Source organism: Centruroides vittatus, unplaced genomic scaffold (genome assembly GCF_030686945.1).
Source record: "Centruroides vittatus isolate TY-2023 unplaced genomic scaffold, ASM3068694v2 contig_3168, whole genome shotgun sequence".
Lineage (NCBI taxonomy): Eukaryota > Metazoa > Arthropoda > Arachnida > Scorpiones > Buthidae > Centruroides > Centruroides vittatus.
In genome coordinates, this window is record NW_027122037.1 from 12,153 (window position 1) to 79,808 (window position 67,656).

The 67,656-nt window shown below is 30.2% G+C and overlaps 1 protein-coding gene across 1 annotated transcript; it reads right to left on the reverse strand.

Annotated features, from left to right (window-relative positions):
* Positions 1 to 28,062: 28,062 nt before the first annotated feature.
* On the reverse strand, positions 28,063 to 59,565 carry LOC136973394 (repetitive organellar protein-like). The gene is made up of 11 exons (XM_067268116.1): positions 59,356 to 59,565; positions 59,188 to 59,192; positions 43,686 to 43,758; positions 43,449 to 43,526; positions 42,669 to 42,722; positions 42,414 to 42,497; positions 35,848 to 36,826; positions 32,946 to 33,826; positions 32,785 to 32,842; positions 31,971 to 32,702; positions 28,063 to 28,139 (listed from the first exon to the last, which is right to left on the reverse strand). Exons 1-11 carry the CDS (start codon positions 59,563 to 59,565, stop codon positions 28,063 to 28,065), a joined length of 3,231 nt encoding a protein of 1,076 aa, XP_067124217.1.
* Between the last annotated feature and the right edge of the window lie 8,091 nt (positions 59,566 to 67,656).

Genomic DNA, 67,656 nt, shown 5'->3' on the forward strand with positions numbered 1-67,656 from the left:
TAGTGGCATGCAGATTCATATCAAAACAGAAGGGAGACTGGTACGGTTGAGGCATGGGGCCATTCTTAATAGTATTTGCAATAAGAGGGCCAAAATGAGCCCTCAGTAAGTCCAGAGTTAGAGGACGGTCGCTGTAGCCGTAACAAATTGGATTCCCAGGAAGGACTTGTTTTTGGATGAGATAGGATGAGGTGTAGTCAATTGGACTTGTCCAACGCAAGTTGGTAGTCTTGCCGATAAGAGGTGAAAGCATCAGCGGGTGCCTCCTCATAGAGAGCCTCACTCAACAAGGGCACTGTTGAAATATGTAGGTGTCCCTTGCGTGTATCATTGCGGGCCAGCCAAGTCCCCCTGTCCTCGATCGAACACCACTCTTGTTGGCAGCAAGATGACCGCTCTTGCTTGCTGCACTCATGGGTGATGTTCCCAGTGTCTCCTGTAGGATCTGGGGATGCTGCATGCTGGAACTCCTGGATTCAAACACTGCGTCAGCTAGAGAACTGGGGGCCGTGGATCTGGCAATTCGAACCCTTAGAAACTTGAGACACAATGTCATAAACTCCCCCAATCTCCTCGGTGGCACAAGGTCAATGGTCGAATGCTAAAAAGGTGGCAGAATGCAGTTGGTTTAGCCTTAGCCTGTGGCAGCACGAGTCATGTAAAACTCCTTCTACATGGTAAAAGAGGAGCAGCTTCCTAGGAGGAAGATTGGGCTTTGCACACCCAATGCTGGCCTAGGGGCCATGGCCTGCATGCCGAAGCCAGCAGGCGAGCTCGTACTCCTATTGGTGAAGCCATGCTGGTGGCCAGGGAGATAGCGCCTGCAGTGGCTCGCAGGATCCTGCTAGCTGTTGTCTACCGTGCCATGTGGTTGGCAGAACCTCTCTGTGGCACAGGTCAACTTCCTTATGTCTTGAGGGGGGAGAGGTGCTTATAGACACAGTCATGCGTTGGAAGGGTCGTAATTGCCCCGGAGAGTGGACTGTGGGAAGAAAGCATCCTAGTAGGGATAAGGAGGCGGCCCAAGCCAAGCAACCAGCCAGGCTGAGGTGACCTTGGGTAAGCAGCCATTTAAATGGGTAGCTGTCCCAGCAGTGGGCGAACCATGGTTCAGGCAACAAGAGGGCCAATATGGTCCCTCGGTAAGTCCAGTTCTCTGGGGAGGCTCTTAAACGCTTACTCTGATGCCTGAAAGGACGTGGGGCACCCATGGATCGCTGGGAGTGACCTCAACCCCTCTTATTTTATTTTACTTTATGATGGCAGAACAAAGAGAGTTAGTGCATGCAACTCTGTGCTCTCAGCAATGTGAAGTTAAGACTCCTGAGCAGACAGGAAGTACTAATGAGCCATCAAGGAATAAAGAGGGAGGTCGTGGTGTCTCTAGCACTGCAACCAAAAAGCAGCAGTCCCACAAGAAGTGGAATGCCAGCAAGAAAAAGGCTAGCAACAAGTTGGATCTACAGGCTGTTGTGGTCATAGAAAGGGCTGAGGAGATTGTCGATCTCTCCTCCCACTCGGACCCTGAATGGGCTGATGCTGTCACCCTTAAGGAGGGTGTGGCTGATAACAGGGTGGCCACTAGCAATGAGGAAGCAATGTGCAGGCAACTGCATGTTGAAGGCGAAGTGGCCTCAGATGCTGCTGCTGGAGGAGTGGCAAACTCTCAGAGTTCTCCTCTCATTTTCACAGCCAGGGACATAGAAGAGGGACAAACAACAGCAACCAGAGAGGTTGCCTTGATTAAAGTTGAAGTTGAGATGTCTCATACGGACGAATGATTGCTTCGGCTAGTGAAGTTGCAAACTCTCCCTCTGCCAAAAGGCAATGCAGAAAACATGCTCACAAGTGAGCAAAGAGATCGAGGGCATCTCTGAGGTGCTGGCGGCTCTACTTGGTAGGACTGACAACTGATACCAGAAGTTGGTTGGTTCTGCCATCCAGCACCTCTTTAGTAAGATGACCTCACCTGCACTAAGGCAGGAGTGCAAGCTTAGCACTCTACGGACTGAAGTGGGAGCCCTTCGGGCCCTTAATGAGAAGGTGGTGGCAACGTCCACTAAACTGATCTAAAGACCCAATAGAGTAGAGAAGCAAAGTCCCGCAACGGTGACTAAGGGGACATATGCACAAGCAGCACATGGACCCCCAATGCCGAAACGGGAGCCTACCACTCCTTTATCGGAAAATGTACTCCTCGTGTATCCAAAGGACAGTAAGGAGAATAGTGACATGGTTCGCAACCACGTAAAAAGTAACATTAACCCTGTCAAACTCAAGATAGGAATTGAGGATGTTTGCCGAGTTGGGGAATGGAGTCCTAATCGAGGTTGCATCCTGAAAGGATGTTGAAGTTCTCCAAAAGGAAATGATGGAAAGGATGGCGCTGAAAGAGGCAATTGTCTTTCGACTGCCTAGGAAGCGCTCTCCGAGAGTAATCATTTACAATGTCCACAAGGACATAAGTAAAGATAGGCTGGCAGAGGTCATCTCTGGCCGAAACAATCTGGGCGTGAAGGTCGGTGACCTGAAGCCCAAGTTTTTCCTTAAAGGAAAAGGGGGCTGCCTCAATTGGATCTGTGAGGTAACGGCCCCCTTTTCACGAGGCTCCTTGAAAGGGGCAAGGTCCATGTTGGGTGGACCAGAAATTGCATCAGGGAATGTCTTGCCTTGATGCCATGTTACAGGTCCTATGAGTTTGGCCATATTGCCCCCCCCCCAATGTCAGGCGGAGGCTCAGACTTGTAGTTGTTGTTTGATGGTGCACTCCCACAGAATGCAAAGCAAAGTCGTTGCAATGCAGCTACTGCTGCAAAGCCAACAAGAAGTTTGGCTTGCGGTTGGAGACTGGGCACTCCTGCCTGAGTCCCAGCTGCCCGTCTTACCTGAGGGAATTGGCTGTAGTTCAGTCTCGTACTGACTACAGCTAGTTACCAACTCTTGTTGGCATGAAAAGAACAGGAATTGATGGATCAATGCTATGTAGGTCTATGACCTAAGCCCAGCATCGTACTGGGCAAGCTACATAAAGCCCCTCTGCTCATTCTTAAGTAACGTGGGGCCTTTGGGCCTCATTATCTATTAAGGCCAATGTAGGTAAGGCCAGTTTAGGGCTAGGCAAGGGCTACAACCCACCTGGCCTAAACAGAAGAACAATGCTCAAGAAACTTAACGAATTGACGGAACCCTGTTAAGAGGTCTAAGACCTATAGCTCGGCTTGATGCTGGGCAGGCCCCTTTTGGGGAGGGGGCCCTGCTGTCCGACAATGTTAAGCATCACTCTGGAAGTCAATTTAACTCTGAGATCAGGGAGTGTCCCTCAACAGAATTCGTTACGGGTCCTCGGGATCCATTTCAACCACTCTCACGTGGACGGCGCATGCAGACTACCTGCATTCGAAATTGACATGCGCTGGTTCCTTTTCAAAATATTTCACCTCAAGCCAGACTGGCACACGCAGGGAGAGCATTTTACGTCTCACTAACGCAGTATTGGGCCCAATGGCAGAATTTGGGGCACCTCTACTGGTGGGAGTGCCACCTCCTACTCCAAAATGAATCAAGAAGCCGTTTCATGTGGCACTAAGGACAGCCTTGGTGTGCTTAAAACAACTCTCGTATCCCTATACAGAGACAAGTTACATTCCTCTGCACTCCAGACTCCGAATGCGGGCCCTCTCCCACACCATAGCATGTATCTCTAGAGGGAAATACAGCCCCCGCCACAGCCTTTTTCACTCAGCAGACAGTCTCTTTCTATCGATGGCACCAATTTCAGGCACCATACATTCATTGGATCTTAGGGGAGATCCACTGCGCAGGCAATCCTTCTCACCTTTATCAGCAAGGTAGTGTGCCACCAGACTTGTCCAGAGTCCGTAGCCGACTAAGCCTCGACTTCCACAACTCATTGGGACTCCCACCAGAGGCCATGAAAGCACAGTTCCAGTTGACCGTGATAACCAAATGGCCAGAATGGGAGCATATCGGGGTGGATGCCTCCAATATGGTCTGCACCACCATAGGGGTAGTGCTCCCGAGTAGTAACAAAATCGAAGCCTGGACAATCCACGAGATAAGTAGTGTTTTTGGGGCGTAGGCCCATGGGCTAATGAGGGTGACCTGACTCTCTGTGCATCTGACTGGCATATGGCCATATTCTCTGACAGTCTATTGGTTCTATAAGCAGTGGCAAATGTGTCTTTTTCATGTCCTTTGCTTATTATAGATCTGGCAGCAAGCATCAGTACTCAGAGGGTGCCCTGTCATGGGGTGGACCCCAGGCCATACAGAAATTCCCATTAACGAAGCAACACATTTCCATACACCTAATGGTTCCATTTGGAGGACACTTTTGCCATGATCTCGCCCACGCCGTTCAGATTGCTACTATCCGTCTATTGACGAACACCTGGACAGCTACTCTTTGGTGGAAGGCTGTGAGCAATCTCCCTCCCTTCATCACATGGTACTATCATTATGCCTCAAATTGACACATGGAAACTCTGCTGGCCTGGCTATGCACAGAGACAAAACCACTAAACAATTTCTTATATTCTCGCTGATTAAGAGATTCACCGACTTGCCCTCACTGCGCGGCTCAGGAGACGACACTTCATTTTTGGCTGCAGTGCCCTCAATACGCTAGCGCGTGCCAAGATCTGGGCACGACACTGAACATTAACCTATCATACGCCAGTACTTTGCTTTCTATTTATGAGCCTTTGACCAACATTACTCCCTGCCATCACATGATGGGGCTTGAAATGTACATCACTCGCACTGGTCGCTTCCACTGACCAATGAGTGTGGTCAATTCAGAGAAAGAGCCTACACTGCTAATATCTCATCCTCTTGAGGAAGAGAAAAGAAAGAAAATCTTTTAACACCTGGGAAGTTACTCAATTCGTTGTTTTTCATTTTTATATATTTATTCATTGAATATATTATATGGCATGGGTGTCCGCAAGAGAGAAATAATTACGTCGATAAATTTTTAATTATTTTGGATATTCTTCACAAGTAGATTATAGAAGACTATGTATTGTTCTCTCTGTATACAAAATTTCATTGGCAAAGCCGATACATCTAGGAGATAGGGTAATGATATGACTCTAATAAATAGAATGTCATTTCCATTCTTGAGTCCTGCTCTATTTTATTATTACAACTTTTCTGAGATTTTAAAATTTATGTCAGCATTAATTCTAAAATTTCTATTAGTTAAAACACTTAATCTTTGATCCTATAAAATTCTTTAATTTTTTGAATCTATTGTGGCCTGATTTACTTCATTCTAAATGTCATAACAAACCTAACGATTTGGAATGAATTGTTCCTGGCTTTGCAGAAACATTCATAGAAGTGTAAGTTACTTTCCAATTAGAGGATCACTAGTATATTTTAAAAAAAGTGCTAAAAACATTTTATTAAAAAATAAAATACAACAAAAAAAATTAAAAATTATTTGACCATTGAATTTCTTGTTTTAAGAAGGAAATCTGTATTTTAAGGCCATGATAAATGAGATGCAGATCAAATGGCCCTCTGTGCACTAAAGTCTAAATTAATCATTTAAACAATTCATTGCTCATATATGTTCAACTAAGAATGCTATAATTAAAAAATAATTTAATATGCTTTTTTGTAACACATTATATTAATATACTATTTCCCTTTATACTATTAATTTTACAGTAACAATGTTAATTAACAAATTCTTTGGAATAGAAGAAACCATAAAATTTATTGGTTTTATGATGTTTGCATGTATTTTCTTTATACTCAAAATTCTGTTTGCTATAGATCACACAACACATTTAATAAAATATCACATCTTTATTATGTAGAATTCTAATCATAATACAATTAAAAAAACAAAGTTATTTGCTTTGAGTATTCTAAAAATTATGAAACTGTAATCTCAACTTTCATTAAACAATTTTAAGAAATATCGTAAAAAACAGATTTCTAAGACATGATTTCTTGTTTGCTATGTTACAAAGTAAATGTTTTTTAAAGTATAACTTTTTAAGATTTTATAGCAAAGCTGATTTCATTAGCTATTTGTATATACAGTCAAACCTGTTTTTATGCGGTCTTTTTTGTGCGATTTTTTATTTGTGCGGTATAGTTGGCGACTAGTCTCGTGCGATTTGTCATGTCTCACGTTGACTTATTATAGCTAAATAAACTTATTATAGTAATATTATTGCATGAATATGCGAAAAATGAAATAATTTATTTTTTAAGTCAACAAAACACCACCTGGACAAAAATATGTAAAACAGACAATAGACGAGACGATGCAGTCAAGTGCTGACATCTGTTGTCAATAAATTCTATTTCGTACGGTTTTGAGTTATTTTCTATGAGAGACTTTTTTTATGCGGTCCCTATCCACCGCATAAAAACAGGTTTGACTGTAATTTAATTAAAATTGTTATTGCACTAATTTCATCCATTTTATAAAAATTCAAATTTGCTAAAACTAAAATATAGAAAAGCAAAATTTGGATGAGGAAAAAAATTCTAAATGTATTCAATAAATATAATACAAAAATTAAAAGTTTAATAAAGATTTACATCCTGTCATTTCCATTCAATTAACATTTAAAATAATGCTCTGTCACAGAAAAAATTAGAAATTTATTACAATCATGATTTATCACAAAGTTTCTTTGACATAACATTTAATTAACATTTTTAATCATAATTGTATGACTAGAAAATTTCTATCACAACACTTATCCTGAGTTAATTCATATCAAATATTTTAGTTAACTTCATAAATAATGTTTAAAATAATTTATAACACATTGCATTATTATTATTTTGATATCACAGCATAGATATACCATTCATAGACAGATATCCATGAATGGAAAATAAAACTTTTCCATAGATATTTTATTAAGAATTACCTTGAAGTGTAATCATAAAATAAATTAATTTAGAAGAATACATATTGAAAAGTTAGAACTAAAATCTTATGCTCGTTTTTGAGTAATTTACCGTTAAAATATGTCATCATTTGTTTAATTGAATACAAATTTCTAAAAAATTACACAAAATATTACTATTGCTCAATTCATCTAAATTGCATGACTTTACAAAATCAATAGTTTTCCTCCATATTTTGTTTGCATTACTGCAATTGTTAAAGCACTTCTGAATATCAATATATGTTGTTATATAGTAGGAACTTACATACTAATTTAATTTAAATAAGGAAATAATCATTTTGAATGTAACTGTAGTAGTATTGAAAGCATATGAAGACCACCTGTTGTTATTTATTGTTCCTTAATCTCCTTTATTTATGAAACTGACTGTCATAACTTCTGTAAAATTGTACTCTGGTTTCACACTTTATGATGATGATAGACATGGTCTTTTGGAGAGAAAATATAATATGACATTTACACTTAAAAAGTTTTGTGCGCTAAATGAGTATTCATGTCAGACTATTTGAGCTATCCAGATGACAGGAGACACTAAATGTTTAATATTATTTCAAAGATTAGATGTTTACATATATATAAACATCAATATCATGTAATATAAACAATCAATCATCATCATATATACATACATAACATGCACACACACACACACTTCTTTGTCTTTCTTTTTTTTTATAAAGAATAAAATACATCTTATATTTGATCACAATAGGATATACTTTTAAATGTAAAAATTTTATACCTGTTAAAAAAAAATTATAGGAATAATCTCGCACTGACAAACAAAAAAGGGGCAGTCATTTTTACTGGAAATATGATAACTTTTTGTAAATATTATAAACATGATATGACTACTTCCTATTAACACAATTTCATTATATGTTTATATTTTTGTAAGTAATAAATTTATTAAATAACACATTATTATGTAATTATAAAAAATAATCATGAAAACTAATTATATTAGTTTTCATGATTAAGTAATAATGAAAACTAATATAATTAGTTTTATTTAATCATGAAAACTAACTATTAGTTTTCATGATTTAATCCAGATGAAAGTTCTTTGAACTCTTCTAACAGCTCCTCAAAAGATTTATTTGACATTATCTTCTTGTCAATTGCATTTTGTGCATCTGAAATGAACAGAAATTACAAATTAATTAGTACTAAATTATAAATAATCGAGGAAGAAAGTCTACAATAATTTAGTACAGATGATACAAACGAAATGCTAGTTAAGATGCTAATGGAATATTTAAATAGGAATATATTCAACATGTATTTTTATACAAGATACCTGTTCAGAAATGTCATCATATCCATAAATAGATTTGAAATTTCAAAAAAATGTTATTTTATTATGAGGTAAGTTTTGACATATGACTACTGACAGGATAACAACAATGGTTTCAGGAAAGTTCATTTTTGCAACTTAAAGTGTGGTCTTACAGCTTTGTCTTAGAACCAGGTTGTAAGTCATTTCATTTCTTAGTCCACTTGATTCAGTATAATTCTATAACATACCTAGAAGATGGATGGCTGAGGAGTTAAGATATCATCCTGTCACTCAGAATCTGGGATTAAATCTTGACAGGTTGAAAAACATCAGATTTTCAGGAATGGACAATTCCAGAAATGTCAGACCCCATCCCTTACCAGTTTTCGCTTCATTTCTCCTATGAAGCGAAAACTGAAAGTGAGACTAAAAGAGCCTGTAGCAGATCTGAAATATCACAGACTGAACTCTGTCTTTCATGATCATTGCACATTAAACAATTGTAATATAGATCAAAATAACATAAAAATTTTACATAGTGAAACAGAAACATACAACAGGAAATTCAAAGAAAGTATATACAAATCCTTAAAAGTAAAAACAGTATAAATAAAAATCTGAGCATGAAAATAAATGAAAATTGGCTGAAGGTATTATAAGAAGGATTTTGAGAAAATAAAAATAGTAAGTACGTACAGTACATTTGCATACGTATCAAAAATTTTTGAAAATTCCATTTCAATAATTATTTTTTGTTAAAAATTATCTTCTGTAAAATTATTATTGTACAGAAGATAATTTGATTTTATAATAATAATTGCTATAATTAGATTAAAAATCTCAATGAAATAAACAAAAGTAAAAACTTAATTGTGAACTGGCCTTCTTACGAGGTAAGAATATGCTAATTGGTATGAAACTGCATAGTAAAAGTATAGAAACAAGACGACAATTTAAAGTAAAGCCAGTGAGGATATATCTATTTGCGTTTTGTTTGCCATTATGATTTTTATATAAAACAGGTAAGTCATATTCACTCTGTAAATGTTATTATAATGAGATAATTCATAGCAAACCTCCTTTTATAGTAAAATGTAGAATTCTAATTTAATTCAACGTGGTGTTGAATTAAATTCGTGGTGTTCATAATAGAGTTGCCTCTTAAGAATAAGAAAAAACATATATTAGATCTCAGGTATATTGTTTATTATCTGTATTGATAATATAAAGACATGCTGATAAAAACTAAACGATTTTTAATAAAAAATAGATGTACATAAAATCTCGTACTGGCGGTACATCCATCTGTTAATTTTGTTGCCCCAAAAAGTGGAACAACAAAGGTACATTTATAATGTACATGTGTCGTGCAGATCATTGTATCTAGAGAATAAATGTTATACTTATTATATTTGTTTAAATAGATATACAAAAAATGTAAGTCGTATAAATATGTAGTCATTATGATACCCAGTTTATAAATAATCCCAAGGTATGTCCTAAAATATCTTAACCATTTATATGTATCTTTTAACCTTTTATACATTGTATGTATTTTTTGTTATGTTTTTAGTTGGCTGAAGAGGAGCATGTTACACTCAAAACATGTATTTTAAAGGGGTATCAACTAAACTAAACAAAGATGATAGAACACCAAGTGTTTGAATTTACAGTAGAGCATCAATTATCTGAATCAATTGGGGAGTGGGGTTGTTCAGAAAATCGATTTTTTGGATAACTGATTATGTACAAAAAAATACATTATTAATATAGTATATTAATATACTATTATTGGGATATACTAATATATCTCATGTTAAAATTTTTCTCCGTTGTGTGTCACTTTACATTGAATTTTTGTCAATGTTAAGCATAACAAAAATTTTTATAATAATAATCATGGCTATTGTATCATTAAAAACTATTTCTTCATTTTGTACAAACAAAATAAATATATTGAAAAATATAAAAACAAAAAAAATTATACTTTAAAAGTTTAATCTAGTATCAAAAACGTTTGATTCAGCTTGACACATGTCCTGACACAGTCCGACTGGAATGCTTTTGGTTAACCGATGTTTCGGTTGATCAGTGTTCAGATAATCGATGTTCTACTCTATTACACTTCATAGTGTTTAAGAAACAAACAAAAAAACCCATGAATTTGATAAGAGGGGGAAAAGAAGCCATTCCTGGTTGGAATACTTCCATTTCTACAGAGCTAGAGATATAAAAGGTAGAGAAGGAAAATTCCTCCATTCTACTACAAACTGCATTTTGAAATGACATCATAAATGATATGGCCAAAATAGGAAATTGTAATTGATTATTGAAACTTTGCCATCCTTTGTTAGTATTAATATGGATGTCATTAATTAAAAAAGTAACATTTATTTAACTAAAATAGGTCTTTTAATCTTTAAAATTTCTATATCAAGATTAAGTAGTTTATAAGCACAAACTACAGTAAATATTTCACAACACATCATTTTTCAAATTCATGAAATTATAAATAATTGCTATTAATTATTATTATGTTGTGAATGACGTGCTATGCTGGACTAGTCAAAGCGTAGTTTCCCACTCAAACAAATGTTTCATTAAGCTTCTGCATTATTGATGTGTGTTAACATCTAGAAACTTCCTAACAATGTGACATGCATTCAATATTGCAGATTTCTCTAATGCCATGTATATGTTTTTATTAAGGTTCAATGTTTCTAGACTTTTGTGTAGTGTGGTATAACACTGGTAGAAGAGAGGACAACAAGCACAATAAATACCTTATCCACATGCCACAGCTGTCTTATTTCTTATGCAAGTGGAGAGTACTACTTAATTTTTTCAGTGTGAGCATTTTTTTATTTTATGAGTGTTTGGAAGATGTCTGTTATATAAGTCAGGAGTCACCACACTGGCCTGCAAGGTCAGTTCATCTGGCATGTTGCCACACTGTGCCACAGATAAGGTAAAATATAATTATTTATATGGAAATAGTAAGTTTACAAACTATAATATGTAGAAAAAATTAAAATAAGTAAGTAAAAATGCCAAAATTGGTCCAATCTAATTTTTGCATCTTATAATAATATAATTTTTGAGGAAAATCAATGAAATAAAAAATTTGGCAACATTTTGCAACTTTGGTTATCAGAGCACATTTTGTGTAAATACCTGCAATGAAGTTTTTAACAAAAGCGATTACCAGCTTGCTGCAGCCATAGTGTTTGTGCATTGGTAAATAAATGTCACTGTCTTTATTTTTTCATGTATTCAGTGTACTGTATTGAATAAAATGGTTATGTGGCCCATGCTCCTCATTTTCTCAGTTACCTGGCCTGCTGTGAAAAAGTTTGGTGACCCGATATAAGTGATCTTATTGCATTTGTCAATGAAAGTGATGTTGGGTTTATTGTGATGAATTGTTTTATCTGTGACTAATATCTGTGATATTAGTATATTTTGTGTGTCATTTTCTAATACTCCCTGTGGAGTATATTTGTAGTATGGTACTATGGTATCTGTGTTTGTGTGCAAGCTCTTATTATTATTATTATTACTAAATTTGCCTTACCTATATCTTTATACAGTTCTCTGTAGAATCCTTTTGTGCCACCAAAATTAACATTAAAGTTTGATAAAATAGGATCTTTTGGTGCATCTAAAAATTAAAAATGTTTTTTCATTAGTAATGAATTTTAAAAAAATGGTAAAACATTGTTTATTTGATTATTAAGGAATTTTACACTTATTTAAAATCTAATAAATATATTTTAAAAATTTCAAAAAATATTTTTGTAAAAACTCTCCTCTTGATTAGTTATGAAGTGAATTTTAAAACAGGCCCACCAGTGGCCAAGCTGTTCCATTCACTGAACACTGGGAGTTTGGTCATGGGTGGGCTGGCCATGTGGAGTTTTCCAAGTTTTCTCCACATCTGTAATGCCTGAATAGGGGGCAAGTTCCCCTTAAAAGACCACCCGGAAGGCATTATTTCCCTTGCGTCACACCTCTATCCAGAGCTGGTAATGGGGTGCCACTGTGGTACTAACTTCCCCAAGACTCACCTTGGCACACCACTAATCATTAACTAACCTGCGCTGGGTGTTTGCTGAAGTCAAGAATGACCAGATATTGCATGAAGAAAGAATTTTAAAACACAAGTCAGAATTATTAATATTAATTATAGATTAGATGACTAGTAATCAACCAATTAAAGATTATTTGCTTTGTATGATGTAAATTATTGTCTTAGTTTATTATCAACATGTTATTTTCAGTAAGAAATGAAAACAATAATTTTATAAATTTTAAATAAATTTATATTATTCCTCAGTGATATAAATTTTATACTGAAAAACATGCATGGAGTGTCTTAAAACACTATCAAATTTAAAAGAAACCTGCTGTCATGACTTCTCATTATTTCAAAAGATTAGAAAATTCAGTGAATAATATTGGTCCTGATATCATAGATTCTTAGACTCATTGTTTGCATGATTGTGATAGTAGATGCTTTTAATCAGGAAACTGACAAGGAAAGGGCATTGATCATAGACAAAGATGGCTAAACCAAACCTGGTCTTCTGAAAGCCCTTAAAAAATATGTTGATACACAAGTGCCATGGCCAACACATTAAAGAAATATTTTGCCAAGACAATCCAAAAAACATCAAATTTTGGAAGAGAGATTACTTTGTGTTCACATCATTCATCTACTTTTACTTCTTAGCCCCAAAATTCAAAAATCTGAAATGGTATGCATTTTTCAAAACATGGATATTCATTAGAAAGATCTGGATCATTTGAAACACAATGTTTGCTTTCAATGTGGTCTCTCCAAAAATGTGAAGAAAATAAATATTATACTCCTGCATTTATAGTGTTCTCAATGTAAAGTGTTTTTGCTTTGATTATTGCTTGTCCAAACACTTTCTGTACATCAATAAAACTTTTACATTATATTATTTTTATATTGTAATAATTTTTTACCCATTCTGGCATGTAAATTTTTTTGCATCAACATATCACATGCTGGCAAGAAAGGTGACACAGCTCAAAAATGCAGTATTTGAGAAAAATCTACTTAAAGAATACTATAAAACTTGTAGTATAAGCTGCTTTTAAATTTCAGGTAAGTATTTATGGTGGTAAATTCTATTATATTCTATAGTATAGTAATTATGGATCTGCAGCTCTGTTCTTGTCGAATGTGAGGTGTTATCAGTTAAATATATATGATATCTTTGTCATGTCACTTTTCTTGCTTTTCTAATAACTTTGTTATTTTGCGAGATAGATATGTGATACTTGTTGTGAACATTGGGACACTTCATATGTATTTTTCAATGACATACAACTCAAAAAATGGCAATTTTGAGGTTGTCACTTTTCTTGCTGGCATGCAATATGTTTTTAAGGTCTTCCAGACAGATGAATTTGATTTTGCTACCTTTATCCCTGAGCAGTGTCCTTTCTTGTAAGAAAGCCAGATCAGTTATAGAGCTGGGCCTAGAGGTATTTTCACCTGAGGCAGAAGGATAAATTTTTGCCCATATGTATAGTTTTTTATTCATAATAAGTATTAAATAAAAAATAAATAAATGATTTTGAGAACAAAATATATTTATTAATTATTAAATATAAAAGTCACAGAATGCAGTAATAATACAATAGTAGTAGGAACATAAAATTACACATATTACAAATAAAATCACAGCAACCTTAACAAAAGAAAAACAAAATAACTATTACACATGAGATGAATTAGAATATAACGAATGTTTCAGTAATTTAATAATTAAAGATGTAATAATTTCAATAATACAGTGGGTGATTGGTTAACAAACATAATCTGTTCCAAGACTTTTTGCTATCAGAATTGTTCGTTAACCAATTATCAATTTATCTTAGGTTTTTATGGGAATTTGATTAATTTGTTCTGGAAAATCCAAAAAATAAAAAATGTAAATAAATGTAGTAAGAAAGTATATATGTAACATTAAAAATACATATATAAACAGTCTTGCATTTTTATTAGATGGTTTTTCCATTTGTGGGGATTAAAGAATCTGTCCAATGTCAATTGCTTTTCTCTCTCCAGGATTTTTTGGAAGTAATTAATAGCATTGTGATTGTAAAGATCTCCAAGTCTATTAACCTCATTTTGGTTTGGATGCCTGTTGTTCTGACATCCTCCCACTTCCTCAAAAAATCTTTAATTGCTTGAGATTTCTTGATATATCTTTCATAGCTAAGATTGTGTTTACTGTAGACCTATTCAAGCCATACTGCCTAGCAACATCAGACATCTGCCCACTCTTGGCTATTATATCTTGCTTGGTTTTTACAGTGAGCACAGTTCTTGACACTCCAATCTTTTTATACTCCATAATATTATGAGTTTATTTTTTAAATAATAAGTTCAGAAAAGCACTTACAGAAATCAACTAGTACACAAAAAATTATTTAAATGCAAGGCCCGAATGAAATTTGGTATTAAAACATTAATGAATATCTGATGAGACAGTTAAACTCTCGCCTTTTGTAAATAAAAACCGACGCAAAACTTAACGAGTACCTGCCCAACAATCTCGCAAAGACTATAAAAAATTACTTGTCAGAAAGGTAAACAAAAAGCTGGAATTACAAGGGAGAGTTTCAAAATTCAGAGGAATATTATACAATCGGTATTGGGTTGAGCGTCGATGTTGACATCTCCAGAGCTCCAAAAAGTTTCAAATTCACCTGGAGACAAGGGAAGACCAATCAGTATTCACTATTTTATGTCGCTTCTTTTTCTGTATGTTCTGTGAAGTGTTCGTTGTCCAGACATAAAAATCTTTCATGAAAGTGTTCATTATCCAATTTGTTCATTAACCAATCACCCACTGTACTTATATAAATAAATGCCCAATATAAAATCTTTTTTAAAGTTTTACTTTTCTTGCTTTTAGTGAAGTAAATTCATCAATTATTTTCTCAAAATTAATTTGTTTGTAAAATACTATTTTATTGATAAAATTGCCATATTTGACAATTCTTCATGAGCAAGTGACAATCTTAAATATGTTTTGATGATTTTTAGTTTACTGAAGCCTCTATCACCAGAAGCTACAGTAACAGGTAGTGTTAGGAGTATTCTCAATGCAACTTCTAAATTTGGATAGGACTGAACTAAACTGTATTCATGAATCATTTTTAAAAGATCTAAACTTGTAGCTGCTTTAAGGTCTGGAATTGATGTTATTGCCTGATTTTCAAAACTGATTATCTTTGATAATAGTTCTACAAAATTTATATCATTTGGATATTTAAGGGATAAAGCTTACTGGTGCATTATCATATGAGGAAACAAATGTGTCGAGCAGGAGCATCTGACACAAATCATTACTGTGCTTAAAGTATTTGACAAATATTGCAAAATACATTTGGCTTTTTATTTTTCACCTATTTGGCACCTTTTCCCATTGCTCAACTGAGGTAATTGCCAAATTTGCTTCACCCTTGTCCCAGCTGTGATCAGTAGTTCTCAATATTTCGGAGGCATGAAACAACATTCATATACTTTTTATAACATGGAGTATTAACATCAATATATTAAAAAATTGATAAGAAATTCCATGTTTATTATTGAATAAAATAGTAAACATGGAACTGCTTATGAATAAAGTAATATATTGTAGTACATTGGAATAAATTTACAATAACTACTATAAAAATTTTTGAAATAAGTTTGTGGAACATGTCTTCTATGGAACATGCATTGAGAATCACTGAGTTATTTACAGTAATCTGACTAATATTTTTCTGCACTCTGATTCAAATATTGGTGATCTTAACTCATTTAAACATGAAATGCTTTAATCCATTTAAAACAGAAGTCAGCCAAAGAAAAAAAGTTGTTTAACTGATTTTGCTATACAAATTCTCCTTGTAGCCAGTGAGGTAAAAACAATTTTGAAAGAAGAAATTTTCAGAGCTTAATGACAATCAATGATTATTTTCTTATTACAGCAACTGTCATTTGCATTGACTGTTTTTCAGTGCCTTAATATCTTTGTTGTTATATTGTTAATACAATTGAAGACGCAAGTGGAAAAATGGTATGACAAAAAAAATTTTCTTTAATATTTTTTTTGTATTTTTTAATAATTTAAAAACAAAAGGACAATAAATTTTAGTAATATGCAAGTAAAATATCTCTATTTAATTTAATAAATTATGATTTTTTAACCAATGTTAAAATTTTATTAATAATATTTTCAAAAGTGATATCTTTTGTCACTTATAAAACTTCTCCATTGAACTCCTCAATCATCATTGATGCAGGAATCAATTTTGCCACTACTCAACTACATTTTAATAGTACAAACTTAACTGTGTTATTCATTAATTCACAACCCATCCCGTCCCTCAATTTATATTAATTTCAATGAAATAAATTATGTTAAATCTTATTGTAATCTTGGCTTCATTTTTGATAACAAATTAACTTTTCATGGTCATATTTTTCATGTTACCAAATCTCTTTCTATTAGACAGGGCAGTCTCTGACATGTTTGTAAAAATATTTTCCCAAATTCTGTTTTAAGAGCTGCTTTCTTTTACAAATTTTCAGTCTATTATTGATTATAGTCTCCCTGTCTGATCAACAACTGCTCCATATTTATTTCACAAAGTTCATTTAGAATTAAATAAGGTTTATTCAGTGTTGTATAAATTTTATAACTTTTCATACACCAATAACCCAGAAGTTGCCAGAGTTTGCCTTGGTTTACCTAATCTTACCAATTGTCTAAAATATCTTGATTACATACTTTGCTACAAATATTTTAATGGACAGATTTTTAATTACTGGCTAGGACTTCATATACCTACTGTTAGAACATGTAATAATACTTGTTTTTTTACCCCTTGTCTCACACTGTCTCATAGAACATTTTTTTTTATTGTATATCCACTCATGTCTCCAGTCGAGCATTTTGTATAGTGATTTTACCTTTTATAAAAACAAATGTAAATCTATTTTATATAATATGTAATTTAATTTTTACTTCCTTGTGTTATTGCCAGTTTATTTGTTATGAATTATTGTTTATTTTTTTATTGAGGTTTGTTATTTGGAAGACAGAAATTGATCATCTTTGGACTTTATTAAGTTTCATCTTTTGCTATATTATATCAAAATCTTATTATATTAAGTTTTAATAATAAATTACATGTTTTATTTACTGCTATCAAATAATAAATTTTTCATATAATCAAAACGTTAACATTTGTAAGAAAATTATATCTAAATGTCTAAGCATATTTGCTTATATATTCATATAAACAGGAACATTAATTAGAATAAAAAGAAAAAAATACAGCTGTGGTCCCAAGAATAAAATTGTATTTTGCCATAATTTTTTAAATAAATAAAAACTTTAAAAAACTAAGTAAAATCACATAAAAGTAATGATAAAAATTTCACTTACCTTCTATAGCTTTTACAGCATCACAGTTATATTCAAACGTTACAAATGCATAGGTGAAGAGTACAAAACTGTTGGAATGAAAATAAAAAAGTTTTTTCAATTCAAAAGTCATACATTTAATGTTAAATTATATAAATATAATTGTAATTCCAAAAGCAATTAACAATATATCAACATTAATTTTATTGAGCAACAAATCTTCCAACTGGCATACTATAACTTGAATTATGTATTCAACATGGCATTCTTGAAAAAGTTTTTTTTTCAAGAAGAGCAATATTTTAAATATTTTGAATAAAATAAAATGTGATTACTTTAAAATCTTAGTATAACATAAAATTCTTTTGTACAATTAATTTTTTAAAATATAAGTCTGATAATTTATTTAAACTTTAAAGTTAATAAATATTTGCGTTTGCCATATATTTTACGCTTGTACAGTTTTAGGTACATAAAAATAAATTACATAAATATGATTAATAGTGAAATATATGCTGAAATAATTCAATTAATATAGTATTACTGCAGAATTTGAAGTTTTTGTTTCCCATGAAATCAAATCTTTTCTTAACAGCTTCTTTGTTTATATAGAAATATTTTTTGTTTACACAAAAAATATTTCTATATAAACAATGAAGCAGAGTAGATCCATCTTTCCCTATTTTGAGAATTACTAACTGTGCTATTTAGACAATCATTAATTCCCTTTCATTTAGATAATGTTCAATGGCAAAAATCATTAATGTTTCTTCACTGTAAGAAGCTGTTTCATGTAGTATTAACTGCCTATAATGGTTTATATTAATAGAATATATGCAAGAACAGAGCATGACAAAGAAGGTGCAATATGTAGTGAGTAGGGTCAATAAAGGGATGATAATTAAATAAGAATGCATTTATTACAATGACAATGAGTGTATGGTTCTTGATACATAGAAGATATAAGAATTTGGTAAGTTGTGACTTTTGCTTGTTTTAAACAATAAGTTATGGGAAATGGCTATTAACAGTATAACAGAAGAGGAGCAGAAATGAATGGAAATATTCCACCATTATCATTCAGAAACAAAATTATTACTAAGACAGACAAATTACTTTTCTTTAATGTTATGCCATGTGAAAAATTCATTAAAATAGGAGATGAAGCATAGCATTGGAAATTATAGAAAAACATACCTCACCATTATGCTGCAGCAGTGAAAGTGATATCAGATAAAGAATTAAACTCATTAATTATTATTATGGGCAGTATAGATTTACTGAAGATGAAAAACAATTGAACAAGATTGGTTGGAAAACACGACTCAAAGAACTTTTAAAAGTTTTTGATGATTGATTTGCTTCACAAAAAAAAATTTTGAAACTCATTAGTTTTTAGAGTTGCAACAATTTTTATACAAGACACCTGATTATTTTGTGATATGTCTGAAAGATCAATGATGTTATGTTCAGTTGGTGAGTTGGAATGATAATGCATGACTTCATGAGAGGTTGTGGTAGCCACGAAGTTTAAAGAAGAGAACTACAAGAACCAAATCTGATGTTATAAAAAGGTGCTTAATTCAGCAAGAAGTATGGCGAGAGCAAATAAATAAGGAAAAAAGATTAAGTGGTAACTGAAGATGTAGTCAAATGCTTTATCATTGAAATGAAGTTCGGGAATACCTGGGAGACAAATTTGTGTGGAAGATAGGGAAGCAGGCACCATACCAGCAGAAAGCATAAAATTGTAATTGAAGTGTTTCAAGTACAACAATGTAGGACATTTTCAGCACTTTTTAGTTTCTCTTTTGATTTACACAAGTCAAAACAAAAATAATAAATGAAGGCAACCATATTAAATGTGTTTGTTTCAAAAAAAAAGCAAGTGTAAGCTAAAGAATAGTCTGGCAGCAATGACTACAGTAATGAAAAAGACAGTGACTCAGAAGGATTTTTTACATTAAAACAGAAAGGAAAAGAAACACTGGTTTTAATATTCATATTCATAATATTCATAGTAAAAGCATTGAATTTTTGCAAACACAATAATAGAAATATTTCAATAACATGTTCTATTATTTTTTTTCTTTTCCAATTCTTTATTTGATCACAAAATAAACTTCTGTTTTTTTTATAATTTTTGTATTTTTTTCTCAATCTCACTGTATTCTTTTTCACTTTGATTACAAAAAAGTGCTTGAATTTTTTATACAGGTGCTTGTAATGTGCTGAAATGGAAAAGTTAGGTATAAAATTAAGTGACCTAAAACCCAAGGTGTCTAGTCTCCAGTTGTGTGAGTAATAACATGAATAAGTTGAGATCATGTGGTAAACTCATTCACTGAACAAATTTGTGACACATGACACTCCCACACATTTGTACTGTTGCTCACATAACTCAAAACTAGGCACCTGGGGCTAAAGCATTTACATACACAGAAGATGAGCCATTTAAGTTTTTACATAAGATAATAAATGTGAGAAAAAGCAAGAACAATAGAGTGAAAGCAAACTTCCTGATTGTTAAAAAGGTGATTATTTTTCCTTATTAGGTAAAAAAAAATAGTGAATAGTTAAAAATAATACAGTTTGATGAGAAATATGTATTTATTACAGTAACAGAACTAGTTTCAAAATCAGATTCTAAGTTGATGTTAGATATGATTAAACAGATGCTCCAAATCTGTTTTTAGGTTTAGAGAAACATTCAAATGAAGTTAGAATGAGAAGATAATGCTCTACCTGAAACAAAACTGACCTGCTATTTGCAGTTTAGTGTTCAAAGTAATGTTGAGAAGGAAATTAAAAGACTTTTGGATTTAGGTATTCTAGAATAAATTGAAGGTAGACTTGATTATCTCCATTGACTGTAATTAATAACTGTACAATCATTTTTATTAATATGTCTAGTATTGAAACAAGGTTTTGAAAAGATAGAAATTTCAAATTCCTTTAGAAAACATTTTAGATGAATTATGAAGGAGCAAAAATATTTTTGGAATTAAATCTTAATTTAGGATTTCATCAAATTCGGTTACATCCAGAATCAAGAAAATTGACAGCATTTGTAACTGACACAAGAATTTCTCATATACAGTAGAGAGTCGTTAATCCGAATCAATTGGGGACTCGGGTTGTTCGGATTACCGATTATGTACGAAAAACTGTATTAACCTGTCCGATGTTCAAATTTTTCTCCGTTGCGTGTCACTTCGTGTTGAATTTTCGTCGATTTTAAGCCTAATGAAAATTTTTATAATAATAATCGACGCTATTGTATCGTTAAAAATTATTTCTTTATTTTGTATAAACAAAATAAATATATTGAATATAAAAACATGAAAATTATACTTTAGAAGTATCAAAAACGTTTGATCCAGCACGACACAGTCCGACTGAAAATCGTTCGGATTACTGGGGTTCAGATTAACGACTCTCTACTGTATTTGTTTAATTTTTGGGTTGGATGTAAAAATGTGCATGACAACATAATATAATTGTGTATGGGAAAAATTTAATTGATATACAGAGTTCCTAGTCAAATTTTTGTTTTAAATTCCATGACTTTCCCTGACCAACTTCATACAAATTCCCTGACCTTCACATCCCTTACAATATGACAAATTTAAAACAGCATTTGACTTGCTATGCACATATACTATTACTTCTCCAACTATTTGATTTGTTATTTTTTCTATTTAAAACTTATTAACATAATAAAAGACTCAAAAAGGTGCTAAAGTTCTTGAAGAAAATGTACTGACACTCAGATAAAAGAAGTATAAAATACATGTTAAGTCTTAATTTCCTTATTGAAGTTTCAGACGAAAGTATTGCTGTACAAAAGATTGAGTTCAGCAATTGATAAATCTTGAAACTTCTAAAAATACAACAGTATTACAAAGCATTTTAGAGATGTTTATCTTTTGCAAATATGTCTAGTACCAAATCTATCAGAATTAACAGAGCCAATGAGCCATTTAAAACAATGAAATAAGGAGTTTGGACAAACCTTTAAAATTCAGTAACAAAAAGAAGAGAAAAAGAAAGAAAAACATTTAATAAAAACATCAAACAAATGCTTTTGACCTTAATCAAAGCTTCAGGTTTTTGTAAACCAATAAAGTTCTGAAATTGGAACACACAGAATTCAATGATTTTTGATGTTTTTATTAAAAGTTTTTTGTTTTGTTACTGGATTTTAAAGGCTTGTTTTTATGTCATTAGGTCCAGTAATTGAGTAAGAAGATATCTTAAGGGGTTGGGATTTTAAGCAACAGAATGCATTTGATAAAAAATTAAAACCTTAATAGTGGAATTAATAAAGTTGCATTTCTTAAATCCTATGAAAGAAGAAAGTTTATAATGTAGATGCAGGACCACCAGGCTTAGCTGCTATTTTAATGCAAAAACATAGGCTTTCCAACCTTTGCTAGCGGATCTTTAACAGAAGTCAAAATTCAATACTCTCAAACAGAAAAGGAAGCTTTAGGTATAGTTTACAAATGTGAATGCTTTATATTATATCTCTGAGGATGAGAATTTAGCATCCTAATAAATCACAACCCTCCAAGTATTATATAATAAAAATTCAAAAATCACATGCACATACTGAGAGATGGTTATTAATGTTGCAATGTTTCAACATAAACTTATGTACATAACTGGAGAGAAATTTTGCTGATAGTTTGTCTCAACTTTTACAGCCGATTGCAGAGAGAGAGTTTATGTTAAACTACGTTTAATAACAGAACGGCCTATAGACGTTGGCTGGCTGAACCGTGGTTTAAAATGCATTGCAAAGACGATGAGCATCTATTTCTGAACACCCTCTATACAAACTTTGGCAAAACATTGGCTTTTACTTTCTTGAGCATTACTCCTGTTTTAGCAGTCGTTTGGCCAATCGGGTTATTCATTTGTAACATCAGAAAAGCTCACCAGCTATATTCAGAAAGCTTCCAGAAATAAAATCTTAGGGCTGTCAACAACTATTATTCGACAGTTAATGACAACCATTTTCCATTTCAATATTTAATTTCATCGCCAATACGGTTTAAAATACGAACAAATCCATATTTAGAAAATTTATACCAAATTCGAAATTAGTCTTCGGAATAAATTTTTAACGAATTATTTCGACATTGTATTACTGTCACCCTTCATAACTGTAGAAATAAATAATTTTAAATATTTTATTATTACTATTATATATATATTTTTATTTCTATAAAAATATTTCGGTAATTATTAAAATTGTCTCGTTTGTTTAAGAAAACATTCTGTAACTACAATGACCCCAAAATGCATTAACGTTTTATAACTGACACAATACTCGAATTGTAAATAAATGCATCTAATTTAAATTAATTGTAGTTTTAAGTCTTGTCTCATTTGAATATCAAAATTGGAACATTTAAAATAAATTTAAAGTATTTAATTTTATTTTTGCTCCAAGCAATTAATTATGAATAATTTTGTCAATTCGTACCATTTACAACATTTATCAAAGGAATGATATCCATTTTTTATCTAAACTTTTCTATCAACAAAACTACAAAAAGCCCTCTAAACCTGCTGCTGAGTGAGTCTAGAAAGCAAGTCAAATAACTTGTTTCTAATCACTGTCTACATTGTGGCAAGCAAGAAACGCTCTCTCTGCAATGAAATTTTTTGAACTGCGGTCTACCCGACCTGTAAACCGCCGTTGACCTCAACATTATCTCTGCAATTGGTTGTTAAAGTTTAAACTGTCTGAATGTGATGAAAGGTTCTGTAAAAAATCACAAAAAATTTTGTTGTTGATCATTAGCACTTTATACTATGCCATTAGAAGAGAGGAAACAAAAAAAGATAAGATGCTGAAACAATTGCATGTTGTCTTTGTAAAGGCCAGAGTTTACCATAAGAATCACCTTGTACATAATTTACAATCCAGAAAAGATAGTTTAAGGCATAGATGTATTGTAATTCTTGAATCAGTAACAAAAAAAACATACTAAATACAGTAGAGACTCGTTAATCGGAATCGCCGGTAATCGAACGATTTTCAGTCGGACTGTGTCGTGCCGAATCGAACGTTTTTGATACTAAATTTACTTCTAAAGTATAATTTTCACGTTTTTATATTCTTCAATATATTTATTTTGTTTGTACAAAATGCAGAAATAATTTTTAACGATACGATAGCCTCGATTATTATTATAAAAATTTTCGTTAGGCTTAAAATCGACAAAAATTCAACACGAAGCGACATGCAACGGAGAAAAATTTGAACATCAGAGAGGTTAATATATTTATTCGTACATAATCGGTAATCAGAACAAATCACTAATCTGAACAACCCCAGTCCCCAATTGATTCCGATTTTCAGTTCTCTACTGTAGAATCTATTAATCTCAGTTTGGGATTACTAAATTGAAAGTATTATTAAGACCTAAGGTTTGGTGGCTTATATTAAACAAAGAGGTAAATGACCTGGTTCAGAATTGTAAACTATGCCACTTAGTATCAAAACCTTAGTCAGATGAACCAATTAACATGACAAAATACAAATAGACCATAGTAAAAACTTGGATTAGACATTTGCAAACCTTTCCCAAACTAAAAATTTGTTATGGTAATTGGCTAATTTTCAAGATAGCATAAAGCTAAACAACATAAAACACTTAGTCATAACTTTGGATGTTAAGTGGCATTTTTCTAACATGGCTTTCTGTCCATATCAAATGTGATGATGGGGAATAATTTTTTCGTGTTTTCAAACAAGTTTTCTATACTATATAGGCCACAAACTAATGGTTTAATTAAAAATTTTATTAAAACATTGACAAAAAGTTTGAAATAGGAGTATTATTAAAAAACTCGTTTGATAAATACATTTCTCAAAGAAGCTTTGATTACTGAACAACAACACACATAGGTGCTGGAAAAATGCTATGTTACTCAAACAGGAACTGAATGAGTATATTTCAAGTATAAAGAAGATAAAATTGAATGCAGAACAATGCAAAGTATTAACTTGGGATCAAAAAAATGAAAAACAATAGGAAGCTTAGGAAGCTAAAGTGTAACAAAAATTGTCATCTAACAAGGGGAGGGCACGACCTGGGAAATTCACTTTGAGATGAGACTTGGTATATAGGTAGTACTCCTTTAGGATGTTCAATCCTCAAAACAAGAAAGTGCAATGGCCAGCCAATTTTAAGAAAAAGGCCTTTAAAAATTAGAGCTCAGCTTATGTACTAATAAGTTTTGCTAGGTCAGCAGCTGCTGAGCAGCTCAGTTGACATCGTTCTTGGCTACCACCAAGTCGTTCAGGGTTCAAATCTTGGTCTCGATTAGTATTTTTTTTTTCTTTCTAAAAATTTTTTAAAATAAGCATTTTGAATATATATAAATATTAAAATTTTATTATAATAAATAATTTCATTTAAAAAAATGTTTAACACATATTACATGTCATTTTAATTATAATAATACAAAATAATTAATAAGTGTATTAATAATCATCATCATCAACTGTTGGTAAACTGATAGTATCTTCATTCACAGACATTTTACTGTAAAATATTGAAACTATTTGTATTATTGTGTGATATATTACGAAACACTATGATCTCTTCGAAATCCAAAAGTAAACTGGCACTCCAAATATCAGGTCAGTCCATAAGTCCATGTGCATTTTTATGACCCTGAGAAAAATCTTGTTTTGCTGTTGAAAATGTCAGTCTAATGTGATACTTTTCACACTGAAGTGTTAAATTGGATCTCATTTATATAATGCATGAATTGGAAACATTTTAGTTGTTTATTTTTGTTAAAATGGAAGTAAAGGATGAATATAAAAGACATATTTTATACTTTTTATTTTTAAGTGGTGAGAATTAATAAGAGTAGTAACCTTTGAAAAATTTCATACAATAGGATAATAAATGAAAACTGTTGTTCCATAACTAATTATTTATAACTATTATTATTAATTATTTTGTATTATTATAATTAAAATTACATCTAATGTGTGTTAAACATTTTTTTTAAATGAAATTATTTATTATAATAAAATTTTAATATTTATATATATTCAAAATGCTTATTTAAAAAAATTTTTAGGAAGAAAAAAAAAATACTAATCGAGACCGAGATTTGAACCCTGAACGACTTGGCGGTAGCCAAGAACGATGTCAACTGAGCTGCTCAGCAGCTGCTGACCTAGCGAAACTTATTAGTACATAAGCTGAGCTCTAATTTTTAAAGGCCTTTTTCTTAAAATTGGCTGGCCATTGCACTTTCTTGTTTTGAAGATTGAACATCCTAAAGGAGTACTACCTATATACCAAGTCTCATCTCAAAGTGAATTTCCCAGGTCGTGCCCTCCCCTTGTAAGACCATTTAATGCAGGGTTCCCAAAATGATAGTGAAAGCAGTTCATTAAAAATTATTAGTTCAGTGGTTTATGTATGACAGTTCAGGATGATGTAAATTCACACACTAAGTAGACCTCTTCCATAAAAATTGTGTGTGGATTAAATAAATCTAGTAAACTAGTATTATTTATTTTATTATTATTAACTACATTAGCAAAAGAGAATAGAGGGGTTTAATGAAAAAGTTAAGAATCCTTGAAGGGGATTGACAATCAAAAAAGTTTGTGGACCCCTCTAATGTGAATGTTTAGATGAATGAATAGGTGTGACTTTTCTAATTAAGAAAAACAAAACTAACACATTTTTGAACTAGATTTTCACCAGAAGTTGGAAAGATAGGATCATGTATAGTTTTACGTGATGAGAAAAGTATCCCTTCATCACGAAGAGTGATGAGAAAAGTATTTAAATACTTTTCTCATCACTCTTCTTTTACATTTAAGTGTAAAAGAAATATTGCATTCTATATGCATATCTCTCAAGCTATTGCTAACAAGTTAAAACAAGTAAAACAGCAAGGCCATATTTGGGACACTACTATATCTCAGAGACATATACTAAACGGGATCACTTTGATACTCACAGCCAGTCTCTTACTCATTCTCCAATCTTTTGGTATCGCTGGTTTTGAGCGTGATTGTTCAAACTTTGCTGGCCTCTGCAAAGGCCACGACTATGAGATTGTCCACAATGCATTTTCGGTGAAATTAACCTACCCAATATCAAAATTTCTCTCTGTCGCATGTTGCCCCGGGTTGAATTTTTGTTGATGCCTAATGAAATTTCCCGGTTTTGAAAAAAAAATCATGGCTATTGTATTGTCTGAAATTATTTTTTTATTTTGCACAAAATAAATATATTAATAAATGAAAAACAAATTTTTTTAGTTTGTAAGTTAGTTTTAATATGACATTATAACAACTAGCGCCATCTACTTTCAAAAACATGCAATGTTTGCATTTCCAACTTCCCAATGAGCAATGAATGTGGAAATCTCACACTAGTGCCTGTTTGTAGAGAGAGAGTTGCCATTTTGTATTTTATTTTGACTCCGTTCTTGATCCCGAGTACAGTACCTACATGTCTGTTTTTTATGCGTGCATGATTTGGGCACCTAATACTCTGCCAAATTGCAACTCCTGACATGTACTCCTTCGTACCTCTAAGCTGGTAACCCGTAACGGTACTGCGATTTTATGAACAAGACATACTCTTGTCAAAAAACTGATTGTTTAGAAGGGGAGAATGGTGGTGATGACAACAATGATCTAGTTTTTGTTAATTCAATATCAAACAGGGAAATGTCAAATAGGAAAAATCAATCAAAATCTGTAAAAGTAACACAATTCTAATGGAGTTTATGTTAATAGAAGAGCTAGAATGTCAAACAGTTAAGAGACTTAGCCACTCAAATGATTTTGTTTGTTTTGACAAAATGGGAGTTATAATGGTTCATATTAATGGAATACATGCAAGAAGGAATGACAGAGAAGGTGCAATGTATGACAAGCAAGTTCAATAAAAATATAATTAAATTTTAAAAAAAGCATTTATTACACTGCATATTATGTATCAGAAACTGTAGAATGATTAAATAAATCAACATATTTAGAAAAATTTGTTACCAATATAACTATTACTAAAAAACTGTATATAATAATTAATAAAGGAAATTTATTTGAGTAAAAAATATTATATTTATACAATCTATTTACATTGTTTTAAAAAGAATAAGCAACAAATCAGTTTTCATTACTTACTTGTCATTTTTACGAATAATTTTAATATCTAAAATATTGCCAAACTTTTTAAAATAATCGTAAAGTAGACGTCTAGTAATATCATCTGGCAAATTTCCAACATATACTACTCTCCTTTCCATCTAAAATGTAAATTACAAATACAGTTCTACCATATAGATAGATTTAACATTAGACTAAATAGAAATCATACAATTGCTTGACTGTTTTCACTTTTCCTGCATTTGTTATAATTATTCCTTTCATACCTGAAACAATAAAATAACTCAATTGTCTTAAATAAACAAAAATAATCAAATGCAGTATTAAAAATTTATTGTAATTAAAACAAAATTTAATTATAAAGATTAAAATTTCAGATACTTATTTTTTCCACTAACTGAACATTATCTTTAGCCTTGATAAAATAATATAACATTTGTTTAACCAAAAAAACAATGAATATCCAAAACATCAGAAATGTAAATAATTGCACCAAGTAAAAAACTGATAATTTAGATCAGTGATTCTCAAAGTGGGGGTCGCAACGCCCAAGGGGGTCGTGAAAAATATTTGAGGGGTCACTGAAAAATTGATGCCAGATCAATTTTTTCAAATATTTTATAAATTTACCATGGATTCATGTTTAGAAATAATAGAAATAAAAAATATATAAAATAATTTTTACTTAAATAAATTGCACATATAAATAATAAAAGAATTTTGTAAAGAAATGCTAAGGTTATCTTTAAAGAAAAAAAACTTAACTCATCTAAATTGCCATAATTTTTACTTGGTGCAATTTTTTTTACATCTCAGATGTTTTTGTTTGGTAAATCATAACTTATATGTTTAAGTTATAAGGTTGAGTGTAATAATTGTAAATTGTTAGTATTAATTTCTCACTGTTTACAATTTTTTGCAACTTAAGAAGGCACAGCTAGTGGCTTTATTATCTTAGCAGTACTAATCAGGTACGAAGGGTTTGAGTGTAGATGGTAGCACTATAATGAAAGTTTAGAGAAAATGGAACAATTAAATGTCTTAAGAATTAAAATACTAAAAACAAAGATTATTCTTAGTTCTAAAACAAGTAAAAACTATTTTGACTTAATCCGACTTCGAGGAACAAATAAAAGTTAAATAGACAAACTAATAATGAAACAAATCTCCTGAACTTTCATTATTGCCAGCTTTTTTATTCCATTTTTTTTTTCTTTACAATTGATATATTCCAATGCATTTCGTTTAACTCGTAAACCTCATCAGTAGATACATCAAAAATAGTGATCACTGCACCTCTTTTATGTCAAGTAAATTTCTCCCAGCATGCATCAACATTCATCCCGGTATTTAAATTTATGACATTTGCATGTGCAATGTTGCAAAAATGCTCGATAATTCGTCTTTCAATACAATTTTCTTTTTTATATAGTATTTTTACATTTCAATTAAATTCATTACAATGTAAGAACCACGCTGATTCCTTCTGTTTCAATTGGCAGCTGCTTTGTGTTCTTTTATCTTCACTTCAAGCTTTCTTCCTGTTTCTCCGATATAAAAATTTGGATTTGAACAGGTACTACATGATAATCTATAAACAACTCCCGCAGTTCCAAGTTGATCTCCAGACACAATTGATCATATTTGACATCTTGTTGTTTTTGATTTTTTTTTTTTTTGATACATATAGAAAATTCTTTAAAAATTGATTTATATTTTTCAAATAACTTATGTAAAATTTCCTTATGTGATTAAATTATATTTGTAACTTCATTTTTAACATGAAATCTATAATTCAAGTACAAATTATACCACTTACTGAGAATACACTTAAACCTGTTTTTGTGCGGTCTATTTTTGTGCATTTTTTTTGTGCGGTATATGAAAATTTCAATCAAATTGGAACATAAATGACTTCCGTAAAAATTTTGTCTCATATGTTTTTTTCGGTCCCCTCGTATTTTAATAGCATAATAAATCAGAAATATTGTGTTATATTTGAACAGATGCGGTAAGTGAGCTCCCCTCCAGCTTTAGACTGTAGGTGTGAAATTTCATGCCTTGTTAAAAGAGAGAACAACACTTCCTGCAGCTATATTTATCAAATAAAATCATTTTTAACGATTATTTTTCACTTTTTAATGTTAGATTCGTATTTAAGTGGAAATAATTAATTAATATAAAAAAATAAAATTCTTAGAGGATTTTTTTCCCATTAGGGATTGCAGAAAAAGGCCCAAGGAGTTAAAAAAGCAATTCCTAGTTATTTCGTACGGTTTTGAGTTATTTTCTATGTGAGACTTTTTTATGCGGTCCCTATCCACTGCACAAAAACAGGTTTGAGCGTATTCCTAGGGTAATCATTTAACATAAATCTTTTTAAAGAGTTGTCTTATTTCTATATCCATATCTTCCTGTAAAGAAGAACTAAGAATTCCTTGCTTTAGAACTAAGAATAATCTTTGTTTTTAGTATTTTATTAAGTATACTGATCCTACTGTTTTTAATTATTAGTCTTAAGAAGTATTCTGCTTTGTTTACTTTAATCAGAATAAAGTGCACATTATAGTTAACAAGTTTACTGTATATAATATTTAAATTAAAATACATTGCTGTTCAGCTATTACTAGACATTTTAATGTACTAATGGAAATAGTGCCAACTTTTATACCTGAACCCTTCATACATACCACATACCCTACCAGGCTGTATTAGTAGAGGTAAAAAAAAAAACATTTATGTTTATCCCATTGAGATGGGTAAATGTAAGCACTGACAAGTAATTGTAAATCACTCAGTTTGTGCTTAGGAATCTAAACATCTGTGTGGCAAGGAAAATTATAAATGAACATTAATCTTTGAGATAGAAAATAAACTAAAAGGCAAATTTTATTCACCTAGCAGATGAAAAACAGACAGATGTGATGTTCCATAAAAGGAGTCAAAACAAAAATTTAATTTCAAATTAATTGGAAGTGAAAACGTTATTGTCAGGTTGGATCAAAGGTTAGGTTAGTTATGTAAGAGGGAGAGAGATAAGAAAACTAGTTGTTAAAACAAATGCAAAGACAACTGACATAACGGATCAAGTGAAAGGTCGGCCAGAGAAGAGGGAACTCTGACATGAGTGCTCATAATCAGTCGATCTAGGTTGAAAGGTTGAAAAAGAGGAAAAAATTAAATGGTTAAGAAAACATCACATGTAATTGTTAAAATTCAAAAATTGACAGAAAATAGAAACAACGGGCTGAATTATGAGCACACAACTTATAAATCTATCAACAAAATCCAGTCAGAGTTGATAAAAAGGTATCAGACAGACACCACAAAATGGACCTTTCTCATGACCCAAACAAGTCTCAAGTTTTACCTAGAAACAAAAGGGAGACCAATTGGGAAGCAAGGAAGGGAATACAGGGCCAATCAAAAAGTGAGATTCAAGGAAAAAATCATATAAAATGTGAATAATCTTAATATAGAATTGGTAAAATTAATTGTGATACATGGTTTACACTAGTTTGAAATGCTATTAAAATTAAATTGTAACACATGGATTGTTTTTGTCAGAGAAATAAAATTATTATTCATAAACCTAGTAATGCATGAATGTTGTCATTTGATAAAATCTGAAAGCTTACTTTGTTATTATATTACTACTTTTTGTTCTGAACACTGTTTGTATTACTGGGTTTTCAAGAACAAGTAACAAATGTAATTTGTTGAAAGTAATAAGAATAAGGCAACATAGTGCTGCCAATTCACCCAGTGTAGGGTGTTAATAACTAACTTTTTAGATTTGAATAGTTCTCAATTCTGCATTCACATACTCTCATCTGTATTTGGAATCACTTGATTAATTTAGATGAAAGCTATTAATAAAATTTTACTTATGTAAAAGTGATTTTACTATTAAAAAAATTAAACTATATAAGATAAATGTCACATAATTACATTAAAGATTAAAAAAATTACTAAAACTTTAAGACAGAAAAAGTTTTGGCATGGTGTGATTCTTGTTTACACAAATTTTATTGTATTATATAATTTAGATTTCAAATATAGAAAAAACTAAATTTAATAAAATTTTAAAGCATTACCTCCTTGAATGCCTTGATGAATGTGATGTTTTATAATTATAGTGTGAATCATTTTCAGAGGAGCTATCTGAAGTAGATCTAGAACTTGAAATGCTCTTCTTATAAGAATAATAATGTGAAGATTTATGACGTTTATATCTTGATTTATGTGACCGACTAGGAGATCTTGATTGGGATCTATCTGAAGATCTAGAACTTGAAATGCTCTTCTTATAAGAATAATAATGTGAAGATTTATGACGTTTATATCTTGATTTATGTGACCGACTAGGAGATCTTGATTGGGATCTATCTGAAGATCTAGAACTTGAAATGCTCTTCTTATAAGAATAATAATGTGAAGATTTATGACGTTTATATCTTGATTTATGTGACCGACTAGGAGATCTTGATTGGGATCTATCTGAAGATCTAGAACTTGAAATGCTCTTCTTATAAGAATAATAATGTGAAGATTTATGACGTTTATATCTTGATTTATGTGACCGACTAGGAGATCTTGATTGGGATCTATCTGAAGATCTAGAACTTGAAATGCTCTTCTTATAAGAATAATAATGTGAAGATTTATGACGTTTATATCTTGATTTATGTGACCGACTAGGAGATCTTGATTGGGATCTATCTGAAGATCTAGAACTTGAAATGCTCTTCTTATAAGAATAATAATGTGAAGATTTATGACGTTTATATCTTGATTTATGTGACCGACTAGGAGATCTTGATCGGGATCTTGAAGAATAATGTTTAGATCGAGACTGATGTTTTAAATTCCTATTAACATCAACATTGTCTGATTTAATAAATCCTCTACTAATTGTTGTTGGATCTTTAGTTACTGTTTCTGCAACAGTTTTATAATTGTCTTCTTCCTGTTTGGAGAAATTAGAGAAAAGACAAACCAAAAATTAGTAAATCTTTTAAAATACAATGAACAACAAGTTTTTGAATATTAGATTGTTGCATACTACTTACAGTTTTCAGCATATTCTTATCTTTTTCTTTTTCTCTTTCCTTTATATCCATATCTTTTTTACAGACTTCTACAGTTTGTTCTCCTTTTAAACTGAAGGAAACAAGTGCTTGTGAATTAACATCTTTAGATGGAAAATACAATGGTTTTAGATTTCTGGTAACAGAATTCTGTAGTTTATTTTCTTTTACTTCACAAACTGCGTCAAAATTAGTGTTTGTAATATTAATTAACTTCTTTGAACAGAACTGATGGCTGTTTTTCTGATTGTGATTTTGAAATCCTGTTTCTTTGAACATATTTTCTTTTTCTATACTTTCATTTTTTGGTAATGCATTCACAGATGATGATTCATCTTTTGTTTTTTCTGAAGACTTAATTTTATTTGTTAAAGTGCTTTCTGTTTTAATTTGAGAATCTATTCCAACTTTGAAGGGTCGAGCATAATTATGGTCTAAAGCAATTGAATGTAATAGCCTTTCTTTATCACTTTTTGATTTTAATGAAAGTCTAGCTTTTTGTTTATAATTATTATTACAGTTTTGTTCAGAAGAAAATTGCAGATTTAATACTTTATCAAGTTCCTTCTTAATATGTGGTTGATTTAAATTAGTAATATCAAATTTTTTATTTTTGAAAGTTCTTGGATATATATCTAGTTTTGTTTCATCAATACCTAATAAAAGTTTTGAACTGCCCAATTGGCAACTTTTTATAAGCTCTTCCCACTTTATTTTGTCAGCATCACTTAGTTCCTTTATCTCAGTCATATTTGATGAAACATTGCCTTCAAGATTTTCAGTTGAATTTATCTGACTTTTCCCTTGATTCTTTGATCGTAGTACTTTTCCACAAAGTTTAGATGGAATCTGTAATAAAATATCTACAGAAAAATAAAATAATTATAATTTAGTTCTCAAGTTCATTTTATAATTAAATTAATAAGTTATTTGTGTAAGAAATATTTTATTTTTGTTTAATGCTAATTCATAAATTCAGTAAATTTATAAATAAAACAGTAAATAAGAGAACAATTTCTTATGAACAATTTGCTGGTTAGATAATATAAATAAAATTATTTGGAAAACAATAATATTTATTATTATTATTATTAAACACTTTTGAAAAACTTTTGAATTTTTTGGGGAATCTCAAAATTTCAAGATAATGAAATAGAATTCACTCATTGTAAATCACTTAATTATCATCATCAGTATAGCCCAATTCCAATGATTTTACTAAGCAAGATAAGTAAAAAAAAAGACAACCACCAGCAGAAATTAATGATGACCATGAGCTTTCTTTGTAGACTACTTATTTGATAAAGTAGCCTACAAAGAAAGCTGCTCATGGTTTAAAAATAGAAGACCAATGAAGTTATGGTCATCATTAACTGTATTCTGGAACATGAAAGCAAATAAAAAGAATGACTATTTGATGGATTATGCCTTCATGTTTTTAATTAATTAATAAATTTTTTATTTCATTACCCAATAGTTATTATTTTATCTTTCAAATTTGATCTAAAACTAGTAATGACATTTAGTTCTACATATAGAATGAAAATTATTTATGAAGACAAAATATAATTGATTTTTGCATATTACTAAATAAATTAGATAATAACATCAATGCAAGAGTAATTATTTCTTACAGAAGAATATTATTCTTAAGAATATAACTGATTATTCTATGTACACTATTAGCCATTTAACTGATCAAAAAATTGAAAATTTACTATGATATTTATATCAAAATTTAATCATATTATATTAAAATAATTAATTTTCTAAATATAATAATGTAATTAGCATTTTAATTTAAAAGATAATCATAATATAACAATAAGTACAGGTATCATATAACATGGTAATTCCAAAAGTGCTGTGTTATGCAAATCGATGCTATGTGAAACAAAGGAGTAATGCAAAACATAGGGTTAGGTTCAAGAGTTAACAAAAGTGTACTATTCTTTTCCATTACTAAGAGAAGTATATTTATTAAAGCTATCAATAATTTATTTCCAATCAATTAACTAACAATCACAATATATTATGCATTAATATTAATATCAATTAAACAAAGACTTTTTTTACAAAATATCCACATCCTCTGATCTTTTGTTAATTTTGATCAAAAGTATCAGCAACATTTTCATATTTTTTATTTTTATTATAAAAAAGGAGGAAAATTTTAATAATAAATTATTAAAAAGTTTTATGAATGACAAAATAAAAATGTTATTAATCAAAAATTTGTTCTAGTGGGTAGTGTTTGTTTAGTTGAGTACCAAGTGACTTTTTTCCCAGAATCTGTGTTAAAATAAAAAATTTATCAACTTTGGGATAGTTCAAATACCAAGATAGTGCTGTATTTCGTTAGTCATTTTATGAATGATTGCTTACCTAAGGTTAAAAAAAAGCTTAATAGCATTTACCTAAATGTTTAAATAAACTCTACTAAATACAAAGATAATCTATAAAAACAAAACATAATAACAGTCCTAAAGATTAAAGTCTGAAAGAAATGAGAAGACACCTAAGGAAAGCTATGCGAGGACAGGAAAGCTATGACAAGAAAGAAAAAAATTTTGCTATCAGTTTTCATTAAAGTAAACCTGACAAATGGAACAGAAGAAATTAAAAATTTCAATATTCTAAAATCCATGGGCAACACACATGATTACTTGAATAAAAAAAATATTGAATAATGGAGTCTGCACTTAAAAGTTATGAAATTTTGTACAAATGATTTCCCAAATTCTCAAACTGTGTTAGAACAAATCCAAGAACTGTTTGTATGGGGGATTTCTTCAATTTTCCAACCATGTTACAAAACAGAAGTATAGTGTTGAAGTACCATGTTATATGTGAGATACTTGTATATTAATTTTAAAATTATTACCTCCATTTGTCTTTTTGTCAGATAACTTCAATTTATCTTCATTTTGTTGAGAACTAGATGCTACATTTATACTTTGTTTTTGTACATTATTAGCTTGAACCTGATGTTTTTCTTCTTGCTGTTTATTTTTGTTTTGGTGTGATTTCTCAGTCATACAAGTTTGCTTATTTTGCTTTTCTTCGAAAGTATTACACATGTCTGTAATCCTGTGATTTTCACTTCTTTTATACATATTTTGTGTAATTATATTTTCTGTTTGATCCTTTTTTTTATTGCATATAATTGGAGACAATATTTTTCTTTCATTCGATTGAAGTTGACGACTGTCTTTTTTGCCATTTTGTCTTCTTTTCATTTGTGGTCTAGCAAGAAATTCTCGAGGTGGTTTTTTTACTTTGTTGGTTGTTTTAGATTTCTGTTTTCGTTGTCTTTTCTTTTTTGCTGACTTGCTCATTGTTGGTCCTAAATATTTATTTTCATCTTCAAATTTCTTCACGGAAAAATTCCTTATAGTTACCTTAAAATTTTGTATAATAGTGATTGGCTTTTCATCTACTGTAATAACATCAACTTCTTCATCTGATGAATCATCAATTCGTTTACGTAGAAGAGCATTCATATCCAAATTTTCTAATCTTTTTGAATAGATGGGTTTATGAAGAGTTTTGGATTCTTTTTCATGCAATGTCATATCTTTCATATATGAACTTAAAGCCAATTCTGAATATTTAGATGAATAATTTATATTTTCAACACTGTTTAATGCATTTAATGTTATGTTAGATTGAGAAGTCAATTGAGAGTCACTTCCATGTAAAGTATATTTCCTTTTACCATTACCATTTAAATATTCACTTTTCGATATCTGTTCATTGTTTTTTAGAAATTCCTCCATGAAGTCAGTTATACTTGATTGATCATCATCATCATCATCATTACCATTACATACATAATCTATCAAATTAAATTTTGTATTATCCTGTGGAAAAAAATATTTTATAATTTATATATATTAATGTATCTAACATTAAGAAATTTAATGATAATAAATGCACAGAAAAAATATACACATTTAAACACTTATATTTTAACAATATCAAAATTAATTAGTTTCTTATATACTTTATTATTATTCTAGTTAACTTCTAGACAATCTTTACAAATATCAATTTTTTAATGAAAAATTTTAAAACAATTTAATTATGAGAATTAATATTGTAAGTAACATTTGCAACTTTTCTAAATTCTGTCAAAATATAGATTTATATAAAATATTACATTATATTTTATATGTAATATATATATATATATATATATATATGCATTTTCATAAAATGTATAAAATGTTTGTGTTTGTATCAAATTTTAAATATTTTAGATGAGATCAAAATGGGATTAAACTGGCTGTAAAAATTTGAAAGAAACAAATACAAATCAATAAGATTCTATGTTAATATTATACATTTGCTTAAATTAAGTTAAATATAATTATCTAATATCAAAATATTAGGGTGTTTTAGTGATAATAGTTAGCAGTTTTAAATTTTCACTGTAAAGCACTTCACAAATTAAAACGTACATGTAATTTGTGCACTTTTGTTTTACTAAAAGTTATTGTTGAAGTATGCTATCATGCAAAGAAGTGAATTATCTTGTGAGCCCAAATTATTGGAAAGGCCTAAGTCACACAAGCCCATATAAATTGGCATGATTGTATGTATATAGACATGTGTATATATGCACATTAAGAACAACTTATATTTTTATTATTTCTTTAAATATTAAAATTAAAGGTAGCACTAATCTTTACCTTCAGTTCATACATGTTAACTTCAAACCATTTTCAGTTTTTAAGACCATCATCAGTGAAAGTTCAAACATATCACTTGAAAACTCACTGATGATGGCATTAAAAAAAGGCAAAAAACATTTTGAAAGTTAACATATAATAACTGATGATAAAGGTTAGTGCTACTTTAATTGTTTGGTTGTCTTCACTTTGGATCCAATATATTAAGATTCAATGACATAGTTTAAAATCATAATGTTCGTTTACTAGGACATTGCATAACTTTGTTGTATCGTAATAGAATTGAGACAAAGCCAGAAAGAAAGAAGCAATCCTTGAACTTATTAGGTACAGAAGAAGTAATCCTTGCACCTGACAGTTGTAGACAGACAAACATTGCACTTGTCACCACAAAAGTGCCTAAATCTGCCTAATAAACTGATTTTCCCATCTGTTGGATGGGAGAAAGTTAGAGTTCAATGTCCTCTGACTGACCAAATAATAGTTGATGCCCATCTGATTCTCTATAAGGCAGACTTATAGATGGTGAAAAACTTTTTTGATCCTTATACCTGCTAGCCACAGAAGAGGAGATCCTCACCTGCTAGATAAGAAGAGACAATCCATATTCTTGTGGACAGAGGAAATCAACACAAACAAGAAATGAACAAAACACAACAACAAAGCAATCGGTGGCAATTGCTTTGTTCTTGTATTGTATTGTATTATATTGTTCATTTTCATGCTTATTTTCTGTTAGGTGCATGCAATGCTGTTTTTACTTTTGACTCCTAAATTTCATTAGGAGTGCTCAATCACATCAGGTGGCATTGTCACTTTGATCCCACTGTATATTGAAAACAAAGTCAAACCCCTAAATAATAAAGGTCCATTTAAATGGACCCTTATTGGGTTGCAATTTGAAAAACTTGTAGACCTATAAATTCCCACTGTCACCCATCTGTCTGTTTGTCCTTCCTTAATCTCAAGAATGGAATTAGATAGATAAAAGACAAGATATGGATAGCTTAAGGGCAGGAAGCCCCAATTAACTGTATACTATCTTCTGATTTGCATCAAAAGTCACATTTCAGTTAGTTTAATTCCAAATTTCAATTCCAAAAGTCAGTTATTTCAATTCCAAATTTTCTCCTGAAAGGAGTTAGATATATAATTATCATGACTATTATTCACAGGAAAAGTATGATATACAAGGGCAAGATACTACTAATTTCAGGTGAAAGCATATATTTTAAATTAAATAAATTATTCGAAAGATGTTAGAATCTCTACACCAGAGAACAGTACAGTTTCACGTATCTAAAAGCCTTTTACCGGTGCACATATCATCACTCTAAACCAAGTAACTACAAACGTTTTCGAACCTTAATGGTTAAATAAATTTAAAATTTGATTAAAAATTGCAGCCTGGCACTGTGAAGATGTCACAATAAATAGTTGCTTGTTAGTTTTGGATTCCTCATCACAATTAATGGAAAATGCAAAGTTTTATCAAAATCAGCCCATCAAATTTTGAGAATGAACTCAATTCTATAAGTCCATGGAAGACATGGTAGTGACCATGGACACCCCCTAACAAAGTCACGTAATTTGTGTGATATTGCTTTGACATGCTATAACCTTATATCTCAAAAACAAAGTCATGGACCTCCATTTCTTATTACATTTTTTGATTCCTCATAACAATTAATGGAAAATGGCAAAATTTGATCAAAATTGATCAATCAGATTTCAAAAACAAACAAACAATTCTATAAGCCACATAGAAGCTTTGCTAATGCTCTACCTCAATCATAACAAAACAAGTTTGATAAATAAAATTGGGGTATGTCATCCGTTTGGATTTAAACATTACTATTGTTTATTACTGGATTTAATAATTTTGTACATTCAGTAAGGAATAAAAAATCTCTTTTTATAGTTTAATAAAATTAAAGCCTCTAGGTAAGTATATCATATGGAATTAAGAAGTTTATTTTAAAACAAAGATTTAAATGTTTTGTAAAATGCAAAACAAAGATTAGCAATTAAAAATATTAAAAAACAATAATTTATTTATTTCTACAATAACAGTTTTATTTGTAATTATATTTTTTATAATTATAATTACTGATCATTATAAAAAAATTTGTTATAAAATATAAAAGCAAACTACTATCACAAACCATTAATCTCTCCAGCAAATTAACTCCTCTAACAACAAACATTTTCAGCTGCCTTTATCAGCCATCTTTAAATTTATTGACCATTAACCAAATTGAATTCCTTCAAGAACATGTGGAACAGCTTATTCTACCATTTGAATATATTATTCAATTTAGTATTAGAATATCCAAAGAACTGCATGTGCATAGTTTAAGAGTACCTGGCAATGATGCAATTACAGGCACATATATGGAAATAAAAATGCATCTGGACAGCCCCTATTAGGGAGCCAATTAGCTATTGATGTAGCATCTTCCATATATTTGCAAGCTCTTCAGCATCTCTATAGTTTGAGTAATTGCTCATAATCCTTGCTTGCATATTTCAATGATTTGGCATACTTGTTGATAGTGAGGTCTTGTCTCAAAACACTACATTATCCTCTTCCACTACCATATTATATAATAAAAACTCAAGAGTTGTTATATTACTAAACATTAAAGAGATTTTAGATCAAGCCATTCCATGTGAAGTTCTTAAAGGAATTCCATTCAGTTGAGGTTCGATAAACCTGAAAATGACTGACGAAGGCAGTCGAAAATGTTAGTTAGGAGAAGTTAATTTGTTGGAGAAATTAAAGGTTTTTGATAGTAGCACTGAAACTCCAATTGTGAGTTTATTTGTCTATACATATTCATATTGCAGAATTATTTAAAGTAAATCAAGACACAGTTTAAATAATCCATTCAATTAACCATTTTTTATAGCACACAAGAAACTGCATAGCTGTATACTGCAGTTTCTTTTTTCTTGTCTTTCCAATGGAACAAAAATCTGCTTTTGTGGACTAAAAGAAATTTTTAAGAAAGGAATTTAAATGTTTGGTATAAATTTTGATCATAAACCAAGTGATTTTGTAACTTTATGGGTAAGTTTTTTGCAAGTGAATCATTTGACATACAATAGAGTGTTGTTTATCCAAATCAATTGGGGACTGGGGTTGTTCGGATAACTGATTATGTACGAAAAAATATATTAACCTATCTGATGTTGAAATCTTTCTCCGTTGTGCATCGCTTCATGTTGAATTTTCGTCGATTTAAGCCTAACGAAAATTTTTATAATAATAATCGAGGCTATTGTATCGTTAAAAATTATTTCTTTATTTTGTACAAACAAATTGAATATATTGAAAAATATAAAAACAAAAAAATTATACTTTAGAAGTTAATCTAGTATCAAAAATGTTTGATTCAGCACAACACAGTCTGACTGGAAAACTTTCAGTTAACCGGCATTTCGGTTGACCAGCTTTGGGATAAACGACGCTCTACTGTATTTCTAATAATTTTTAAAATAAAATAATTGAATTCTTTTCATTCAAGTGAAAACCATCACTAATTAAACAATTGGTAAAAATATGAATTATTTGTTGGTAAAACTGCACACATGATAACAGTTTTATGCATCGAACCCTTAGATTATTATGACAAAAATAGGCAAAGTTTCATACAATGTTAACATTTCTAATTTTAAAATTTGTTTCTCTAACTAGAAAATGATTTCTTGTCATCTGTTTACTCTAAACCAGAAGTATTTTAAAAATCAAGATTTAATAAAATTACAGGCTCAAAAAAATGTAACACTCCTGCTTGATACCTACAATACAGACTATAGAGAAAATGTCTTTGTCAGAAAATTACTTAAAAATGAAACATGATTGTTAATGCCATTAAACAGTAATATGTCATAATACGAATATACTTTGGCATTACAAATGTAACTAACTATAATTGGCCATATTTATTAGCCTGTTATAAAATTTCCCTGGATAAAACATATAGCTAATTCAGTTTCTTTGGTGTTTAAGTGACAAATAAAAGCAGTTTATTATGCTTGTGATGTAAAGAAACTGAAGTTGTCCATTTCTGATATACAAAAACCATTCCTGAAGACATATTTTGTATCTGTTGAAAATATATTTTATTTAATAAATTCTAATGTTTGTTTGACTAAGAATATTGACATTAGATTGAGTTTGTATCTTTGTTCCCTTATTATGTAATTCTTAATAAAACTGTTTCCATTTTTACATTAAACAGATGATATATAGCAAGTCCTTGCTTACCATCAACAGACTTGAAATCTGTGATGTTAAACAAAACAATATATAACAAAACCAATTTTACCATAGGTTAAATGACATATTCAAGCTATAATTTGGTTAATACTATTCTAATTGGACCTTGTTTACAACCTCCAGCATTTATTTTCACCTCATAGAATCAAACTTACTGTTTATAAAGAAAATTCAACAATGATAACTATAAATAATTACAAATGTCCTTGTATCTTCCCTCAATGACATTATAACAAAGTGATGTCCAGTGAGGACTTTATGTAAACATTTTTCTAATTAAAAAAATAAAGTTGAAAACAGTAATATTGTGTTTGCTACCATTTATCTTCTTTCATCATCATATTTTAAATTTATATTCTCAAATGATAAACATTTTAAAGATATTGTTTAAGTCAAAAATTACATAAGGAAATATCTTGGTTATGCTAGCATGTGGCATTCTATATGTCCAATATTTTTAAAAATTCTTACCAAATCTAATTCATTTATCTCATCACTTCCTATGCTAGAGATTTCACAGTCTGTTGGAATTCCAACATCTCTATAAATTTCATTCTAAAAGAAAAAAATTAACTGATAAGCATTTTGACAGAAAAAAAAAGCATTTGTTTTGAAATATTTTCAATCTGTGATACACATTACTATATTGTACAATGAAAACTTGAAATATGTTACGTTACTAAACATTAAAGAGATTTTTTATATTGATCCTTTTAATCTATTTACCTGATTACTTGAATCAACATTATTATTATTCAAATCAAGATTGACATCTGAAAACTAAAAAAAAAAAAAAATAATATTACATATCAATAAAATCAGTAAGGAAGTAAGATAACAATTCATAACAATAAGAAAAGTAATATGCACAATTATTAGTTAAAAAGAAAGTAAATATTTTTAGTATATATATATACTGCATATATTATAGCCTGAAAGTAACTTAATTAAATTTAATCAACTTAAGCCTTCGAAAGCAATTTAGATTCATTCTCAAAATATGATATTAGAATTTAGAATATTATTTACAATATTAATTTATAATTATTAAATTTGATAAAAGATGGTGCCTAATGTTTCTCTCTATTGACAAATTATTTCATAATTAATTAAATGTAATTGGCTTTACAAATTTATCAGGTTTCTAGATATTTATGTATAAAAAGTAAACTGTATTATTTTCTAAAAAATTTTCTTTGATGAGCATTCAAAAAATTAAGATGATTGTTGAAATTAATACATCATTTATTGAGTTTTCAAATAGATAGGTACAGCATGCTTTTGTATATATAAATTAGTTGATTAAAGTCATTAATTTATATACAACTTAAGATGCATCCACCTATTTTAATAATTTTTAAACATTAAATCAAGAGAAGTTACAATAAATTTGTTTTATTCATAAATTTATTAAAATGATTTTTATTTTTCTATAAATAAACTCTATTATATGTTAAATAAATTTCTAAACCTATTTTAAAAATTAGTATTAAAAAAAAATCATACCGAACTTAAATCAACAAGATCATCCAAATTGAATTCAGTGAAACTATTGAATTCTTCTAGAACATTATCAGGATCAAGCTAGAAAAAAGGAAAACAACCATAAGTAATTCTGAATTAAATATTAAATAACTGTTACATTTTTTTTCTACACACTAAATAAATGGGAGTTTGTTTATGTTTTATTTATATTTCAATTATTTATTAATGGATAATCTTATTTTATGTCATTTTTCTTACCGGTTCATTGAAATCTGTTTCCTGCAGATTTAAGCATGGCAATTCCACCATACTTAGATCCTGAGAAGATATCCTAGAAAGAATATAATGTGAAAAAATGGCTACTTTAATAATAGTAATAATAATAATAATTATGGTAAATTTTAGAATATGAATAATAAGAATAATTCAAAAAAATTAATAAATCAAATAAAATATCAAATTTGTAGTTCAAACTGAACCATAAATGTTTGAATGCTGAGTCATGTTCAGTATTACAGAATTCTTCCTAAGTCTAGTTATGTAGCAATGCTAAAATCATTTCTAACTACTGTATTTATAAATGTATAGGCTGCACCCTGTTTATGAAATGATATATTCAGAAAAAATAAAAATCTTAGAATTCCACCAAGGGATGAGACTAGAGATGTGGGTATACAGATATATGGCATTGCTGAACAGGGCCTAGGAAAGTTAAGCAAAAACCCCTGCCAGTTTCATAGTTTTTAAAATTATCTTAGCATGTAACATACACAATCTGTAAACATATTTTTTTTATTAGTATGTATTGTGAACATGAGCATTGCAGTTTTTTAAAGTCAATTTTATTTATTTTTTTCTTTCATCCTTACAAACCAGCAATTCATCTAAAAGAAAACTAGTGACAATGAGGTAAGATGCTAGAGGAATGTGTTTCTGGATCTGACAGATAGGATCTATGTAGTCATATGGAGCCTATTTTTAGTTTGATGGTAGGTCTGTTAGCAGAGGAGAGAAGTACCAAGTGCCAACAATAGATCTGACACCTAGCGATATTAGCACAAACTACATAATCGCGACTGCTATGGGTATAAAGTCTGTGATCCGTTAGAATTAGAAAGTGTTCAACCTATCTAATATAGGCCATCGTCAGGTTTAATATTATAAATGTTCCAAAATGAAACGTACCATTTTCGAATATTTTACATATTTAAAATCTCAAAAAATAATTTAACTTTAAAAAAATTGAAAGAAGTGTGTATATTAAATAAATAAACAAATAAAACATAGAAAACAAAGCTAACTATAAAGAAACACGGTTTAAGGGTTTTTAAGTCCCATTCTTTTTCCTATTATATATTTCCACACTGTTGGAAGTGCATTAGCATCCCTAGCATTTAGGCAACAGTTTTTCATTTTACTTTTATAAATTTCCACCTTTCCCATCTCCAACGCAATGAATGGAGAGTGCACCGTTTTGATGACTTTAGCTCTTCCCATTTTACAATCGCCCCTTCAGTCTGCGCCATAATTGCTAATATTGTGTTGTGTTGTTTGTCAACATTGTATCTGTTGTGGCATTCTACATGATTCCAATTCTCGTGTTGTGTTATGTTCTCGCAGATGTTTCTTCTTGTCACACCCACATAATCTTTTTCAATTCCTAACTGTTGATTTTTAAATGAAATTTTATATACCCCAGCTTTCTCTTCCTTTTTTGCACTGTCTTTATCATTCCATAGCAAACTATAGATATTGGGTGCTCTTTTATAGATCATTCTCAAGTCTTTATAAGAAAAAGAGCAGAGCATTAGCTACAACGTTGACAAACGACACAACACAATATTAGCAATCATGGTGCAGACTGAAGGGGCGATTGTAAAATGGGAAGAGCTAAAGTCATCAAAACGGTGCACTCTCCATTCATTGCGTTGGAGATGGGAAAGGTGGAAATTTATAAAAGTAAAATGAAAAACTGTTGCCTAAATGCTAGGGATGCTAATGCACTTCCAACAGTGTGGAAATATATAATAGGAAAAAGAATGGGACTTAAAAACCCTTAAACCGTGTTTCTTTATAGTTAGCTTTGTTTTCTATGTTTTATTTGTTTATTTATTTAATATACACACTTCTTTCAATTTTTTTAAAGTTAATTTATTTTTTTGAATTTTAAATATGTAAAATAGTCAAAAATGGTACATTCCACTTTGGAACATTTAGGCTATAATATTAAACCAGATGATGGCCTATATTAGATAGGTTGAAAACGTTTGTAAAAATAAAAGAATTTTAAGCTCAGAAAAATTAGGTGTTGGTGAAACTGAAGTGAATTATTTGCTGAGAAAGAGCTGGATAGATGTGAACTTATCAGTTTTAGCATTTCCTCTCCTTCTATAAGACATCTTTTTCAATCACCCACATATTCTAAAATGTTACAAAATATGATCATCATGACTTAAACAACTACGAAATCAACTAGGATTATTAATGTCGGACACAAATGTGGATAAAATGTTTTGACTACAGAGAGAAAAGTTATTAAAAAGACAATACACAATAACTGTCTTATGTTGTCAGGCACGCTATACCGTTTGTGGCAGCCATTTTGGTCGACTCATACACCTCCTATATTTACAGACACAAGCGAATAAGTTCTCTGATAGTTGGGATGCTAGCAGAGTTGATAGTTAAAAGGGAAAAAAGTGTGTTGAGGAAATATGGAAGATTAATGAAATTTTACCAGAAGTTTGCAATGATATTATTATTTGTATGTAGGAAATGAACTGAGTGCATTTACAGTGGTCTTTTCAGATGTGAGTAGTTTAATTAAAATCTGCCCAGCATTGTGCTGAAGATGACCTGAAAATGCTTTATAATAAATATTGTCAGTTTCTTAAAGCAAGCAATTTTGCTTTTTGTTTCTGACTTATTAGGACTGTATTGCCAAGTATTGTATACATTGATTAAAAAGAAAATTTTAAAAAAATCCAACGACTTTTAAATTTGTTTTCCGAAAAAGTTATACAATTCTATGTGGCGCCATCTGTTAATAATAATTTTAAATAAAATGTCATATTTATTATTATAAAAATGGCAAAAAGCTTAATTTTGCGGGATGACTTTTATAAAAGTTTAAATTCTAATAACGTGTAAATTTGTCAATAAGTCCGATTCCACTAGAAATATGACGTAAGAGCCCCCCCTTTACCTTTGACTACTAAATTTTAAAAGCATCAATGTTTCTTACGCACAAACTTCCACGGCTAATTCCGTTTCTAAATTTTTACCCCATCCTGATATATTAAGCGAAATAAATGCTAACGCACATACGCCGGAATTTTTCCCCATTTTTTGCCTTTTTTGGGTTCAAGGGTATCAAAACGTGGATGTTTGCAAAAAACTTGAAGAGTCAAATATGACATGATTCCAATTCTCGTGTTGTGTTATATACACAAGTCGGAAATGAAAAGTTAGCATAAACTTCTATATATATATATAAGGTGCTCCACAAACGTATAAAACCACTTTAAAAATTGGTCTTTTGAGGCCAGAACATGCACTGATAGATAAAAATAATTTTTTACGCGTAATTCAGCACCTAACTTATAAAAAACGTAATTTTAGGAAACTTGAGCTTCTAATTCGTGGCATTAATTCCACCAGTAGCCAAGCGGTCTTCGTTCCCTGAACGCTGGGAATTCGGACGTGAGTTCGCGCCTCGCTCGGACAGGCTGGCCACGTGGAGTTTTTCGGGTTTTCTCCACGTCTGTAACGCCTAAATAGGGGCCAGTGTCCCTTAAAAAGACCTCCCAAAAGGCACCCCCTAGGCAGATCGTCCAAAAATGTTGCGTTGCCATAACTAAACAAACATCGTGGTTAACTGCGGATTGGCGATGAAGTCAATTTACATACTGCCACATAAGTATAGAATCGCCATCTTTATCGCAACTTTGAAGTGTGAAAGTATTTTTTTCGTCATGCCTCTTGGTACCCATTTAACAGACTTTGAGAAAGGACAAATTGTAGCTTTCAGAAGTACTGGCTAAGTCATCGGGCAGTAACAGACAGCATCAAGCGTTCGAAAAAGCTAGTTCAGTTATTATTTGTCAAATCCTGCAAATTATGCTCCAAAGCGTAGAAGTGGACGATTTGGATATTCAAGTACAGTACATCCCGAAACAGTTCAAAAGGTTTTACACAACAACTACAACATTGTTTAAATATCAATTTCTTTTTAAAAAAACTTTTCTTAAAAATTAATTGATTTAACTTCACAGTTAGTTTAACCGTTGTTATTTTGTCTGTACCGCATAATAACCGCACGAGGGGCGCGAAATAGACGAAAAAGATTGCACCCGAAATGCATAGTGGAATAAAGAATGATGAGAATAAAACCCAAAAGTCTTTGTCTCTGATAAAATGCGGTACAGACAAAATAACAACGGTTAAACTAACTGTGAAGTTAAATCAATTAATTTTTAAGAAAAGAAAAGTTTTTTTTTAAAAAAAATTGATATTTAAACAATATAAACAAACCGCACCATTAATATCTAATACTTATAGAACTACAACATTGTTCGGTCTCGAATGAGAAGTGCCCCTGCTCTTAAACCTGAGCACAAAGCTGCCCGACTCGATTTTACTAGGAAAAATACGCCACTCAATGGAAGATAAGTTTTTTATTTCGTTCAGACTTATCGTCGTTTAGGTAATCTTTTCGGATAAAAAAAAAACTTTAATTTGGATAAAGCAGATGGATTAGCGTTCTACTGGCGTGATTTACGAAAAAACCCCCAAGTACTTTTCGCGAAAGAACTTCGGTAGTAGGAGTATTATGATTTGGAGTGCTTTTTCTGCTTTGGGAAAATTGGATTTGGTATTCGTTACCAGTTGCATGAACAGTGTCGAGAACAGTTCTGGGGAACAAATTGCTACCATACAAACGTACATTCAGAAGAATTCCTCTTATTTTCTAACAGGACAACGCAGCGGCCGGATGGCCGAGCGGTCAAGGTGCCTGCCGCTCTGGGGGACCCGGGATCGAATCCGAACGGGTCGAAAAATTCCCAGGAATTTTTCGGGGGGTGGTCCGTTCGGATATGTCGGGCCCCGTCCCTCACCACCCGGTCGCCCCATTGTGGGCCTGGCCGAACCCATAATGGGCCTACTAAAAGAGGCCCTCTTAGTGCCCACAGGGCGGAAAGAGTTAAAAAAAAAAAAAAAACAGGACAACGCATCTATCCTTGTGTTACGAGATACGAAACTGGTTTTGAACGGACTGAACTTCTAGATTGGCCAATTCGTTCTCCTAATTATAACCCTATGGACAACGTCTGGGGATTTTGGTTGGCCGAATTTATGACCAAAATCGTGAGTACGCTGACGTTGAACACTTAAAACAAGCAATTGTCACCGCTTGGAACTCCCTTGAGACACCGATCAAGGAAACTATGTTTCCTATATCGCAATAATATAGAATTAATAATGTGGAAAACAATTTGCCGAAATTGGTTATAAATCCCGAATACTAAGAAAGGTAGCTACCCTAACTAATTTACTATACGAAGGTAGCTAACCTTCGTATAGTAAATATGCAGCGGTTCTATACTTTTGTAGAGCACCTTAGATAAACAGATATATAGACATAACTCCGTTTAAATCAGAAGTTATGTATTATGGTTTTAAAGATATTTATATTATTCTTAGCCTTAAGTTATTTAAAAATATGACATATTACCACACTATATCAAGATGAAATAATTTACATTTTGCCCTTTACGAAACCGTTACAAACAATAAAAAAAGCTCTGTCTCAACAATATAATAATAAACTTACTTTTAAAATTTCAAAATCACAAAGAAAAATAAAACAAATGACGTTATAAATTAATATCTTAGGCTTAGAAAACGTACAGTACACGTGGCCAAGTTTACGTTAAAAAAAATATACAATATTTTAAATAATAGCAACAAAAAAAAAGTAAATATAACCTACTTACATTATGTATCATTACAGATTTATCGATTTCCCGATTGATATATTCAAAATTGATCAGTTGTTTAGTTAAAATACAAACCACGTACACTATGCACCATGCAGCAGTCCGCACGACCATGCTCCTCGTACTGTACAAACACGCACTCACAACCACGTGCGTTTATCGTAATATCGTTATAGATGGCGCTTCGAAAACTCTTTCATCCGATTGGTTACTACTCGGTTATGCCGGAAGAACGCTAGCACGTGATCAACAGTAAAGAACCCTGGGCAACTATTTAGAACTGGTTCTCAAATTTTTCGATCCACCGCCCCTTTGTTCCATAAAGTTATACCCAACGCCCCCAACCCCTGACCCCAACGCCCCACTTTGAGAACCTGATTTAGAATGTTTAGTTAACGTTTAAGTATGTTATTTATAAACTAAATTTATTGAATTAGAAACATATATTAAGTTTTATTTCTATTAAAAACGATTTTTAATATCATATAATCTAAACACAAATGAATATTCGAATCATTTATTCATTAGTTATTTGAGCCTTTAATGATATTCACACAAAGAAAATTTTTCTTATCTATAACGGGTTTCAGACTAACTGATTCATAGGATTTAGTGTAGAAACGTAAGGCAGAATGAATCTAAAATTAGAAGAAATTCGCATTATATATATATTTTTTTTCATATCAACAAAAGGATGTTGTGATCTTATAACATCCTTTTATTTTAAAGTTGTTTTTATAATTCATAATCTAAAATGCTTTATCATTTAAATTAATAATATATTTTATTGATTAGGTAATTAATACCTCTTTAAACAATAATGTAAATCCATTTTATCAAAGTTTTTTTTCCTTGTAAATTAGAAAAAATTAATAATTGTAAAATTTAACGATTCACACGATTATAAATACTTAAAAAATACTAGTAAAATTTTAATTTTTCCAGATTAGAATTTCGATAAAATGTTAAAGATCATAAATATTATATACGTCTTCATTTAATTTTTTAAATATAGTTTTTGGCCAAGTCTGATCTATTACACATAATTATAAATTTAAATAATAATAATAACAATTACCTAATTTATTCTTAATCAGCTTCTAGTCCACTTATTAAATTCTTATTTTACTGTTTAGTATTACTCAGCATTTATTTGTGTAATAAGCCCTTAAGAAATAGAAAACAGTAAAATGACAATTTAGTTCAATTCTGTTTAAATTTCTACAGCACTATTAGTAATTTTAAAAGTTATTTGTGATAAACACTATTCTGTTCAATTTTTATGTATTTTTGGTTATTTCTCTCCATTTTTAAAAATTTTTATTCATTATTTTGTGGTTACTACTCGATATTTTTTTTTTTTTTTTATAGATAATTTTTAAATCTCTTTCCTTAAATTTGGATTAGTTATATATTCTGTCTTGTGGAATTCTCCATTATTTCCAAATGTTCTTATTAAATTAACCTATGACTTTTAGAATGTTAGCTATGAGAGAATTATATTATAAGCCAGATCAAAGCTGTAGGAACGGGTTTAACTACTTCCTTTTTGCTGTCCCGATTACAATTACTAATTGCAAATCACCTGCTGGCGCGAAACATGTCAGAACAAACTAATAAACTTTTCCTTCAAAAGAAAATGTCCCCAAGGTATTGCTTTTGTTTTCTGCCAGACAGAGCCCCTGGGCCAGATTGTTCTTTCCGAGAAACACACTCCTCGTATTTAATGACACTTGCATCGGTTTTCCGGCCACCGTTTTGTTACTGGCAATTTTCGATTTTCTTATCTAGTTGAAATAATTAAATAAGAATCGAGAATGAAATCTTATAATGGAAACTATAGGACCATGACCGTAGCCACTCTCTGTTTTTGGACCGAACCACTTATTCACTCTTCATTAGCTCTGTACATAGTTTATTTATTTGCTTAATTTTATTTTCTTTATATTAAGAATAAAATATCCGGTTAAAGGTATCAGGCCTTTAATATTAATTTTAATATAAATATTTTAAATAATATAATAAAGCAAAGCTTACAACATAAAAACTTAACTTTTTTATTTAATTTTCATTGGCTTTATTTGTTTTATCTTTATTTAATTCTATTATATTTGCATTCCAATTAATTGATTTCGTACGTTATTTACAAACAGAAGAAAATCAATATTATTTTCGAAAGTGTTCTATAAATTGAAATGAACCGAATCGGAAGGACTTAATTTCTGTATTGAACTCAAAACAAATTCCTTACTGTTCATTTTTCAGCAGTTTAAAATTTAAATGCTAATGAATAACAGTTAAGTATTATTTAAAATTTTTTCATTTTGCTCTCTGAGGGTTTTCGTGGCCTGCCGTCCTTCTTTTGTATTTTCTAAAATATAAATACATATTGTGCGATTATTTTCATATTTTAACGTACTTTGAATTAATTAAAATTGATATTTTTATTATAACCGCATTATTGTATCTTATTACAAATTTCTATACTACATGTGAAAAAAAAAAACGATAAGATTGCTATTGTATATTCGAATATCAATGGCGGAATTTAAGCGGTGTATTGTCGAATACGGGACAGCTTTCATCTGAATGGTGTAAGGCTACCTCCTACGTTGCTATGTGAATCTTGAGTAGATTTATAACTTAACCCAACCAATAGGAGTTTACTGGTACGTTTTTATGATAGTTCTATATAGTTGACAGGAGTTTAAAAAATCTATTAAAATATTTGATATATTTATTCTGCTCTCTCATCTTGTATTACTTACAGATTTCAATGTTAAACTAGTGATATTACGATTTAGTATGTCCCATCTATAAGGGGATGTACAAAAACAAGTGTACAATGTTAAAAAATTAACTGTTACTTTGGCAGCATCATTTACAACTAAATTTAGTGAATGAGATGCACAAGGTACAAAAAAGCTTCAGAATTTATTTTCCTTAAATTTACGATTTATCCATCCGTTGTCATAAAAATTTGTTTCCACTTTTTTCCCAAGACTACAAATATTCAAGTACAAAGTAACCAGTTTCAACTTATTTCTACTTAAGTAGTTAAATAATTAAGAGATTAGGTAATTAGAGACATAAATAAAGCCCTGCTGAAAGAGCCGTAACAAGAGCTTAACTGAACCAATCTCTAGCCGAGTACAGTGGGGACTGATATATGCTTAAATCATAAAACCTAAACTTTTGAAATTGCTTAGTTGCATGGAATCTACAAGAATTTCGATAATTTAAATACAGAAATGATAATTCTGACTAATTGGATGAGTCAGCTTTCAGAATTATAGTTTCCTGGCAAAATATTAGTTCTGTTTCTACATACGTAAATTTATTATTTTTGGATTTATGTCGATGATCTTCGAATTTTTCAGATGTTTGATTTTTTTATTATTATGAAAAAGAATACATAAATAAAACAGAATTGACCGTAAAAATAAAACGTCTTTAAATAAAAATATAGTATAAGCTGATTAATGAAAGCAAAACAATTTTCTATAAAATTCGATAAATAATTGTATTCTGTATCAGCTTTAATATTACATATTTTATCATATACATAAGAGATATATCTAATATATGAAGATGAAAGTATGTTTATTTGTTTGTCCATTTTGTCATGGTCAAAATGGACGAAAATTTTCAACGACCATCCTGTCATCCGGGCGAAGTTGGTAAAGGTCAACGATTACTTTTGGTCGAATTAACTGCTATTCCCACCGCCCACAATAGACCTTCCTTTCTATCTGACAGCGGAATGGTGGCATTCGAGTAGGAAAATTACTTAATATAGAGTTACCAGCGAACACAAAATATATTTTTAAGGATTTTCGCGGCATTTTAAATATTCGGTCCCTTTTTTCGCGAAAGTTGATCGGTTGGCCGATTATCATTTGACATTCGGCTGTGAATGGTACGTTAGGGTTAACATTAGAAAACATTTGGATGTCAAAATATCTTCTCATGCAGGCGGAAGTCGACGACTGTTTTCTGTTGAAAAACAACAATTCTTGTTTACCTCACCAATGAAATTGCTCCATTACTTAGTCAGCACAAAACATGTACGGGGGGAGCATTTCCGGAATGCCGAGCGTGAATCTTTGATCTCTTTGCCTCGAAATCTGATTGTTCATCTGTTTTTGTTTTTGTTAAATGAATTAAATAAAATAGATTTTCCTTTCTTCAAAGTTTTGTAATTTTTATTTGTTTTTTCACATTTTCTTTTTTCTTATTATAGTATTACACTTCGTATATATATATATATATATATATATATGACTTATTTACACATTTAATTACTTTGCTATATGAAAGAACTTTACATTAAAAAAAAAATAAGTTTATTATAAATAAAACAAATATTTTTAAAAAATTCCGTTAGAAATACGAACTAATTACATCAACAATACAGAAAATAAGAAAAATAAAAGCACTAATAATTGACTTATTAAGGTAAAAATATTCTATTTCTGCTAATAACATAAACATTTATTCTGAAACAAAAATAATTTCAAGTGTAATCGCTACACAATCTTTTTGTAGTTAACTTAAAATTATTTTTAAAAAATACATGGTAATTAAAAAATATATTATTGAATCAATTTCCTTCCACTACTAGTTGACACTGCCTAAAACAAGTCACTATACGTTGACTTATTATTGGGCTATCACTAGTCGGCATTTAACTATCAACATCAATTATTGTAGAAAGTTGGTATTTAATCCTATCTCCAGTTACAAACATTTTTGGCATTGGAAGTATGTTATAATTTATAAATAAGTAATCCAAAGAAAAGCATCTGAGGTGTAAAAAATACTGCGCCAATTAAAAAATTATGACAATTCGGTTTCAGTCAAATTTTTTGTTTGATAAAGATAAAGATAAGCTTGGCACTTTATGCGAATTAAAACTTTTAAAAGCGGTATTTACCAGATTTTTATTATTGTTTCCTACATTTCGCTTCAAACTTGAACTTTTGTTATTCTGGATATCATTTTGAATAAAATTTATTCGTGTCAATGAAATTTTATCCTTACGAGCGTAAAATTAAGCCATAAAAATAAAGTAACTCTAAGGGAAACACCTGTGAACTTTCACTTATCGATATAGAAATTTCGCCAACACCTCAATGATAACGAGAAAGGCTTAAGTTTAAAATTTGAGCTTTCTCTAGGTGCGTCCGCAGTACCGGATGAAGAAAAAGAAGAAAATACATTTTGTTTTTGTGCGAATTTGCATTTTTTGATTGCTTAGATATCGGCAACACTTTTATAGAAAAATTAACACCCGAAAATCGGCAACTCTGATTCTTGTATATATACTCAGTCAGTGACTTTTTCACTCGGCGGCAGTTACTCTCGATAATTCTAATATCAGATTAATTTTATTTAAAAACAGTCTTTTTACGGACACAGCAATTCATTTCCATAACTTCAAGATTGCCTTTTAGTATCTTCCGAATAATACACACATATTTGTAGAATTTTTTTCTCCAGATAATATCAGTCATTAGTGCATTGTCAAGCTTTGGTGTCTTAACCTTAATTGTAAATAATAAAAATATGTAGTTTCTATTAGAATTTAAATAGGTTTTCATTAGAAAATCATAAATTAATTGGTTATTTATTTTTTTAATTAATAACTTATATAAGTACACTGAATTACCGTATTTTACGGACTGTAAGACGCACCTTAATTTTTAAGCAATTTTTTTAAAAAAATACCTATAAGACGCTACGGACTATAAGACGCACCTGAATTTTGGAGGCAATTTTTCGAAGAAAAAAGTGCGTCTTATAGTCCGTAAAATACGGTAATATTTACTATACTTAGCTAGAATTTTCATGCCTTTAATGAAGCATCAATATAGGTTTATTTATTTTATATGTTAATTAGTAATAAATAAACATAGAAAATTTAAATTTGAAGTAATTGACAAAATTTGAAATCAATGTGACTGTTTTCTTTACAAATATTTATAATAAAATGCTTAAACATATAAAATAAATTCGAATTTAAATAATTTTATTTTCTGGATAATTTTTAACTGATGGATTTGAAACATTTAAATCGATTAAAGTAATTATTCGTATCGAAATTTGACTTATAATTGGTTTAACATAAATGCATTAAACGAGTAGTGGCGATTGAAATGGTTTGGAGATCAGAAGATAAGATAAAAGGGCTTTTCTTAGCTGTTAAGAAACACAGATGAATTAATATAAGCTGTTATGTTACATTAAGAATAGAGCAATACACTATTTAGGCCTATAAGTTCATAAAAATAATATTTTACAGCTTATATATACAGCTTTTACTTCATTATCTAATTCTGTTGAAATTCTAAGCCAATTGATTTCTGATGATAATTTTGAAATTTATTATTGAAGCTAGGAAAGTTCCTATTAAAAATCAACCATTTTCGATTATTGTTGAGTCAATGTTGTGTTTTTTCTTATTGGATTTATTTAATATAATTAATAATAATTAGATTTTGTACACATTTTTTAATTGGAATTATTTAAACTTCATTGAATATTTAATGTATTTAAATAAATTATTTAATACATTTATTTGTACTATATTTATTAAATTTTATTTTTCAAATGTTGCTGCTTTTCTAAGAAATGAACAGTGAGTGACCTTTGAAATAAGCTCTTTTCCTCAAGGTTTACGTTAATTATTTTAATCCTTATTAGTAAGATAATTTAGCCCACATGGAGCTGTAATGGGTCTTATTGTTCGTTTAAACAACTTGAAGGAAATTGAAATTAAGTATCAATGTAAATTATTTAATTACATATTTGAATCTGTATAAAACAAATGAAAAATAAAGACTGTTTCAACGAAAGAAAAGATCTATATAAAATTAAATGAAATTCCTACTCAAGAACTTCATGGAATATTTAACGTCCACCACACAACTAAAAAGGGATTCCCTAATAAGCTTAGTGGGTCAACTGTTCTGTTATCCAGTTACTTCTTAGCTTCGATATTCTTATTTCATCACTTTATTATCATTATTGAATTCGTAAGATAAAAATTAAGGCAGTGTGTATTTTTTATATTTTAAATATACTGTATTTCAAACGCTTTTATAATTGAATTAATTCTACAAAAACTTAAATTGATAAACTTCAGTTAAAATTATCAGTTGAGAATGTCTTCATACGATAAATCTATATACTGTATAAACCAAGGGTTCCCAATCTTTTTCGTGACTCGATTCCCTTTAAGAAAAATGTTTTCCATCGTTTCCCTTGTGTACATATTCATTATTTTTATTACATTTTTTATACTTCAAAAGTTTTAAAAACGATAGTGAAAATATTTTCAACATTTTAAAAATGATTTATATTTTATTTTTTAATATTAAAATATTATACTGTACAGTGTACACGCTTGTACATTATGTATATATTTATTTTATTGACCAATTTTCAAACTTTAATCTACTCCTAAGTGGTCGATACAGAACCTGTTACTGTATTTTCCTTTTCCTGCCGTGCCCAAATGCCTTTTCAATAAGTCCATTACGGGTTTGGCTCACAAATGGGGTCCAGGTGGTAAGAGACTGAACCGAAATATCCAGACGGACACTCCCCGAAAACTTCCTGGAATTTTTCAACTCAGATTCGGTTTCCGCTCTCCAGAGTGGCTACAGTTTTTAAATTGCGATTTTTCGCTTGAAAATTTAGCTAGGTTTAATCTATTTTCTGTTTTTTATCACAAACATATTACAGTTTTCGATTGTTTAATTTTTTGTATAATACAAATTTAATATAATACTTAAATTTCAAATTTTCGAAAAAATAAAAAAATAATAATAATAATTAATTTACACAGATTCGCTGAATTTTCTACATCAGTTAGGGACTGTCTATAAATTATGTCCGCACTTTTCTTAAAATTTTTATTTCCCTCCCCACTTGTTCCAGAATGTCCAAGTCTCCATAACCCTTCCCCTCTTCAGACGTCCAACAAAACTGACGTCGAAGCAGGTCACGTGACACTTTTTAATATTTTTAATAAAACTTCTGTTTTGTAAATGTCTATCTTTTATATCTCTAAAAAAATTAAGAAAGAAAGCGCTGCTATACACCTTCTATAGTACTACCAAGTTTTTTATTAATCTAAATTTAAATAATGTTAAAAAAATAATTCTAAAAAATTATAAAAATTTTTTAAAATAAACGAGTTAAAAATCACTGTTCTTTATCCGATTTCGAATGAATTAAGCCGAAGATGGACACCTATTTAAAAAATTACCAAATACTTCTTACTTTATTAACCATATTATCCATATTATCCATTGGATTGTATGGTTAATAAAGTAAGAAGTATTTGGTAATTTTTTAAATAGGTGTCCATCTTCGGCTTAATTCATTCGAAATCGGATAAAGAACAGTGATTTTTAACTCGTTTATTTTAAAAAATTTTTATAATTTTTTAGAATTATTTTTTTAACATTATAATAATAACCGATTCCATTGTTTTTAATATTTATTTAAATTTAAATAATTTTTTAGCTATATATAAAAATGCATTAGATATTATCGGAAATTACTCAATAATGCTTAAGTTTTAAAAAATTATTGATAAAATTAAAATAATTCACTAGAAATTTTCTTCTTAAAAAAAAGAGAAAAAAATGAGTAACTAAGAAAAAAGTAAAAGAACATTAAAAATATATTAAACTAAATTTAGTGCTTTCAGTAATTTATAAAATATCGATAATTGTAACGAAAGAATTTTTTCTTACTAAACAATTGTTTTACTTTTAATAAAGTTATCATACAATGGTAAATTGTTTTTATTTTTTAAAGATTTGAAATAAATCATTTTTGCTATCTGCAAAATCATTTAAATGATGTTTTATATACTTTAAGTAGTCAATATTTAATCGAAAAGTAAATTCATATCTAGAAATTATTATTAATATTAATATTATTATTATTATTAGCAATTCAAAAGTAATTATTAAAGTTATGATTTTATAAAACAGTGCAGTGATTCCCAATTAGCTAAAAGTTGTATACCCCTTTTTAAAGCCATGGACACTATTCGTTTTGAAAGTTTTGTATCTAATTGAGACGTAAGAAGTGATATTCAGAACAAGGAAGTTTAATTATTTATTGTGATATCGTCACAACGCTGGGCTGAAATTTTTAATATTTTTCTTAATTTAAAAATTCACGTGATTTCCGGTCTAGAGAGGAAGTTCGTGTGTAGTTAATCAGAGTCTATAAGCCTCTCATACTTGACATGGATTTTAGGGGTATCTTACGCCTGTACATCATACTTCTCCTGAGAACAATCGAGTCATGCCGGTCATCTAACTCCGTTCTCGAGAAAATTTTGAATTGAAATCACGTGGCTTTCGATTCGATTCAGACCGGAAATTTCTCTACAGTTAATTTTGGCTTCTAGCCTTTAAGCTTTCCATATCTGGGAACCTATTCTGAGTAGTATCGTTAAGCTAACGAATACGATAAAAACCAGTTTCTATCGGAACCACGTGATTCGCGTTTAATCAATCGTGAAAATGCTATTCCGAGCCGTACGTTTCGTTTTCGGTGCCGATAGCCACTTGCGATAACTAAGCTTTTGTTATCGGTCACTCTGGAGCTGCCGTTAGGAACGTAACGAAAGTGAAAACAACATGGCGTCTTTTGGTGTAAGAATGATTTTACTTCACGAGCAATTGGAGAGAGAGTTAATAAACTATGTTGTTGTATTGCTTAAAAATAATTACCTTAACTGTTTAAGAATATTGTATGAATAATGTAATTGCTTTCTTGTTAAAATTTAAAGTAAGTAGCTATAGCGTGAACATTATTTCTGAAATAGGTTTGATTCGCATACGTATAAATTAAAATGATAGCTTTGAATATAAATATATAAATATACGACTATCAGTTACTTTTCGCCATCTTTCTGGATGTTTTTGTGAGCCGACTCCATCGGAATTCAGACGGTCGGCTATTTCTTGCCACAATTTCTGGCGATCTTTTACGGTGAAGGAAGCATCTAACTTCTCTGACATTAATTTCGGGTTGTCTTCCATAAAATTAACGAGCATCTCGGACTGGCGACTCGTAGTTCGCTGGCTTCGTTGTCCTTTCTTCGACATTTTCAAACAAAACTATTTCACTAGCGCTGATACACGACAATGCTAAAACCACGTGCTTCGCTTAGAAAATGGCGGGTTGCAGTCACGTGACAAAAATACAATGTTAACTAAACTGTGATTGGTTAAAGCGTAATAGCTATCGATAGCATGGAACCCAGACGCATCTCGACCGACTACCCGTAGCGAAACCCACTTAACGTGGAGCACAGAATAGCGATTTGTCTAAGGTTCGTTAACTGCCTTTCGCTAAGGGGACTTATCGAATATCCCGTGTATCGCTCTCGTTGAGTTATCGGAAGAGCTCAGAATAGGTCTCCTGATCTCGATTTTCATCTAGCTAACTCCGTTCTCGAGATTAACGAAGAACAACAGGCAGACAATAGGAATATACAGGTCTACAATTTGAAAATCGCAGCACAAAAATATAATATATCTGTTATATTAATCTGTTCGGTCAGTTGTTCAATCTAAATATCATGGAAGAAATCATGCTTCTTTTTGTTTTAGACAATTCGCTCCACATCTGGTTCAGTATTTAGGCCTACTGCTTTTAATCCTAAATTAGGCTCAACATTGACACGATTTCTGTGCTCGTTCTTCAGATAAAAGAATTATCGATAAAATGGAACTAGATGTTCCAAAGTTTTCTCATCTAGTTTCTTATAATCACAAAATACTTTCACACAGAATTGGTCAAGTGTACTGTATGTTTTTTAAAAAAAATATTTTCAATGAGTCATCACAGGCGCCTACCGGTGGTCGAAAAGATAAAACCATTGGATACTGATTTTTGGTCGTGGATTCGTGCCTGACCAACGTGCTGGTTACGTGGAGTTTTGCGGATTTTCTTCACGTTTGTAACACCTAAATAAAGTCAGTTCCCCATAGAAAGTCCTCCCGGGAAGCATCCCCCTTTAGCAGATCGTCCACGTGTCACGTCGCAGTTTATAAACAAACAAACTTGAATCATTAGAAGTACGTCAACAAGCTCGTCGTGTTTCTCCTCAGAATGAGTTATTAATTGTATCGCACCCTATCCAAAATAAATTTTTATCCACCAGTTTTCAGGATTTGATTTGACCAGAGAAGTAATCTCTGAAGTTAGTTACTAAATCAGTTGTCAATGATGGCTTATTTAACTTCGCCAATGGATTTCAGAAATGGCTTCAATGTTGGGATTACTGAAACTGCAATCTTCAGTCGTCGGCTTGCCCATGGAATTAATTTTATATTCACTGTCTCAATTTTATCTCCAACATAAAAATTCTCATTACTACCTTGAAAATTTTTATTGAGAGTGTTAAAGTATTCAAAAATATCTGCTAAGTAAGTTATCATTCGCAACCAAGCAAAATTTATCATATGAAAATGTAGAATCATTCAAAAAAGTTGTGAGTCAGGTAACACAAAGAATCGTTGCAATATTTTTCCCCTTACATCTAGCGCACTTCAATTAAATCCATGCTGAAGATAACGGATTTTAGATTTTTCTGTATTTGAAATATAAAAGAAGTACCTATATTGATATCAATCAATCAATCGTAACCTTTATTTATATTAGGCTTTTGCCTGTTACAAAAAGGTGGGATAATGTGGTACATAACATCACATAATCTCATAAGCAATACAATTACGGTCTATACAATCTCATACTTAATTAATAATATTAACATGAATTACAGAATTAATATATTAAATTGATTAACGATAAAAAATTTTTGAGCATAGTTATGTAGATTATATATAGTAGTCTTTTTAGCTTTATGAAAAAAAGAATACATAAAGTCTTCACTATTTTTTAAAAACAAAGTCTCAATATTATATCTTTTCCGCAACTCTTGAGTACTATTACAGGAACAGGTACAAAACAAATGAAGTTTAGACATTGCAACCTTACAACTTATACAAAAAAGTTTAGAGAGTTGATAGGTAGTTTTATTAATCAGAATAATTTCTCTATTTAATCTTAATTGAATGAAAAACTTTTTAACATTGAAGGATAAATCAGAACCAGTATAGTTATTGATGTCTGGATAATTCAAAATAATACTATAACAAATAGAGTTCTTATGAGTTTTAACATCATGTATATCTTGAGCCAAGGCTATTTCAAAGGCATTCTTAATCAGTTGTGTATTATAAATTTCATTTGAGTCTGTATTATATATCAACGGAGTTATTAAGAACCCAAACATATTAAATACAGTAGACACTTGATAAACTCAATTTGGTTTAGACTTATCATTAAGCAACTTATTATATATTAAATCCAACAGTAAAAAAAGTAACGATCCATCGTCTCTCAATCGACTCAAAAATTTAACATATCTTCTCATGAAAAAAGGGCCCAATCTGAATCTCTTTAATTCAAGACGCAACACCGCTCCAGAAATATTAAAGTCCAACGAAAAAACTTTTCGTATAAACTTATTTTGAATAATTTCCAGTTTATTAAAGTACAAGGGACTCCAAATAAGTGCAGCGTATCCACATGAATTTAAAACAATGGAAGAGAATAATCTAAATTGACCTTTTATATTACGAATTTTTAATTTAACAAATAGTTTAACTAAACTGTTGATCAATGTAGAAGCTTTAGTTTTTACTCTCTTAAATTGTTTTCCGAAGGACATGGTATATGTGAACGTGACACCCAGAAATTTCATCTCTGGGACGATTAAAAGCCTTTCATGACAAAGAAAAAAAGACATATATTTTTTTTTGGTAAATTAGTACCATTTCAAAAGATCATTACACAAGGTTTACTTGGGTTAATTTTTAACTCAGAGTCTTCACAGTGTTTTTCCAACGTTTTAATTTTTCGTCGAAGTGCAGCTGCAGTCGGCGCTAATACAACAATATCATCTGCATATGATATGGAATGAACTATCTGATCTGAAAAACAAAAACCGTCATTGCCATTTGTAAAACATGTATTTAGATCGTGTAAATAAAAATTAAATAGATAGGGAGACCATGGGTCTCCTTGTAGCAATCCTCGGTTTATTTTAATACTTGGCAATATAGTGTTATTTTGTTTTATATTTATATCATAATGACCAAACAACAAACCAACTGCATTAATCAGTTTAACATCTGCTTGACATTGAAACATTTTATTTTGTAGCTTAAATATTGAAACAGAATCATATGCCTTTTCTAAATCACCTATATTGATATTAGAACAAATATCGCACTCAGAATCAACACTAACAGACGAACTTTGAGAATTTCTTCCAGTTTCTAACTATGCTTTCTAACAAGTAATAAGTAACGCAAAACAACTGTAAATGTACAACACATCAGGATAAAAAACGTTTACTAAGGACATTTTATTAAGATTTTATTAAGTCAGAGGCTTTCGTACTGTAATTCCAAATGACTATTGAATTTATTGTGAACAATAAGCTTAAATATTCACCATTAGAGGTCGGAAGAATTCGAAGCGGTTCCAGAAGTTTACTGTAATAAGTTGCATTTCGTACTTTCTCTGACAAATGACTGATGTAATGATACTCTTCCAACGTTGTACACTACCACCAAATAGTATTATGAGTGCACTTTGAAAAGTTGGGATTTTTATGCAAATGATGCCGTGGATCCCCTAAATTGGTTCTCTGGACCCTCAGGGTTCTGCAGACCACCAAGTGGAAAGACTGACTTAGACAATAGACTGCTTTCTGTAAAAGTGCATTAATTAATTAAATTAATATATACAATAAATTTTATTGTATATATTAATTTGTGTATAAATATATGCATTTATAAGGAGTAGGCAGCGTTTTCAAATGGCGAGCCAAATAAAATGTGAAGGTTCATGTACGGGACAAAATTTAATAGGTTTTTACTATTTACATCCGGAGTGGTCAACAAGTCGATCGCGATCGCAGTTTACTGAAAAAGACTGCGGGAATAGTCGAAAAAGACATACACAAAAATAAAATAAAATAAAATACAAATATCAGCAATACATAAAGAATCGGTGTAGGTTATAATAAAAAGTTACAATAAACCTAAGAATACGATTATATATTGTTTTGGAGTTGTTTACTATATTATTATTTATTTATTTATTATATATACAGTACTTTGAAAACGGCAACTACATAGATTCGGGACCGGAGTTGACCCGCGGGCCATAGATTTCGTCACCGGTGCTTATATATTATTTATTATTGTGGACTATCCTTATGATCATTTTAGAACTTTTAATTTTTTATAACAATAATCGGCTGATAACATTAAACAGTGGATAAAAATTTTCATTATTGAACTCAATTTATTACAAATAATTGCAGTATGAATGTGTACAATTTATATTTATCACAGACTGTACACTAACAGTAGTACAACAATATACATTTATATATGCTGTATTTATTATAAACAACTGTTTTTAACTAAACAGCTCACGCAATTAAACTAGAGAAATCGCAACAGGAATGTTCATCACTTGATCTAAAGTACTGTACATGTATTTTCTAAGAATTCTTGTAATGTGCTTACAACTTAGTAGGCTATGTAAAAGATAAAAGCTATGCTTTGTTTAAAAGTAAGTTTAGACATAAAGTCCATTAAGTACGAATTTCCTAAGGATTCTTGTCGTTTGTCTCCAAGCTTAATTATCACAATTCATAATAATATCCAAAGTTTCATTGTAATAGACGGATTATATTTAACTAGTTATAAAAGCCTATTGAGTGTTTTGGGGATTCCACTATAGTTTAACATCGCATAAAAAAATTCGCAGTTGATAATTCTAGCTACATTTTATTATTTTGTTTTTCTAGAATTAAAAATATATTTAAAACATGTGCATAGTTAATTTAATTGATGTTGTATGTTAGATTAATAATAAAGTAAACAGCTATGAACATCGAGAAGTTAGTGATAACAGAACAATCGATGCACTCAGTTTACTTAATGAATACCCTTTCTCCGTAATTGTTCTCGAGTTTTCTTTTATAAATTATTAACATATGCATTTACTATAATTCCGTCGTTCTTTGAACCATCATATTGTTTAAAAGAAGTATGCTCCATTAGATCTACAGTATATAAGTGGACTAAATTGACCTTGAGATAAATTACAGAGAATTTGGAAAATAAAAGATTCAAAGGTCATTATTTAGGAAAACGCCACAGTAACATTTAAAAATAAAAAATAAGTAAAAATTTATAAATAAATTAATTATTATGCCTTTGTGTCCTTTCTAACGTAATTTAAAATTTATTTTGTATACTAGTACTTTTTATATATCAACAGGACTTATTATACTGGAAAATATGGATGCAGATATTTAGTCTTACAGATCAAAAATAATGTTTTTTATTTAGTTCACCTGAACTAAATAAGGTGAACTAAATAAAAAACATTATTTTTGATCTGTAAGACTAAATATCTGCATCCATATTTTCCAGTATAATAAGTCCTGTTGATATATAAAAAGTACTAGTATACAAAATAATTTTTTTTAAAATCTATAAAGTTTATTTAAAGTATTAATTAATAAATTTAAATACAAAATGTATTAATTTATTAAAATTTATTATATTTAATGTATAAATTAATTACATCAGATGATGTTTAAATAATTCAAATTGAAAATAAAAATGTTTTCAGAATCTAATTATTATTAATTATACTAAACAAATCCAATAATAAAAAACTTATAAAATTGACTTAACAATAATCAAAAATGTCTAATTTTTTTAATCGGAAATTTTCTAACTTCACTAATAAATTTCAAAACTTGTCATTAGAACTCAATTGACTTGAAATTTTAATAGAATTGAGTAATATGATACTTTATAAATCTGGATCAAGATCGTTGAAGGTTACCTCAGAGAGAAGAAACGCTTCTCATTGGTTGCTTATTTGACGTCATTCGTATTCCAAAACAAAGCATCTTATGGTAAAAGCATTGCCGATCAGAGGCTTGTAGCTTTAATTACACGCTAATATTTCATTAGTTATGATTTGTACTTGATTCAATGTAAATAAAAATGGATTATAAATAAGAAAAATCCGGAAGATTGTGCAAATCTTCGTAATTTCTACACGTAAAGTTGAAATTAAAATGCGTTTTTCTACTTTGTAAATGAAATCGATTTTTATCTATTTTATGATATAATAATAATAATAATTTCTTAAAAGGTTAATTTTACTTAGGTAATTTATATATAAGTAAATTAATTTAATTTCTATCGTCAAACTACTTTTTTTTTTAAACCAGAAATTATATTGGTCTATTTTTTAATTTTTAATACTCATATTCCGAAAACGATATTATTTACTCACACATATAAAAAAATAACTTTGTCAAAAGAACAATTTTCTGTCATAAACATATTGGTAATATCAATATATACAAATTAAGTGTTATTGTAAAAACGAATTAAAAGAAATCGGGTACAAACTTTTGTAAATTGTCTATTATCACAATTTTTCTTTTGACAGAGAAACGATCATATTAATTAAATTGTTTAAAAATTTCAATTTAATCCATGAACGTTGCTTTACATATGTGTATATAACATCTTCTGGCAAGTGAATTGTTTGTTTAATTAATGACGTTATAGATGAAAAGTTTTCCTATCAGCTTTTTCTATTTCTTTTTAATAAACGATTCTTTCTTTTAATATTTTCTAAATTTATTGTTGGTAAAGAAGTTTTTTTAGTTTAGGTTTTGCCAGTGGCGTTTTGCCAGTTTTTTTAGTTTAGGTTTTGCCACTCATGCTAGTAGCTAGCATGGGTGACACCCGGTGCGGGTGTCACCCATGCCACGATATCCGCACCGGATATCGTGGTGTCACCCTTTTTAACTCTTTTATAAAACACTGTTGAATTGTAATATCTTCGCACTCGAGCAACTTGCACGATATAATGAATATGCGATGTCGCGACGTATGAGTTTAGATTTATAGAATAAATCATAGTAAAATTTTTAGCTGGTGCGAGCCCTTGTGGCGTCTTCTCGTAGCGAAGAAACTGTCATGTGAGGCTGTTGACCTTTTATTTTTTTTTTTTTTTTTTAGGTACAGACCTACCGGGTGACACTCTCGTGTAGGGATGACACCCGGGCCGGGCCGCCCCACCGTCCCCCAGCTACGCCCCTGGTTTTCCCAGTAAACCGAATAATTCAGCTTTTAAATTTCTCTGAAAATCATTTTCTGTGAAATATAACAAGAATCAGGATAGAATTTGTCTTTTCTTTTACAATTATGAATTCATTTTTTTCTTATTATTGGATCTTTAGGAAATCTAAAATAACTAACTTTCCTGTTTAATAACTTTGTTTTACAATAGCTGTTATTACAAGTTGCAACAGCACATATTGTTCCTGGAATTTAAAAATAATAATAAAATTTAGCTATGGTTTTTTTATTATTATTTTCCCAAATAAATCTAATCAAGATATAATATTCTGAAGTGAAAAAACATGTAGTATTAACATTTCTTATGTAAAAATTATTATAAAAAGAACATTACAATAAATTTATACTATATATAAACATTTTTATATTTTGCATTTCATACATGTAAATATGCATATTTTTAAAAAGTTATATTAATAATAAACAATATTTTTTTATATCTCCAGTTATTTTAAAAGTGTAATCGGTCAGCTTATTATTTGTAGTCGTCATTTCATCGTGCAGATACTATTTTTATACACTAGAAAATTATCATTCTTACTATTCTTTCTATTCTTAGTATTTTAAAGCATTTTAGTAATAAATATATTTCGTCTGTAATTTGTACAGAACGAAGTGTAAAGACTACAACAGAATATCAAACGGCTCTAAGGATAGTTTTGTTACTTCCGTACAATATTTATCGATATAATTATCAACATAATTATGTTTAATAATAGTAATAACGATAGATATATTTATCTTCGAAGATGAACAGTCTAAAAACTCTTAACAAAGTAACAAAAATATTGAACTTCCAAAATTTTCTTCTCTCTAATTGTTGAGAAGCAGTCGCTTGACATACGGATGACGTTTATCCGGAATCTGGCAAGAAGTGGCTAAAACGGACGTATTAGGGACCTTGTATCTAGTCAACACAAAATTAATCGTATA

What these genes read in the sequence shown, in the direction of transcription:
- LOC136973394 (XM_067268116.1), bottom strand. Translation starts at nt 59,565, where the DNA reads ATGTCGAAGAAAGGACAACGAAGCCAGCGAACTACGAGTCGCCAGTCC. An exon ending in ATGTTGATTCAAGTAATCAG is followed by an intron (nt 42,498 to 42,668) that starts GTAAATAGATTA and finishes TTTTTCTTTTAG; the next exon opens with AATGAAATTTATAGAGATGT. An exon ending in TAAAGATCCAACAACAATTA is followed by an intron (nt 32,703 to 32,784) that starts GTAGAGGATTTA and finishes TTATTCTTCAAG; the next exon opens with ATCCCGATCAAGATCTCCTA.